This window comes from Nerophis lumbriciformis, linkage group LG32 (genome assembly GCF_033978685.3).
Source record: "Nerophis lumbriciformis linkage group LG32, RoL_Nlum_v2.1, whole genome shotgun sequence".
Classification (NCBI taxonomy): Eukaryota; Metazoa; Chordata; class Actinopteri; order Syngnathiformes; family Syngnathidae; genus Nerophis; species Nerophis lumbriciformis.
Genome location: NC_084579.2, coordinates 13,526,415 through 13,598,503, shown reverse-complemented (window position 1 = coordinate 13,598,503; position 72,089 = coordinate 13,526,415). Strand labels below are relative to the sequence as shown.

The 72,089-nt window shown below is 41.0% G+C and overlaps 3 protein-coding genes across 6 annotated transcripts in view; all 3 read left to right on the top strand.

Annotated features, from left to right (window-relative positions):
• Nucleotides 1-10,173, top strand: part of sapcd2 (suppressor APC domain containing 2) — a 23,537-nt gene extending 13,364 nt beyond the window's left edge. Inside the window, exons 3-6 of the mRNA XM_061926628.2 lie at nt 4,079-4,225; nt 4,312-4,413; nt 8,895-9,008; nt 9,087-10,173. Of these exons, the coding sequence (XP_061782612.1) occupies nt 4,079-4,225; nt 4,312-4,413; nt 8,895-9,008; nt 9,087-9,215 (492 nt within the window). The 3' untranslated portion in view covers nt 9,216-10,173. The remainder of the gene's footprint in view (nt 1-4,078; nt 4,226-4,311; nt 4,414-8,894; nt 9,009-9,086) is intronic.
• Nucleotides 10,174-31,016: 20,843 nt separating this feature from the next.
• Nucleotides 31,017-33,091, top strand: hcar2 (hydroxycarboxylic acid receptor 2-). Its single transcript, XM_061927197.1, has one exon. It carries the CDS (start codon nt 31,372-31,374, stop codon nt 32,257-32,259), a length of 888 nt encoding a protein of 295 aa, XP_061783181.1. The 5' UTR covers nt 31,017-31,371; the 3' UTR covers nt 32,260-33,091.
• A 13,953-nt stretch (nt 33,092-47,044) lies between these two features.
• On the top strand, nt 47,045-71,752 carry LOC133574494 (PH and SEC7 domain-containing protein 4). 4 transcript variants are annotated; one of them, XM_061926651.1, is made up of 18 exons: nt 47,045-47,243; nt 47,607-47,723; nt 47,854-48,043; nt 55,066-55,518; nt 60,145-60,229; nt 60,338-60,557; nt 63,748-64,332; nt 64,548-64,628; nt 64,716-64,828; nt 64,902-64,960; nt 65,033-65,122; nt 65,187-65,230; nt 65,302-65,459; nt 65,535-65,605; nt 68,355-68,500; nt 68,573-68,717; nt 68,788-68,934; nt 70,907-71,752. In XM_061926651.1, the coding sequence occupies exons 4-18, from the start codon at nt 55,117-55,119 to the stop codon at nt 71,198-71,200; spliced, it is 2,640 nt and encodes an 879-aa protein (XP_061782635.1). In that variant the 5' UTR covers nt 47,045-47,243; nt 47,607-47,723; nt 47,854-48,043; nt 55,066-55,116; the 3' UTR covers nt 71,201-71,752. The 4 variants fall into 4 exon arrangements, with proteins under 4 accessions (XP_061782635.1, XP_061782634.1, XP_061782637.1 ...); XM_061926650.1 differs by lacking the exon at nt 47,607-47,723; XM_061926653.1 differs by lacking the exons at nt 47,045-47,243; nt 47,607-47,723; nt 47,854-48,043 and adding an exon at nt 48,056-48,198.
• Nucleotides 71,753-72,089: the final 337 nt, after the last annotated feature.

Here is a 72,089-nt window from a genome sequence, read left to right as displayed (position 1 = left end):
AATATGCATTAAAATTATTATATCATCAATATATCACTTGCTTAATAATTGTACACCCAGTATTTTTGTTTTAACAAACTATAGAGGCACTTTTCTGTTGTGTAAGTGTAAAGCTCCCTATAGATTGTGGCCGAAATGTTTCGTAATACATTCTAACATACATGTAATACAGATATTGTTATAGTTTTGTCATTATTAAATGCTAAATTACTTATGACCAATAAATTACGAAGATGTTTTTCCGGATTTAATCAATGTTGTTCGCGTTTTGCCGACCTGTCCTTGACAGTCCCATAAAGGTGTGTGCCGAATTTTGTTACACCAAAGGCGTCCAAACTTTTTCCAGCGAGGGCCGCATATAGAACAAGTAAAGGATGCGGTGCCACTTTGATACATTTTGTACATTAAAGATACTAAAACCAATACAATGTAGGTCAATAAATAAATGCTACACCAGTTGAACACAGTGTACTTGAACAGGCCACGCTTCCCAGTGTAGAGAGTACAATTGTTAAATACCAACTACGATGGACAGGGCATGTCGTACGGATGAATGATGACAGACTGGCAAAACAGATGTCGTACTGTCAGTTAAATGAAGGGAAAATAAATGTTGGTGGGCAGAGAAAACGCTACAAGGATTGCTTAAAGAAGACATTGAAACAATGTGAAATAGATACTACATACTGGGAAGACTTAGCAAAACAGAATAACATGGAGAGCTGCAGTTAGTGAAGGAGTGACAAAGTATGAGGAGAAAAGAACATCTATGATACTTGAAAAAGGGAGGAGGAGACTGGAAAGAAGAGTCATGCCAAAATGTATATTACCACCTGGTCTGATCTGTCCCATATGCGGCAGAAACCTCAAGGCTCGTATTGGCTTGTACAGTCACTACAGAGCACACCATTCTTAGGGACGATGGACCCCTATCTTCTAACAAGAAGAGGAGCCAGCAAGCAAAGTTGAACAAAACATCCATATTTTAGCTTTGTGGTATTGCTAACAAAGCAAATTAGTTTAATATCTGATAGATATTGAGATATTTATTTTCTTATTATTCCAGCCAAATAAATTATGTTTGAGGGCTTTATCACACACCCAAAAACTTACCATATCTTGCAAGAAATGTGTACATACAGTACAGGCTAAGTTTGGACACACCTTCTCATTCGATGGTTTTCTTTATTTTCATGACTATTTACATTGTAGATTGTCACTTAAGTCATCAACACTATGAATGAACACATGTGGAGTTATGTACTTAACAAAACAAGGTGAAATAACTGAAAACAAGTTTTGTAATCTAGTTTCTTCTGTTTTGCACACTCTTGGCATTCTCTCGATGAGTATCAAGCACACCTGTGAAGTGAAAACCATTTCAGGTGACTACCTCTTGAAGCTCTTTGAGAGAATGCCAAGAGTGTGCAAAGCAGTAATCAGATCAAAGGGTGGCTATTTTGAAGACATTAGAATATAAAACATGTTTTCAGTTATTTCACCTTTTTGTGTTAAGTACATAACTCCACATGTGTTCATTCATAGTTTTGACGCCTTCAGTGACAACCTACAATGTAAATAGTCATGAGAATAAAGAAAACGCATTGAATAAGAAGGTGTGTCCAAACTTTTGGCCTGTACTGTATGTTTATCATGACAGAACACCTATATTTTCGGCCTTTTTGGTAGGATTTGGGCTAGTTTTTTATTTATTTTGTGTATTGCTCTAACCCGGGATGTTTATTTTGTCTTTAGAATGTGTCAAAAATGAGCTACGAGCCGCAAATGACCGCCGGGCCGCCATTTAAACCCGCTTGAGTTCCACAAAGTGACACACATTGTTTTGTAGCACGCTTTGGGGACGGCGTGGCGAAGTTGGTAGAGTGGCCGTGCCAGCAATCGGAGGGTTGCTGGTTACTCTGGTTCAATCCCCACCTTCTACCATCCTAGTCACGTCCGTTGTGTCCTTGGGCGAGACACTTCACCCCTTGCTCCTGATGGCTGCTGGTTAGCGCCTTGAATGGCAGCTCCCGCCATCAGTGTGTGAATGTGTAAAATACTGTCAAAAGCGCTTTGAGTACCTTGAAGGTAGAAAAGTGCTATACAAGTATAACCCATCCATCCATCCATTTTCTATCTCAGCTACAATCGGGCGGAAGGCGGGGTACACCCTGGACAAGTCGCCACCTCATCGCAGGGCCAACACAGATAGACAGACAACATTCACACTCACATTCACACACTAGGGCCAATTTAGTGTTGCCAATCAACTTATCCCCAGGTGCATGCATGTCTTTGGAAGTGGGAGGAAGCCGGAGTACCCGGAGTGAACCCACGCAGTCACGGGGAGAACATGCAAACTCCACACAGAAAGATCCCGAGCCCGGGATTGAACCCTAGACTACTCAGGACCTTCGTATTGTGAGGCAGATGCACTAACCCCTCTGTCACCGTGCTGCCACAAGTATAACCCATTTATCATTTATTTATGTATGCTGTTTAGAAAATTCCAAGTCAATCCGGTTTATGGAGCAGTCAAAGTTTGGGGTTAACAACAGTGCCATCATGTGGTGTGTTTGTCAGTGAAGTGAAAGCACACGCAACACGCTGGGGGGGCGTGTGCATGTTGTGGCACATTTAGACGCGGTTTAGAGGCAGAGGAGTTGGCTTACTTTTTCTTGTGTGTTTGAGTGCAGTTGTTGACGTTATGGTGTTTCGTCTAACGGAAACTAGCGGGATAGAACAGAAAAATAAGTATATTTAGTTTCCTGACATACTTTTCTATTGGCTAGCCCATCCCCCTCCAACCCTCTTCTCCTCCCACCATCCCCTTTCGGAGCTCACGCCCGCCTCTGCTCCGTATCCCCCCCCCTTTTGCTTCTACCATTTTACTCACCTTCACTAAAAGCTGTCCGATCTTCTTCCTCTCTTTTTTTGTCATCGCCTTCATCCCTCTCTTTCGCGCCACGTTCGGCCTCAGCGTTCTAAGAGTCTGACCGACACACCTCCCACTCCTCCTCCTCCTATTCCTCTTCTTCCCTCCCTCCCCGTCCCTCCTCTCCTCCCCCTTCCCCTCCGTCCCTCCCACCGAGGCCGACTAGGCCCGCGGCTGCCCCGATGATAGCGAGCCGGGTCGGGCCCAGGGGCCAGGTGGACGTAGAGGAGTCGGTTGGGCGACCAGCTTGGACGGCGGTGTGGGCCGCGTACACGACGGTCTTCATCCCCCTCAGCAGCAGCCTCTACAGCGGCAAGGCTCTGCAGTTTTTCCTGTGGGTGAGTAGTTGAGGATTGAAGGAGCAACTTCAGGCTGGATCTTGGATGCGTTCATTTGGAAAAAGCAAAACAAAAAGTTGTTTTGTCATTTGGATACTTTTAAAGCATCTGACTAATATGTTCTCTCTAATCCTTTCGCCCCCTTTGTGTTGGAGCTTATTTATGGCCTGCACTTGTAGCTCTTTCATGCTTTTGCAGGCTAGCGTTTAAAAAAAGTTATGTTGTACATTGTTGCAAACAGTTGTGGTGTTATTGTGTGTGTGTGTATTCATGCCCCAGCTGGGGGGGTGCTACAACACCAATGGACATGCGCTGACTTTTCCATCACCTTTCAGCCTTCTGTTTTTGAACACAGCCTGACTCCGCCCACCATGACTGCCTTATTTAGGCACGAGCACAGTTAAACCTTCCACTTGTCTAAAGAACATCACTCAGCAAAGGGGAATGTAGTCAGCTGTGTGTGTGTGTGTATGTAAGGATGACACATCAAGTGGTTGAATGCCAGCGATGAGGCCAGGACTGTGAGCACGCACGGACAGCCTGGTCAGCACAACTCTTTGCAGAGCCACACAGTTGAAGTGAGTTGGCTGTTTACCCCATTCTTTGCTTGCTGCACGGTTACCATGACGCCGGCTCCTGTCTGTGTGTCCCAGCACAATTGGACTCTCGGGCGTTTTTGTCCGTGCCGGCACAAAAAAGAGATGCGAGATGCCCCCTTGCAACTCTGACCTTGTAGTCTGTTTTTCAAATCCGCTTTTAGACTGTTTGCTAAACATTTTGTCCTCTTTCCTTTTATGCCGCGCAGCTGAAGCAAATGAAAGAGCTGGAGCAGGAGAAAGACTCCCTGCTGGCGGGCCTGGAGGTGGTGGAGCGGGCCCGGGACTGGTACCAGGGCCAGATCCACAATGTCACGGAGAGACAGCGGCAGGTTGGACAGAATTCCCAGTGCACGGTGGGAAAAGAGCATAACTCAGTATTAGTGTACGAGTAGTGCAGAATTGAACGTTCCACTATATCCACCTTGTTATCTATTTTTAGGACTTTTTCACTGAAGCCAACCAAAGTCGTATCAACGTTCTCATTCCCAAACTACAAGAAGTCAACCGCTGCCTCAATGACCTCATTTGCTGCACTGGAATGGTGAGATTGAACTTACTACATGCGTTTTAAACTCGTTTTTATTGAGGGCCACATCGCAGTAATGACTGCTTTCAGAGGGACGCTTTTTAAAAAATAATTTAAATTAAGCATGCGGGTAATAACCTGTTATTAATCATGATTAATTGAAATTAAGTTATGATTCATCTGATATAATTTAAAGGGTAACATTATCACCAGACCTATGTAAGCGTCAATATATACCTTGATGTTGCAGAAAAAAGACCATATATTTTTTTAACCGATTTCCGAACTCTAAATGGGTGAATTTTGGCGAATTAAACGCATTTCTAATATTCGCTCTCGGAGCGATGACGTCACAACTTGACGTCACATAGGGAAGCAATCCGCCATTTTCTCAAACACCGAGTCAAATCAGCTCTGTTATTTTCCGTTTTTTCGACTGTTTTCCGTACCTTGGAGACATCATGCCTCGTCGGTGTGTTGTCGGAGGGTGTAACAACACGAACAGGGACGGATTCAAGTTGCACCAGTGGCCCAAAGATGCGAAAGTGGCAAGAAATTGGACGTTTGTTCCGCACACTTTACCGACGAAAGCTATGCTACGACAGAGATGGCAAGAATGTGTGGATATCCTGCGACACTCAAAGCAGATACATTTCCAACGATAAAGTCAAAGAAATCTGCCGCCAGACCCCCATTGAATCTGCCGGAGTGTGTGAGCAATTCAGGGACAAAGGACCTCGGTAGCACGGCAAGCAATGGCGGCAGTTTGTTCCCGCAGACGAGCGAGCTAAACCCCCCTGGATGTCTTGGCTCACACCGTCCCGAAGATCATCAAGAGAAGAATATCGACCCTAGCTTCCCTGGCCTACTGACATGAGGGTATGTCTACAGAATATATTAATTGATGAAAATTGGGCTGTCTGCACTCTTAAAGTGCATGTTGCTGCCAAATGTATTTCATATGCTGTAAACCTAGTTCATAGTTGTTAGTTTCCTTTAATGCCAAACAAACACATACCAATCGTTGGTTAGAAGGCGATCGCCGAATTCGTCCTCGCTTTCTCCCGTGTCGCTGGCTGTCGTGTCGTTTTCGTCGGTTTCGCTTGCATACGGTTCAAACCGATATGGCTCAATAGCTTCAGTTTCTTCTTCCATTTCGTTTTCGCTACCTGCCTCCACACTACAACCATCCGTTTCAATACATTCGTAATCTGTTGAATCGCTTAAGCCGCTGAAATCCGAGTCTGAATCCGAGCTAATGTCGCTATAGCTTGCTGTTCTTTCCGCCATGTTTGTTTGTGTTGGCTTCACTATGTGACGTCACAGGAAAATGGACGGGTGTTTATAACGATGGTTAAAATCAGGCACTTTGAAGCTTTTTTTAGGGATATTGCGTGATGGGTACAATTTTGAAAAAAACTTCGAAAAATATAATAAGCAACTGGGAAATGATTTTTAATGGTTTTAACCCTTCTGAAATTGTGATAATGTTCCCCTTTAATCTAATATAAATGTATGACCACCTCATGATATTACACAATTGCCAATGCATTTGATTATTAGATTTTTTTATGTACAAATTGATAGATTGCTTTAAATTCATAAGTGCAGGTGACAAACAGATATTTAACTATTTATCTTTATCTTCGCAAACATATTTTTGTATTACAGTATTTCGTAATATAATATTTGGCATGATCAGATAATAGTAAAGTTTAAAAGATATGCATTATTTTCCGTCAAAGTTGAAGGAATAAAAGCATTTTTTGCAGGCTTTCACACGGGCCATATCTGGCCCCCAGGCCTTGAGTTTAACATCTATGCACTATACTGTATAATCTGTGTTGGCGCTAGGAATTTTCAAAATGGGGTCCTAGGGACCCAATCAAGTCATAAAATGGGGTACCACAGTACATTTTTGGGGTCCCAATTTTTTTTATAACCGTTTGAAAACAAATGATAAATGTATGCATTATCCTTTTATATCTCAAATAAACGTTACTGGGCAAGTTAGGAGAGGGAGCACTAGCATGTGCAGGAGTGTTAATAGCATGGTGGATGTTCGGTTGGCCTTGTTGAAAACATAAATAAAGAGTTGTAACAAATCGACGGCCTTGTCATTCCGACCAAAGAGCGGAACTGTAGGGACCCCCTGCCGGGTAAAGTGGAGGGTGTTACTCCCGACAATATATTGGCCCTGGAGGGAACATCTCCCCCGCGCTCCTCGACCACGGTCTGGGAGCCGACAAGCAGGAAAGGTGTAACATGATGTTTCTTGGTGCCTGATGAGGCTAGATCTTTGATAATCAGTGCACCCGGTCGTAAAGGTGTTCTTTTTATTAGCCCTTCTTTCCAGCTTCATAAGTGAGCCATTTGCTGAAAAGTGGTTCCTGGAGCCACTTTTCATTGATGCTTCGCTTCTAGAGTTTATTGCTCGCCATGACGAAAACAATAACACGCGGCAGTCCTAATACCGGAAATTCGGTATTTGTAATTGATAAAACTTACGGTGAATCAAAATTTAAGAAATTGTACCGGAAAGTTCATTACTTTGAAGTCGACCAATAAAAACGCAATAAACGAGGAAGGAAATTTGACTCGGCAAATATAAACAAAACAAAACACCGGCGGAAAGTGATAATCGATAAAAAAACAAGTAAACCGGAGTTTTGACCCGGAGAAAGCAGGGTCGGTAAAAAAAAAAAAATGTGCGTCCTGGGCACGCGGGGACTTCCAAAAGCGTCCTTTCTGATTTCAATGCGTAAAAAGACACAAAAAGTGTGTTAAAGGCCTACTGAAACCCACTACTACCGACCACGCAGTCTGATAGTTTATAAATCAATGATGAAATCTTAACATTGCAACACATGCCAATATGGCCGGGTTAGCTTACTAAAGTGCAATTTTAAATTTCGCGCGAAATATCCTGCTGAAAACGTCTCGGTATGATGACGCCGGCACGTGACGTCACGGATTGTAGAGGACATTTTGGGACAGCATGGTGGCCAGCTATTAAGTCGTCTGTTTTCATCGCAAAATTCCACAGTATTCTGGACATCTGTGTTGGTGAATCTTTTGCAATTTGTTCAATGAACAATGGAGACAGCAAAGAAGAAAGCTGTAGGTGGGAAGCGGTGTATTGCGGCCGACTGCAGCAACACAAACACAGCCGGTGTTTCATTGTTTACATTCCCGGAAGATGACAGTCAAGCTTTACCATTGGCCTGTGAAGAACTGGGACAACAGAGACTCTTACCAGGAGGACTTTGAGTTGGATGCGCAGACGCGGTACCGTGAGTACGCATGCAGCTGCGGCCTCCAAACATTTGATCGCTTGCCCGTACGTGCGTGCCGCTATGTGCATGTCACGTACGTAACTTTGGGGACTTTGGGGAAATATATGTGCTGTATGAACTTTGGGGAGGTGAACGGTACTTTGGGCTGTGGGATTGAGTGTGTTGTGCAGGTGTTTGAGTTGTATTGGCGGGTTATATGGACGGGAGGGGGGAGGTGTTTGTTATGCGGGATTAATTTGTGGCATATTAAATATAAGCCTGCTTGTGTTGTGGCTAATAGAGTATATATATGTCTTGTTTATTTACTGTTTTAGTCATTCCCAGCTGAATATCAGGTCCCACCCGCCTCTCACAGCATCTTCCCTATCTGAATCGCTCCCACTGCCCTCTAGTCCTTCACTCTCACTTTCCTCATCCACAAATCTTTCATCCTCGCTCAAATTAATGGGGAAATCGTCGCTTTCTCGGTCCGAATCGCTCTCGCTGCTGGTGGCCATGATTGTAAACAATGTGCGGATGTGAGGAGCTCCACAACCTGTGACGTCACGCTACTCGTCTGCTACTTCCGGTAGAGGCAAGGCTTTTTTATCAGCGACCAAAAGTTGCAAACTTTATCGTTGATGTTCTCTACTAAATCCTTTCAGCAAAAATATGGCAATATCGCGAAATGATCAAGTATGACGCATAGAATGGACCTGCTATCCCCGTTTAAATAAGAAAATCGCATTTCAGTAGGCCTTTAACGCCAACAGTGATAATAAATAACCTCCTCATGCTCTCTCAGGGAGAGCATGTCCCAAATTCCAAGCTGCTGCTTTGAAGCATGTTCAAAAAAATAATGCACTTTGTGACTTCAATAATAAATATGGCAGTGCCATGTTGGCATTTTTTTCCATAACTTGAATTGATTTATTTTGAAAACCTTGTTACATTGTTTAATGCATCCAGCGGGTCATCACAACAAAATTAGGCATAATAATAATTCCACGACTGTATATATCGGTATCGGTTGATATCGGAATTGGTAATTAAGAGTTGGACAATATCGGATATCGGCAAAAAAGCCATTATCGGACATCTCTATCATGGAACATAATGTGCTCATAAGTTGAGGTATTACTCGATGTGATAATGATGACATAAAATGGAAAGAACATCGGGATCTAATTTTCTTTGAATGCTTTTTCTTTGTTTGGTCAGTCATCGTTCCCCTCCAGCGGTGCTCAGACGCACTCCACAAGCTCGCAGCCTCCGGTTCCAGCTCCCCCACAAGCCATCCTGCGACTGAAGGACCAGAACCGACTCCTTACGCAGGTCTCGCAAAATCTAAGCCATCGGCACTGTTGCGTTTGCATTTCGTTGCGTGTTTAACCCCCAACCCGCTCTGCGTAGGAGGTGACGGACAAGAGCGAGCGCATCGCCCAGCTGGAGCAGGAGAAGTCGGCCCTGATAAAGCAGCTTTTCGAGGCCCGCGCCCGCAGCGTTCAGGACACCAGCACCATGGACTCCACCTTCATCTGACTCCCGCGGGAGATGCAGAGCCAAACATTCGTAAGACTGAAGCCGTTTGTCGCCGCCCCTCGTTTACCCGACTGAGCCTTTGGCGCCGATGCACCTTTGTGACACGTAAACACACCTTTTGACTGCAACTTATAACCTCTCCAGTGCACACAAGCACGTCGCCACAGAGACACTCCAACTCTTCAATTTTCTTGATTTCCTGCTGCTCAAACTACCACTTTTGCAAAAAAAAAAAAAAAAAAAAGCTAAAGGACAATTTGGGGAAGAGGTTCTCATGGAATAAAACGCCATATTTTTACAGTTAAATTACCTAAAAAAAAAAAGGGCCACACCTTTTTGTTTGATCCCTGCATCTAACTCACAGAATATACAGAGAACTTTTTACAGTATTTCCTTTCCTATCATGTGAATCCTCTCCCCTTTGTGTTGTATTTTAAATACTAAGATTTTTAAAAATAATATAGCAGCATGTTACTTTGTGTTAAAAAGACCTTACATGAGTTTTGCAATGTTATCGTACGATGGTAAGGGAGAGGAGGTCAGTTAGCCTATCAAGCCAACGCGAACCTGAAGGCTGGACAAGACAGGTTTCGAAAGTTTGCATGTGGGGAAAAGTCGACATGGTGTCGGAAACTAAAGCTCTTCTTGGATTTTTCGTTCTAAATGTGACTATTGATCGTCTGAAGAGCTCGTCAAACATGTAGCCATCCACACATTACTAGTTCGTGGCTGACAGTATAAAGAAATAATAATCGATTGTAGGTGTTTACAGGAAGTGTATGGTACTGCTCGAGGGTGGGGGGAGTCTGCATATAACATAGTTATATAGCGTTGAATGTTGTGTTTTATTGCTGCTTTAAGTATTTCATGTGAGTGAAACTCTTCCCCCGTCTCCTTTCTATTACAGGTACTTTGAATGAAATGTCAAACAATAAATATGAGCAAACAGGGTGAACAAGCTTCTGTGCTTCTTTATTCCACATTGGAACCACAGCAGCTTGAGTTGTAGCACTGGATGAGCTGCAGCAGCTTGAGAACAATGAACAATGATGCCTGCTGAGCTAACTTCAGGTACTTTTTAAGTAGGGCTGTCAAGTTAACTCGCATTACCGTATTTTTCGGACTATAAGTCGCAGTTTTTTTCATAGTTTGGCCGGGGGTGCGATTTATTCTCAGGAGCGACTTATGTGTGAAATTATTAACACATTTCCGTAAAATATCAAATAATATTATTTAGCTCATTCACGTAAGAGACTAGACGTATAAGATTTCATGGGATTTAGCGATTAGGAGTGACAGATTGTTTGGTAAACGTATAGGATGTTCTATATGTTATAGTTATTTGAATGACTCTTACCATAATATGTTACGTTAACATACCAGGCACGTTCTCAGTTGGTTATTTATGCCTCATATAACGTACACTTAATCAGCCTGTTGTTCACTATTCTTTATTTATTTTAAATTGCCTTTCAAATGTCTATTCTCTGCATACTTGCCAACCTTGAGACCTCCGATTTCGGTTCGGGGGCGTGGTTAAGAGGGGAGGAGTATATTTACAGCTAGAATTCACCAAGTCAAGTATTTCATTTTATATATATATATATATATATATATATATATATATATATATATATATATATATATATATATATATATATATATATATATAAGAAATACTTGACTTTCAGTGAATTCTAGCTATAAATATATATTTCTTTTATTATATATATATATATATATATATATATATATATAATAAAAGATATATATATATATAAAATAAAAGAAATATATATTTATAGCTAGAATTCACTGAAAGTCAAGTATTTCATATATATATATATATATATATATATATATATATATATATATACAAGAAATACTTGACTTTCAGTGAATTCTAGCTATAAATATATATTTATTTTATTATATATATATATATATATATATATATATATATAATAAAAGATATATATATATATATATATATATATATATATATATATAATAAAATAAATATATATTTATAGCTAGAATTCACTGAAAGTCAAGTATTTCTTATATATATATATATATATATATACATATATATATATATATATATATATATATATAAAGAAATACTTGACTTTTAAGTATTTCATATATATATATATATATACATATATATATATATATATATAAGAAATACTTGACAAAATACTAAGTCAAGTATTTTATTTATATATATATATATATATATATATATATATAAGAAATACTTGACTTTCAGTGAATTCTAGCTATAAATGTATATTTATTTTATTATATATATTTATATATATATATATATATATATATATATAAATACTTGAATTTCAGTGTTCATTTATTTACACATATACACACACACATAACACTCATCTACTCATTGTTGAGTTAAGGGTTGAATTGTCCATCCTTGTTCTATTCTCTGTCACTATTTTTCTAACCATGCTGAACACCCTCTATGATGATGCATTGCTGTGGCACGCACAAAAGTGCTTTCATCAAATGCACTAGATGGCAGTATTGCCCTGTTTAAGAGTGTCACAACATTGCTGTTTACGGCAGACAAACTGCTTTACGGTAGACAAAAACGTGACTGCTGTTGTTGTGTGTTGTTGCCGCGCTGGGAGGACGTTAATGAAACTGCCTAACAATAAACCCACATAAGAAACCAAGAACTGGTCCTCCATCATTCTACAGTTATAACGTGATTGGGCAGGTACGCTGTTTATATTGTGGGTTAGCGGACTCAGGTCCGCATGGACCTCAGTCCGCGTGAATTTCGGGAGATTTTCGGAAGAAAATTTGTCCCGGGAGGTTTTCGGGAGAGGCTCTGTATTTCGGGAGTCTCCCGGAAAATCCGGGAGGGTTGGCAAGTATGATTCTCGGTGTTGGGTTTTATCAAATAAATTTACCCCAAAAATGCTACCTATTCTCCAGTGCGACTTATAGTTTTATTTCCCCCTTCTTTATTATGCATTTTCGGCCGGAGCGATTTATACTCCGAAAAATACGGTAATCATCTATAAACGCAGATTAATCATGCAATTTTTTTGGGAGCGCACATGCTCCTTTACCTTAACTGTGGTTGGTTACCTGAAAGGCGGCGTGGGATGCTATGAATTAGGAGACAAATAGTTGCAAATTTGGCTTCAAAATACACCCCAATAGGACTTTGGATGAAAACCAAGGTCATTTCCATATATTGCATCAATTAATTCTCCAATCGCAGCACATGTTTAACCTCTTAAGGCCCAAGCTGTTTGTTATTTTATATTTTATATATTATTTTTTTTATTTCTCTTTGCTATTTGGGCTTATTGGACCCTAATTAGAATAAAAACTAAAAATCTTCTTTTTATATGATGTACTTAGTCCATAAGTACACAAACGTGTACTTCATGTGTAGTGACATGCACATTTTTATTTTTACACTTTGTTTTTCCAAATTCCATTGTATTTTATGCTCTCCTGACACCACCAGATAGCAGTATAAGTGTCCATATGTCGGCATAAGACCCCAATTCAGTAGTGTGGAAATTTTTTTTTAAATTGAGTCTAATCAAGCAAAAATGTCATGACCCCTCCTGCAATACCTCTGTGGAGCCCCTGTTACAGTTTCCCACAGGACTGCAATCTGGCGATTTCAAGGGTATGTGTGACCTCACTGTCTAATTTGCATAATTGGCCATATTGCTTGATAACAAAAATCATGAAAGTATTAAGTATGTTTTTATTTATGTTTTTAGATGGCTTGGAGTGGTACGTCCTTTCATATTAGCGTCCAATAAGACCAGACTTGTTGCTTTTTTTTGTTAATAGACAAACAAGAGGGGTCTGAATACTCGCTAAATATAGCAACCAAGTTGCTAAGTTGGCAACACTGATCTCACGTCTTTATTCTCTGGCAGTCCAGGTGCGTATGAGCGTTAAGAGGTGAGTGAGTTACGATCCCATCTGCTGGGATACAGCAGATGGGATCGTAACAATGTGTAATCGTAAAGATTTGTAACGACCAGCTTTATTCAGACAGTCCCATTATAATGTGTTGATGAGCAAGGGCGTAACAGCCAGCGCAGAATCTAAAGGTGGCGGTTCAAAAATATGCATGGCAGGCCGCCACACAAAAATGAATTTATGAGAATTTATGCTCTACCTTTCCACAGGGAGGACCTGACAACAATCCGAACAAGTAGAGAAGACAGACGCGCGCAAAAAGGTACCGTAATTTCCGGGCCATAGGGCGCACCGGATTAAAAGGCACACTGCTGATGAGCGGGTGTAGTCAGGTCTATTTTCATACAAAAGGCATGAGGAGGTTGAGGTGGGCAGGGTTGGGGTGGGGTGTATATTGTAGCGTCCCGGAAGAGTTAGTGCTGCAAGGGGTTCTGGGTATTTGTTCTGTTGTGTTTATGTTGTGTTACGGTGCGGATGTTCTCCCGAAATGTGTTTGTCATTTTGTTTGGTGTGGGTTCACAGTGTGGCGTATATTTGTAACAGTGTTAAAGTTGTTTATACGGCCACCCTCAGTGTGACCTGTATGGCTGTTGACCAAGTATGCCTTGCAGTCACTTGTGTGTGTGAAAAGCCGTAGATATTATGTGACTGGGCCGGCACGCAAAGGCAGTGCCTTTAAGGTTTATTAGCACTCTGTACTTCTCCTTAGGTCCGTGTACACAGCGGCGTTTTAAAAAGTCATACATTTTACTTTTTGAAACCGATACCGATAATTTCCGATATTACATTTTAAAGCATTTATCGGCCGATATTATCGGACACCTCTAATTAATATGCATTGTTTCTTGTGTAAATACATCTCGGAATGGTATGAGCCAATAGCACACCTGCAGCATGTCAATAATGAGCAGGCCTTTGTTGCGCATGAGGGACTAATGACTGGACTGACACTGCACAAAGTCTAATTGGGGTAAAAGGTCACCAGAGATGTCATTCCATAACCTTTGTCACCTGGATTGTGTCAAAAACATGTCAGCCTGGCGTAACACCCTCCAAAGTGTTACGGCAAATTGAATCATGAGTGACTTTTCTGGACGGTTGCATCAGTTGTTTACTGCCAATTTTCCGTCAGGCCCCATTGCTTGGTTGCATCATTGCCAATCGGTGTTGAATGGATGACGGCTTGCCACGACACGTCCCACCACGCGGCGCCTGCTGCGTGCAAACCCCCGACCCCACCCCCCGCCTTCCCTTTTTATTCTTTCCACCTGCATCGTTTTCCACACTTTCATCCAAGTGTCATTGTTTGAAAGTGTATATTTGTGTTTATCTGCCAGGGTGTGCACAGGCCCAAAAAGACAAGATAGTGGTGATTGCCAGCGTCCCGACGATCTGATTGGATGATGGATGGATGGAGCAGCAGATCCCTGAAGTGCTGAAGTGTTGGTACATCTTCCGCAAGGAGGCAGTAAATCAGGATGTCTGCGCACTGAGATGAACATACGGAGGAATTGCAAAGTTTAGTTCCATTTTTGGTTCATTCATTCAGAAGGTAAGTCTCTTTTTTTCAAATTGTTTACACATTTTTTTGCACGATTAGATGTTTAAAAAACAACCCTAATATTTAAATATTTAACTTTTGGTGTACATTGCAAGACTTTTAAAAACTTTGCTTTTTTTTTTTTCATTTAAAATTGTATTTAAATTGTATTTTATTATTATTATCATTTTGACATTGTGTGCCTTTTTTAAATTCTAGTTCCTAATTGATTATCATTATTCTGATACTGCTTTTTGAATGGTTTCGGTATTATTATATATTTTTTTATATTTCTTTACTCATTGGCAGGGTATAAAAATAATATATTTTGCAGAATATATATTTATACGTTTATAAATATATGTATTTTTTTTTTTTTTTTGCTGCAGCTGTTACATATACTGTAATATTGTACATGGTAATTGGGATTTGTTACATATTGTATATACTATATAAAAATATAATATGATATAACAATATAATATATCAGTATACTGTATATATAATATGTAAATATTACATATATGTTATATTTTATATCGCTACTATGCTACTTTATACCTGCATTATCCTTTCCATCCTTACCCTTTCCATCCTTTGTAAGTGAGCTACTGTGTGGCACAATTTCCCTTGTGGATCAATAACGTTTGTCTAAGTCTATATAAGTTACCTAATCAAACATTTTATGCAAATACATGAAATGTATATTTTTAGTCTTTTAAATGTTTTTGTTTTTGTTTTCTCAATTTGTGGTCATTTGTAGGTAATTTGGAAAAAAATATCATTTTAGACCCTCAGTCAAGCTTGCTAAAAAAACATAGCCTGAATAAATTAAATATATATTTGTGATATCATCTTTTGTTGTACATTTTTATGTAATTATTTTATGGCTTTTTAAACCATTTTTAAATGTGCTTTTTTTTTTTTAAAGTAATAATGTCATGTTTATAAAAGGAATGCTTTAAAAAGCAATTAAATTGGAAATAACATGAATACATATAGAAAATAATGATATAATTATATGTAAAATGGTTTTATATTTGTATTTTTTTAAATAAAAAAAAATGTAAAGACTTTTTCATCTAAAGAAAAATGTTTATGGAATTTTTATCACTTTTAAAAATTTTGGAAAAAGGTTATTTTTACAGTTTGACACATTTGTCAAATGGGATAAATGCTAAAAAAAATCACAATATTTATAAAAGCAATTTATTTTATTTAATATTTTATTTGATCTATTAAAAAAAAAAAGTATTTTAACTCCACATTCAAATTACATGATGGAAAATAAGCCCAACACAAAAAAATTCTCATTGATTTTTTTCCCCAAACTTTTCCTGACTACTTCTTCCTCCTTCAGCCACTAAGTGGCTGTCATCCCACCCTGTATTCCAGACTATAGTGACACACAGTGACTTTATCCGTCCGCTTTTCCTCCATAAAAACAGCGTGACAGTCCAGACACATACTATATGCGGCTTTACACTCACACAAGTGAATGCAATCCATACTTGGTCAGCAGCCATACAGGTCACACTGAGGGTGGCCGTACAAACAACATTAACAACTGTCACAAATATGCGCCACACTGTGAACCCACACCAAACAAGAATGACACATAAACGTAACACAACATAAACACAACACAACAAATACCCAGAACCCCTTGCAGCACTAACACTTCCGGGACGCTACAATATACACCCCCGCTACCACCAAACCCCGCCCCCGCCTACCAAGTTAATGTTGATATTTACCTCAGAAGGCTGCAAATAGAAAAGAGGCATTCAATTTTTTTATTTAAATTTTATTTAATATACCATTGATGTTCTTTCGTTTGTTTTTTGAAAGCTGATTTTGCACTATTAAGTTATATAAACGTTGCTTGTTTCATATTCAGTGTTAAAGCAAATCAGTGTAGCAAACTGAGCAATATTTAAGGTTTATTCATGCACTTTCTCTTGCTACTTCAAGGCTTGAATGTTTGATTCATTCATTATTGTTGTTTTATTTTCAAATGTATTATTAGCCTGTGGAAAAAGTTTATTTTGATATTTACCTCAGAAGGCTGCAAATAGAAAAGAGGCATTCAAAACTCCTCTCTGAGCTGCCACCTTACCGTGGTAGAGGAGTTTGCGTGTCCCAATGATCCTAGGAGCTATGTTGTCCGGGGGTTTTTATGCCCCCTGGTAGGGTCTCCCAAGGCAAACTGGTCCTAGGTGAGGGATCAGACAAAGAGCAGCTCGAAGACCTCGATGAAGAACACAAATCAAGGACCCAGATTTCCCTCGCCCGGACGCGGGTCACCGGGGCCCCCCTCTGGAGCCAGGCCCGGAGGTGGGGCACGATGGCGAGCGCCTGGTGGCCGGGCCTGTCCCCATGGGGCCCGGCCGGGCACAGCCCGAAGAGGCAACGTGGGTCCCCCCTCCAATGGGCTCACCACCCATAGCAGGGGCCATAGAGGTCGGGTGCAGTGTGAGCTGGGCGGCAGCCGAGGGCAGGGCACTTGGCGGTCCGATCCTCGGCTACATAAGCTGGCTCTTGGGACGTGGAACGTCACTTCGCTGGGGGGGAAGGAGCCTGAGCTAGTGCGTGAGGTGGAGAAGTTCCGGCTAGATATAGTCGGACTCACTTCGACGCACAGCAAGGGCTCTGGAACCACTTCTCTTGAGAGGGGCTGGACTCTCTTCCACTCTGGCGTTGCCGGCAGTGAGAGGCGACGGGCTGGGGTGGCAATTCTTGTTGCCCCTCGGCTCAAAGCCTGCACGTTGGAGTTCAACCCGGTGGACGAGAGGGTAGCTTCCCTCCGCCTTCGGGTGGGGGGACGGGTCCTGACTGTTGTTTGCGTTTACGCGCCAAACAGCAGCTCAGAGTACCCACCCTTTTTGGATTCACTCGAGGGAGTACTGGAGAGTGCTCCCCCGGGTGATTCCCTCGTTCTACTGGGGGACTTCAACGCTCATGTTGGCAGCGACAGTGAAACCTGGAGAGGTGTGATTGGGAAGAATGGCCGCCCGGATCTGAACCCGAGTGGTGTTCTGTTATTGGACTTTTGTGCTCGTCACAGATTGTCGATAACAAACACCATGTTCAAACATAAGGGTGTCCATATGTGCACTTGGCACCAGGACACCCTAGGCCGCAGTTCCATGATCGACTTTGTAGTTGTGTCATCGGATTTGCGGCCTCATGTTTTGGACACTCGGGTGAAGAGAGGGGCGGAGCTTTCTACCGATCACCACCTGGTGGTGAGTTGGCTGCGATGGTGGGGGAGGATGCCGGACAGACCTGGCAGGCCCAAACGCATTGTGAGGGTTTGCTGGGAACGCCTGGCAGAGTCTCCTGTCAGAGAGAGTTTCAATTCCCACCTCCGGAAGAACTTTGAACATGTCACGAGGGAGGTGCTGGACATTGAGTCCGAGTGGACAATGTTCCGTACCTCTATTGTCGAGGCGGCCGATTGGAGCTGTGGCCGCAAGGTGGTTGGTGCCTGTCGTGGCGGTAATCCTAGAACCCGTTGGTGGACGCCGGCGGTGAGGGATGCCGTCAGGCTGAAGAAGGAGTCCTATCGGGTTCTTTTGGCTCATGGGACTCCTGAGGCAGCAGACAGGTACCGACAGGCCAAGCGGTGTGCGGCTTCAGCGGTCGCGGAGGCAAAAACTCGGACATGGGAGGAGTTCGGGGAGGCCATGGAAAAAGACTTCCGGACGGCTTCGAAGCAATTCTGGACCACCATCCGCCGCCTCAGGAAGGGGAAGCAGTGCAGTGTCAACACCGTGTATGGTGGGGATGGTGCTCTGCTGACCTCGACTGCGGATGTTGTGGATCGGTGGAGGGAATACTTCGAAGACCTCCTCAATCCTACCAGCACGTCTTCCTATAAGGAAGCAGGGCCTGGGGAATCTGTGGTGGGCTCTCCTATTTCTGGGGCTGAGGTTGCCGAGGTAGTTAAAAAGCTCCTCGGTGGCAAGGCCCCGGGGGTGGATGAGATCCGCCCGGAGTTCCTTAAGGCTCTGGATGTTGTGGGGCTGTCTTGGTTGACAAGACTCTGCAACATCGCGTGGACATCGGGGGCGGTACCTCTGGATTGGCAGACCGGGGTGGTGGTTCCTCTCTTTAAGAAGGGGAACCGGAGGGTGTGTTCCAACTATCGTGGGATCACACTCCTCAGCCTTCCCGGTAAGGTCTATTCAGGTGTACTGGAGAGGAGGCTACGCCGGATAGTCGAACCTCGGATTCAGGAGGAACAGTGTGGTTTTCGTCCTGGTCGTGGAACTGTGGACCAGCTCTATACTCTCGGCAGGGTCCTTGAGGGTGCATGGGAGTTTGCCCAACCAGTCTACATGTGCTTTGTGGACTTGGAGAAGGCATTCGACCGTGTACCCCGGGAAGTCCTGTGGGGAGTGCTCAGAGAGTATGGGGTAACGGACTGTCTTATTGTGGCAGTTCGCTCCCTGTATAATCAGTGTCAGAACTTGGTCCGCATTGCCGGCAGTAAGTCGGACACGTTTCCAGTGAGGGTTGGACTCCGCCAAGGCTGCCCTTTGTCACCGATTCTGTTCATAACCTTTATGGACAGAATTTCTAGGCGCAGTCAGGGCGTTGAGGGGATCTGGTTTGGTGGCTGCAGGATTAGGTCACTGCTATTTGCAGATGATGTGGTCCTGATGGCTTCCTCCGGCCAAGATCTTCAGCTCTCACTGGATCGGTTCGCAGCCGAGTGTGAAGCGACTGGGATGGGAATCAGCACCTCCAAGTCCGAGTCCATGGTTCTCTCCCGGAAAAGGGTGGAGTGCCATCTCCGGGTTGGGGAGGAGATCTTGCCCCAAGTGGAGGAGTTCAAGTACCTCGGAGTCTTGTTCACGAGTGGGGGAGGAGTTGATCGTGAGATCGACAGGCGGATCGGTGCGGCGTCTTCAGTAATGCGGACGCTGTATCGATCCGTTGTGGTGAAGAAGGAGCTGAGCCGGAAGGCAAAGCTCTCGATTTACCGGTCGATCTACATTCCCATCCTCACCTATGGTCAAGAGCTTTGGGTCATGACCGAAAGGACAAGATCACGGGTACAAGCGGCCGAAATGAGTTTCCTCCGCCGAGTGGCGGGGCTCTCCCTTAGAGATAGGGTGAGAAGCTCTGTCATTCGGAGGGAGCTCAAAGTAAAGCCGCTGCTCCTCCACATCGAGAGGAGCCAGATGAGGTGGCTCGGGCATCTGGTCAGGATGCCACCCGAACGCCTCCCTAGGAAGGTGTTTCGGGCACGTCCGACCGGTAGGAGGCCACGGGGAAGACCCAGGACACGCTGGGAAGACTATCTCTCCCGGCTGGCCTGGGAACGCCTCGGGATCCCCCGGGAGGAGCTGGACGAAGTGGCTGGGGAGAGGGAAGTCTGGGCTTCCCTGCTTAAGCTGCTGCCCCCGCGACCCGACCTCGGATAAGCGGAAGAAGATGGATGGATGGATGGCATTCAATTTTTATTAAAATTGTATTTGATATGCCATTGATATTTTTTTTATTATTATTAATATTATTTGAAACTCGATTTTGCATGTCACTATAAAGTTATATAAGCCTTGCTTGTTCGATATTCAATGCAAAACTTGTTTGGGTCCCTATTAAAATGTTAATTTGTGTGGTTGGGGGCGTGGTTAAGAGGGGAGGAGTATATTAACAGCTAGAATTCACCAAGTCAAGTATTTCATACACACACACATACATATATATATATATATATATATATATATATATATATATATATATATACATATATATATATACACACACATATATATATATATATATATATATATATATATATATATACATATATATATACACACATATATATATATATATATATATATATATATACATCCTGAAAATATGCAAACAAAACTGTGTTTAGATAATTGATACTTCAAACTTGCATAAATAAATATTAAGGAATATAACATAACTTGGCTTCTGAGAGCTTCAAAATGTAATGAATAAAATGCTAAAGTTGTTGATAAACAAGCAATTATTTTAATAATTAAATATGGTCATTTTAAATGAATTATTATGATAATTTAAAATTAATTATTTCAAATATGTTTATTTTAACAATGTATAATTCTATGGCTGGATGTAATAAGGAGTCAGAAAAAATACAAATAAAAATACAATTAATTTTGATGTTTTTATCAAAATATAGTAAAAATGTATTTAGTTATTTAAAAAAAATAAATATATATATATATATATATTTATTTTTAGGTAAGATAAACATAATAATACAATTTGTCTCTAGTCTGGATGATTTAGTTTTTGTCACCCTGTTGTTCTCCCGTCGTGAAAAAAGGCTGTCCTCACTCAGGTCCTCATGGAGCTGGAGGGGGCGTGGCCTCCAGCTCCGGCTGAAAATCGGGAGATTTTCGGGAGAATATTTGTCCCGGGACGTTTTCGGGAGAGGCGCTGAATTTCGGGAGTCTCCCAGAAAATTCAGGAGGGTTGGCAAGTATGTGTAAATGGTAAATAAAAACAGAATACAATGATTTGCAAATCCTTTTCAACTTATATTCAATAGAATAAACTGCAAAGACAATATATTTAATGTTCAAACTGAGAAACTTAATTTTTTTCCCCAAATAATCATTAACTTAGAATTTAATGGCGGCAACACATTGGAAAAAAAGTTGGCACAGAACACTTTTCCACTTTGCATCAGTCCATCTTAGATGAGCTCGGGCCCAGCGAAGCCGGCGGCGTTTCTGGGTGTTGTTGATAAATGGCTTCCACTTTGCATAGTAGAGTTTTAACTTGCACTTACAGATGTAGCGACCAACTGTAGTTACTGACAGTGGTTTTCTGAAGTGTTCATGAGGACATGTGGTGATATCCTTTACACACCGATGTCGCTTTTTGATGCAGTACCGCCTGAGGGTTCAAAGGTCCGTAATATCATCGCTTACGTGCAGTGATTTCTCCAGATTTTCTGAACCTTTTGATGATATTACAGACCGTAGATGGTGAAATCCCTAAATTCCTTGCAATAGCTCGTTGAGAAATGTTGTTCTTAAACTGTTCAACAATTTGCTCACGCATTTGTTAACAAAGTGGTGACCCTCGCCCCATCCTTGTTTGTGAATGACTGAGCATTTCATGGAAGCTGCTTTTTTATACCCAATCATGGCACCCACCTGTTCCCAATTAGCCTGTTCACCTGTGGGATGTTCCAAAGAAGTGTTTGATGAGCATTCCTCAACTTTCTCAATCTTTTTTGCCACTTGTGCCAGCTTTTTTGAAACACGTTGCAGGCATCAAATTCCAAATGAGCTAATATTTGCAAACAATAACAAAGTTTTCCAGTTCGAACGTTAACTATCTTGTCTTTGCAGTCTATTCAATTGAATATAAGTTGAAAAGGATTTGCAAATCATTGTATTCTGTTTTTATTGACCATTTACACAACGTGCCGACTTCACTGGTTTTGGGGTTTGTACCCCTGCATTCAAAGTGTTGGTGTGGAACTCACAACTCTACTGTTGTTTACAATGAACTCATCATCGGTATTAATGCTGACTGAGCAGTTTTAACTTCATCGCTATGGCAACAGTGGTTCTGATGCTGTGTTGTTCATTCGCTTCCACATTCCCATGCACTCCTAACCATTATTAAGGTATGATAATGAAGTTTAGAATGTCCAATGCAGACCTGGGCAAATTAAGGTCCTTGGGCCACATGCGGCCCATTAAGTGTTTCAATCTGGCCCGCCGGACATTCCAAAATAAAACTGTAGCTGCTATTATGATGTCCAGTGATGTTTTCAAATGACCGTAAGTCTTGAACTATACAAAGTATTTCAATGGTTGGAATCTGCGCTTTTGCATGATATACTAGTTTCTATGGTAATCAGAATCAGAATCAGAATCATACTTTATTAATCCCTGAGGGGAAATTAAAATTTTCAGCACAATCCCATTCAAGGTCGGACAAACATTACAGGGAGACAGAACAGGATCGCTGTCGGGTCTGCCAACTTTCGGCGCCCCTTACAAAAGGGGGGTGAGAAGAAAAAAGAAATCGGTCTAAGCCTGGGCCCCTGGAGAGGGGGTCCAGACTGAGGGCAAGGGAAAAAACAACTCATAGCCATAGCACACATCCCTCTTACATGTGTGTAAGAGGGATACATCAAAGAACACAAAGGACATTAAAGACATTAAAAGAGCAGAGCTGATGCAACCAGCCACTTCTACACACAGCTATGAATAAAAAGTAAAAGAAACATATACACTGTGGTGGCCTCTGCGGTGTTCCACGGCATCGTCTGCTGGGGTGAGGGGAGCACGGCCAGAGACAGGAGCGGACCCAACAAAGCAACCAAGAGAGTTGACTCCACTCTCGGCCGCCCACTAACTCGTCCAGTGGATGAGCGAGGATACATCTGAGGAGACTAATCTAAGTCACAGCAGCTCAGACGAGGTACCAAGTAGTGTAGGTGGGGAGCGTTTCCACAGAGTGTTTCCAGAGCGGGTCAGCCTGAAATGCCGGTGTCAGGGACAGACGCGGAAGGAGATTTTTACAACAAAGTTCTAAAGCTTAGTGATATATAAGATACATTAGATTGTAGGTGGGGTTTTTTTTTTACCCTTCGCGTTCATATTTCGCTGAGTTTGTTGATTGAAAGGGGCTTCATATCCCTGTTAGACCCCTCGTTGTAAAATTACAACGTTACCTTTAACCATCCTAAAAAACAATCTGTTATATATATATATATTTTTTTTTCCACCACATTTACATAGTGTTGTGTTTGGACCAGATGTTCCTCCAAGGGAATTTAAGTTACTGGTCAATCCCAAGTTCTTTTGCTGACATATAAGCTGAGTTTGAATTATCACCAGAACAGAATAGGTATTTTGTCATTTATTTTCAAAGCTTTGAAGAGACCAGCCTAGGACAACATATTCAATTGCGCAGCCAAGTTGATCTGTAAACCTCACGGAAGTGCTGTGTTCTTCAATATGTCCCTCGCCCCCACCCTCCAGAAGTAGTACACGAGTCAATTGTTCTACTCTGAGAAGAGACAGGATAAGTTAAGAAAAAGGAGTATTGCTACTCCCTGCATTCCGAGCTCAAGGTAGTCCACAGTGTACCCTCGGTCATGAGATGGAGAAAAAATAGAAAGAGCACAAAGAGAAAACACTAGTTATAACTCTTAAATATGGATGTATGTAGATATCTATCTTCGTCAATAGTCATTGGGTCCTATTGTTCAGTCTCACAATGCTATTGGATCGTACATTTGTTTCTAAGTCCCGCCTTCTGGCCATGAACTCACACACCCTCTTAAGGTTTCCTTCGAACAACATCTATTTGTTTCATTGGACCGGATTCATCAGATTTAAGTAAGTAAAATGTCTTTTATATTTTTTTTGGTTGTTATTACAATGTCTAGAGCAGTGGTTCTCAAATGGGGGTACGCGTAACCCCAGGGGGTACTTGAAGGTATGCCCAGGGGTACGTGAATTTTTTTTTAAATATTCTAAAAAATAGCAACAATTCAAAAATCCTTTATAAATATATTTATTGAATAATACTTCAACAAAATATGAATGTAAGTTCATAAACTCAGTGAAGCACAAGCTCAGGTTTCTCACTAAAATGTTGTCGCAATTGTTGGATATTAATTTAAACCATAATCAAGCATGCATCACTATAGCTCTTGTCTCAAAGTAGGTGTACTGTCACCACCTGTCACATCACGCCCTGACCTTTTTGGAGTTTGTTGGTGTTTTCCTGTGTGTAGTGTTTTAGTTCTTGTCTTGCGCTCCTATTTTGGTGTCTTTTCCTCTTTATTTGGTATTTTCTTGTAGCAGTTTCATGTCTTCCTTTGAGCGATATTTCCCGCATCTACTTTGTTTTAGCAATCAAGAATATTTCAGTTGTTTTTTATCCTTCTTTGTGGGGACATTGTTGATTGTCATGTCATGTTCGGATGTACATTGTGGACGCCGTCTTTGCTCCGCTTTTTGACTGATTGAATTGATTGAAGCTTTTATTAGTAGATTGCACAGTACAGTACATATTCCGTACAATTGACCACTAAATGGTAACACCCGAATAGGTTTTTCAGCTTGTTTAAGTCGGGGTCCACGTAAATCAATTCATGGTACGCAGTAAGTCTTTGCTGTCGTCCAGCATTCTGTTTTTGTTTACTTTGTAGCCAGTTCGGTTTTAGTTTCGTTCTGCATAGCCATCCCTAAGCTTCAATGCCTTTTCTTAGGGGCACTCACCTTTTGTTTATTTTTGGTTTAAGCTTTAAACACCTTTTTACCTCCACGCTGCCTCCCGCTGTTTCCCACATTTACAAAGCAATTAGCTACCGGCTGCCACCTACTGATATGGAAGAGTATTACACGGTTACTCTGCCAAGCTCTTGACAGCACTGACACTCAACAACAACACATCATTTGCAGACTATAATTACTAGTTTGCGAAAATATTTTTAGCCCAAATAGGTGAATTTAGATCATCTCCCACGGCACACCAGACTGTATCTCACGGCACAGTGGCTGAAAAACACTGGTCTAGAGCATGTACATATGTTTTTGTGGAACAGATGCATCAAATTTCATTTAGAGCTTGTTATATAATTGTTGCAATTATACAACATTGGGTGAATGTGGTAGTCGAATAGCTGGCTTGTTGCAGTGGGCTCAAACAGGTTGTATTTCCTCCACTACACCACTGCCTGAAGTATTTTCTCTATACATGGATAGTATACATTCTACCCTTGTGTTGTGTTCTGGTCAAATTTGACCGATTTAAAAGTTTTATCTCTAAAAAATGTAGTTAATTGATCAGCCTGATCTAAAATTCCATAACTTCAGTTCTGGGGAAACGAATTTTCCGGACTGTATGGATGTAATAGGGGTATGCATGTTTTCCTTTTGGTATGATAATTAGAGCCATTAAGCCATTTACATTTACATTGATGGAATTTGGACACTTTTGTCCAAAGCGACTTACCAGGCAGACACTATTGTCTACCCTGAGAATTTGGTCCACCACCTGTTGCTGATGTGATGCCACGCAACAGATTCCAATCCCTGTTGATGTCATTACATTTTGTAGACAACATGACAGTATCTGAGACGGAAAAGAAAGACAAACTATGGAAACTCAGACTCTTGAGAGATATGCTTGCAGGTGGTACCAGAAGAGCACAACTCTGTGGATGAGATGATGCTGCTGCAGACACTGCAATACACCAACACACAATGCAGAAAATGTGATGCTCGCCTTTGTTTTACAGACGACAGGGACTGTTTTTAGGACTTTCACCACCAATGAAAGTCTTCATGACCATTGTCATGAAAAGAAAATAAGAGGGGGGGAAAAAGCGTTTAAGAATTTTATCTTGTTTCATATTTTTTATATTTTTATATTATATCATAAAAATATAATTAATGTGTGATTATTATTAATAGTATATACCGTTGGGGGGGATAAGTAAGCAATCAACCCTGCAAATGAACCCTTAGTTGTTCAGACAACGTGAGTACAAATACAGAAATTCTGCTCCCGTCAAAGCTCAATGTTGCAATATTACAACATTTCTCTAAAAACATACATAAACATTTTTTTTGTTTTTAACTCTTCAATTTCTGCATCAAATTCCTCCTACAACAACATCTGAAAGGTCACATTTTTTTTTTTAGGTTTTTCTATATTTGGGTCTTACAGGGTTAATTTGTCAATATTCAGTGTTTTATCGTTCATAGTTAATATTGTAAATCCCACATTCTTTATTTTCATGTACAAACCCCGTTTCCATATGAGTTGGGAAATTGTGTTGGATGTAAATATAAACGGAATACAATGATTTGCAAATGCTTTTCAACCCATATTCAATTGAATGCACTACAAAGACAAGATATTTGATGTTCAAACTCATAAACTTTATTTTTGTTGTTGCAAATAATCATTAACTAAGAATTTCATGGCTGCAACAACTGCCAAAGTAGTTGGGAAAGGGCATGTTCACCACTGTGTTACATGGCCTTTCCTTTTAACAAGACTCCGTAAACGTTTGGGAACTGAGGAGACACATTTTTTAAGCTTCTTAGGTGGAATTCTTTCCCATTCTTGCTTGATGTACAGCTTAAGTTGTTCAACAGTCCGGGGGTCTCCGTTGTGGTATTTTAGGCTTCATAATGCGCCACACATTTTCAATGGGAGACAGGTCTGGACTACAGGCAGGCCAGTCTAGTACCCGCACTCTTTTACTATGAAGCCACGTTGATGTAACACGTGGCTTGGCATTGTCTTGCTGAAATAAGCAGGGGCGTCCATGGTAACGTTGCTTGGATGGCATCATATGTTGCTCCAAAACCTGTATGTACCTTTCAGCATTAATGGCACCTTCACAGATGTGTAAGTTACCCATGTCTTGGGCACTAATACACCCCCATACCATCACAGATGCTGGCTTTTCAACTTTGCGCCTATAACAGTCCGGATGGTTCTTTTCCTCTTTGGTCCGGAGGACACGACGTCCACAGTTTCCAAAAACAATTTGAAATGTGGACTCGTCAGACCACAGAACACTTTTCCACTCTCTATCAGTCCATCTTAGATGAGCTCAGGCCCAGTGAAGCCGACGGCGTTTCTGGGTGTTGTTGATAAACAGTTTTCACCTTGCATAGGAGAGTTTTAACTTGCACTTACAGGTAGCAACCAACTGTAGTTACTGAAAGTGGTTTTCTGAAGTGTTCCTGAGCCCATGTGGTGATATCCTTTACACACTGATGTCGCTTGTTGATGCCGTACAACCCGAGGGATCGAAGGTCACGGGCTTAGCTGCTTACGTGCAGTGATTTCTCCAGATTCTCTGAACCCTTTGATGATATTACGGACCGTAGATGGTGAAATCCGTAAATTCCTTGCAATAGCTGGTTGAGAAAGGTTTTTCTTAAACTGTTCAACAATTTGCTCACGCATTTGTTGACAAAGTGGTGACCCTCGCCCCATCCTTGTTTGTGAATGACTGAGCATTTCATGGAATCTACTTTTATACCCAATCATGGCACCCACCTGTTCCCAATTTGCCTGTTCGCCTGTGGGATGTTCCAAATTTTTTTTAGATGAGCATTCCTCAACTTTATCAGTATTTATTGCCACCTTTCCGAACTTCTTTGTCATGTGTTGCTGGCATCAAATTCTAACGTTAATGACTATTTGCAAAAAAAAAAAAAGTTTATCAGTTTGAACATCAAATATGTTGTCTTTGTAGCATATTCAACTGAATATAGGTTGAAAATGATTCGCAAATCATTGTATTCCGTTTATATTTACATCTAACACAATTTCCCAACTCATATGGAAACGGGGTTTGTACATTCTGGTTGTCTCATTCGGTAAACAATTTCAAATTCCATTCCGTTTTTTCAGGCGGTCTGTCATAACGTTTTTAGCTTTCAATCAGACATTATTGTGAGGTTTTGTATTAGTGCTCCTAAAAATAGAAATACCGGCCCCCAGACACAATTTTTTCTCTACATTTGCCCAAGCCTGTATTAGATTGTAGGTTGGGTTTGTTTACCCTTCGCATTCATATTTCGCTGTGTTTGTTGCATTTTTGTTGTGTTTTGCTTGATTGTAAAATATGTCGATTGAAAGGGGGTGTGACGTTCATATGTTGTCAATATTCAGTGTTTTATCTGTGATAGTTAATATTGTAAATCCCACATTCTTTATTTTCATGTACATTCTGGTTGTCTCATACAGTAAAAAAATTTCAAATTACATTCCGTTTTTTAAGGCGGTCTGTCATAACGTTTTTAGCTTTCAATCAGACATTATTGTGAGGTTTTGTATTAGTGCTCCTAAAAATAGAAATAACGGCCCCCAGTCATACTTGCCAACTCTCCCGATTTCCCCGGGAGACTCCCGAATATCAGTGCCCCTCCCGAAAATCTCCCGGGGCAACCATTCTCCTGAATTTCTCCCGATTTCCACCCAGACAACAATATTGAGGGCGTGTCTTAAAGGCACTGCCTTTAGCGTCCACTACAACCTGTCGTCACGTCCGCTTTTCCTCCATATAAACAGCGTGCCGGCCCAGTCACATTATATATGCGGCTTTTACACACACACGTAAGTGAATGCAAGGCATACTTGGTCAACAGCAACGTTCCCTTTAAGGTGCGCACTGCTCACGCGTCCTCTGCGCACAGCAAATCTATGCCGCGCAAAAAATCTAATCCCACTCTGAACAAAATAAAATATTGTTTTGTATGATTTTTGCAATGCAACTGTGAGTAACAGGTGACGAAAGGCGGCCACAACGGATAGAACAATGTTTGTCAACACTTAAATTATTGTAACGTCTGTGGAGACACTTAAAGGAGGACAGGAATTCCATCGGTCCCTTTATTTAGCGAAATTGTTTGTCGGCCATAACCACACCAAAACAATGTGTAAAATACTTTTATCTAGCAAAACTGGTCGTTGTCTAGCGTACAAACCAAGCCAAAAGCAACTCTTTGTCATCTGTTATATCAACAGCAGCCGCTTGCTCTCTCTCACTTGCACCAACACATACATTATGGCAATTAGCCACTGGTGCGTTTAAGGCCACACAAAAAGTTGGACAACTCCAACACTACACGTAAAGTGTAAATTTCAGGTCGTTTTACTATGACTCCGCAATCAGTGTGCTTATTCTACTGTCATTTGTTAAGACTGCTATTTTTTGGATATTAATCATGAAATGATGTTACAGGACTACATAATTGCTAATAAAAATATTTATTTTACGGACAGAAAGTTAATAAGCACTTCATCACATGTGAATGTTTAAGGGGAACTAAATGTGATCTCTGAAAGGGGTACACAATCTTTCCAAAGCAGGACCCCCACCCAGGCATAAAATACTATAGTGCATAGCTGATTAAAAAAACAAAACAATATCTAAGTGGGCCAAATCACATATATTAGAAAATAATCTCTTGAAATTGACTAGTCACTTGATTATAATAATAAGACATTTAAATTGTTATGTCAGGTTTGAGACGATTGTGCTGCTGATATGGCCACAGTCAGTGTGCACGTCTGTATTCCCCTGAATGCTCAGGGTGTTTGTGCGTTTGCTCACACACATGAAAAATTAGAGGGAACATTGGTCAACAGCCATACAGGTCACACTGAGGGTGGCCGTATAAACAGCTTTAACACTGTTACAAATATGCGCCACACTGTGAACCCACACCAAACAAGAATGACAAACACATTTCGGGAGAACATCCGCACCGTAACACAACAGAACAAATACCCAGAAGCACTAACTCTTCCGGGACGCTACAATATATACCCCCCTCTCCCCCCAACCCTGCCCACCTCAACCTCCTCAAGCTCTCTCAGGGAGAATATGTCCCAAATTCCAAGCTGCTGTTTTGAGGCATGTTAAAAAAAAAAAAAAGCACTTTGTGACTTCAATAATAAATATGGCAGTGCCATGTTGGCACTTTTTTCCATAACTTGAGTTGATTTATTTTGGAAAACCTTATTACATTGTTTAATGCATCACAACAAAATTAGGCATAATAATGTGTTAATTCCACGACTGTATATATCGGTATCGGTTGATATCGGAATCGGTAATTAAGAGTTGGACAATATCGGAATATTGGCAAAAAAGCCATTATCGAACATCTCTAGCAGTGACGTGCGGTGAGGTTGATGGCTGGTGAGGCACTGACTTCATCACAGTCAGATTTACAAACATATGAACCCTAAAGAGTATCTTATTCACCATTTGATTGGCAGCAGTTAACGGGTTATGTTTAAAAGCTCATATCAGCATTCTTCCCTGCTTGGCACTCAGCATCAAGGGTTGGAATTGGGGGTTAAATCACCAAAAATGATTCCCAGGCGCGGCGCCGCTGCTGCCCACTGCTCCCCTCACCTCCCAGGGGGTGATCAAGGGGATGGGTCAAATGCAGACGACAAATTTCATTACACCTAGTGTGTGTGTGACCATCATTGGTACTTTAACTTAACTTTAACTTTACACATACAAACTGTAGCACACAAAAAAGCACATTTAATAAAAAAATGTTATTATGGTCTTACCTTTACTTAGAAATGAAGTCCATGCGCCGCAACTAAAGCCCTCACTTAAACTTTCCACGTGCAAGATTGAATCTATTTAGAAAAGTGTAACCGAGGGTTTATAAATGAAATTAAGGACCAGATAGAGAGACGTTGAAATATAAAGTGCATGCCAACGATGCTGTTGTCGCTTTGAAATAGTTTGGTTTCTCGTATTTTCTGGACTATAAGGCGCACTTAAAATCCTTTCATTTTCTCAAAACTTGACAGTGCGCCTTATAAACCCGGTGCACCTAATGTACGGAATAAATTTGGTTGTGCTTACCGACCTCGAAGCTAAGAGTCCCTGTCGTCTGTAAAACAAAGGCGAACATCACCCCCCGTTTCCCGAATTCAAAGGTCTCAAGGTTTCAAGTATGGCCCCCAGACACATTTTTTTCTCTAAATTTGCCCCGCTGAGGCAAAATAATTACCCAGGCCTGGTCTAATGTGTGTTTTTTTTGTGTGTGTGATTTCAGTTCCTCCAGCCACGTCGCCGCCATGGTGGCGGTCTTCCTCAACCTGTCGGTGCTTTTCATCGCGCAGCGCCCTGTCAACGACACGCCGTCGGAGAAGACGGTGTACGAGGGCTGCAGGGACATGCCGGCCGTCCTCATCTGGTACCTGGGCCTGCAGTTCATCAACATGTTCCTGGGCATACCGGCCAACATCATGGTGCTGTGGCTCATCCACAAGAACAAGGGCGACTCGTCCACGTCGGACATCTTCATCATGCACCTGGCCGTGCTGGACGTCCTCTTCTGCCTCATCCCTCCCTTGGAGCTGGCCAACATCATCTTCCTCACCACCAGCAGCACCTGGTACGTGCTGCGCTTCTTCTACGGCATGAAGGACTCCTCGCCGCTCTTCCTCTCCTGCATCTGCCTGGACCGCTACGTGGCCGTGGCGCACCCCATCACCTTCACCCGGCTGAAGGACCGCCAGCACCGGGCGGCCCTCGCCGTGCTGGTGTGGCTGGTCACGCTGGCGTACGCCGCCGCCAAGTGCGTGGGCAACATCGTCAACTTCGAGAAGGTCTTCACGGCCATGATCCTCGCCGCCTTCGCCCTCATGGTGTTCTGTAACATCGCCATCCTGTGGCTGCTGCAGCAGTCCGGGCCCGGCCGGGACGAGATGCACCCGGTGAAGAAGAGGGCCTTCAAGATGGTGCTCATCATCTTAGCCATCATCGTGTTCAACTACTTCCCGCCCGTGGCGCTGTTCCCCTTCCAGCACTACTTCTCGCCCGACGTTTTCCGCTGCTACGTCCACTACGTCGCTTTCGGCCTGATGGACTTCAGCAGCAGCATCCAGCCCATGCTCTACCTGTCCAAGGAGAAGGTGTCCTGTCCCAGATGTTGCCAGGCCAACTCCACACGCCTTCAATAGCTTCTCCAATGTCTTCATTTCTGTTGTAACGAAGCGTTTTATTTTTAATATTTGAAGACACAACCTAATGAAATCCATTACAAGACATGTACAAAACCAGTGAAGTTGGCACGTTGTGTAAATCGTAAATAAAAACAGAATACAATGATTTGCAAATCCTTTTTCATTTATATTCAATTAAATATACTGCAAGATATTTAATGTTCAGACTGAGAAACTTAATTCTTTTTTGCAAATAATCATTAATTTAGAATTTAATGGCAGCAACACATTGCAAAAAATTGGCACTGGGGCATTTTTACCACTGTGTTACATGGCCTTTCCTTTTAACAACCCTCAGTAAATGTTTGGTACTGAGGAGACCAATTTTTGAAGCTTTTAAGGTGGAATTAAGTGCCCAAGACGAGACTTAAAACCAGGGGAGACAGGGCCTTCTCTGTGGTCACACTCTGCCCCTCCATGTTCGAACTGCTCCCACAGTGGAGTGTTTTAAGTCTCGTCTTGAGACCCACTTTTATTCTTTGGCTTTTAACACTACGTGAGTTGTGTGGTCCTCTGTTGTCCTCTGTGTTTTAAAATTTTGATTTCTATTTACTGTTTTAATTGGTTGTACCCTTTAAAATTGTTTTGAATCATATTTATTTTATATTGTTTTTAATTGTGTTTAATATTGTTGTGCAGCACTTTGGAAACATTTTGTTGTTTAAATGTGCTATATAAATAAAGTGGATTGGATTGGAATTCTTTCCCATTCTTGCTTGATGTACAGCTTAAGTTGTTCAACAGTCTCCGATATTTTAGGCTTCATAATGCGCCACACATTTTCAATGTCTAGTACCCGCACTCTTTTACTATGAAGCCACGCTGTTGTAACACGTGGCTTGGCATTGTCTTGCTGAAATAAGCAGGGGCGTCCGTGGTAACGTTGCTTGGATGGCAACATATGTTGCTCCAAAACCTGTATGTACCTTTCAGCATTAATGGCGCCTTCACAGATGTGTAAGTTACCCATGCCTTGGGCAATAATCATACTTGCCAACCTTGAGACCTCCGATTTCGGGAGGTGGGGGGCAGGGCGTGGTTGGGGGCGTGGTTAAGAGGGGAGGAGTATATTGACAGCTAGAATTCACCAAGTCAAGTATTTCATATATATATATATATATATATATATATATATATATATATATATATATATATATATATATATATATATATATATATATATATATATCTACATCCTGAAAATATGCAAACAAAACTGTGTTTAGATAATTGATACTTCAAACTTGCATAAATAAATCTTAAGGAATATAACATAACTTGGCTTCTGAGAGCTTCAAAATGTAATGAATAAAATGCTAAAGTTGTTGATAAACAAGCAATTATTTTAATAATTAAATATGGTCATTTTAAATGAATTATGATCATTTAAAATCAATTATTTCAAATATGTTTATTTTAATGTATAATTCTATGGCTGGATGTAATAAGGAGTCAGAAAAAATACAAATAAAAATACAATTAATTTTGATGTTTTTAGCAAAATATAGTAAAAATGTGTTTCGTTTTTTTTTTTTTTAAATTAATAAATATATTTATTTTTAGGTAAGATAAACATAATAATACAATTTATCTCTAGTCTGGATGATTCTTGTCACCCTGTTGTCCTCCCGTCTGAAAAAAGGCTGTCCTCACTCAGGTCCGCATGGAGCTGGAGGGGGCGTGGCCTCCAGCTCCAGCTCAAAATCGGGAGATTTTCGGGAGAATATTTGTCCCGGGAGGTTTTTGGGAGAGGCGCTGAATTTCGGGAGTCTCCCGGAAAATTCGGGAGGGTTGGCAAGTATGACAATAATACACCCCCATACCATCATAGATGCTGGCTTTTGAACTTTGCACCTATAACAGTCCGGATGGTTCTTTTCCTCTTTGGTCCGGAGGACACGACGTCCACAGTTTCCAAAAACAATTTGAAATGTGGACTCTTCAGACCACAGAACACTTTTCCACTTTGCATCAGTCCATCTTAGATGAGCTGGCGGCGTTTCTGGGTGTTGTTGATGAATGGCTTTCGCTTCGCATAGTAGAGTTTTAACTTGCACTTACAGATGTAGCGACCAACTGTAGTTACTGACAGTGGTTTTCCGAAGTGTTCCTGAGCCCATGTGGTGATATCCTTTACACACCGATGTCGCTTTTTGATGCAGTACCGCCTGAGGGATCCAAGGTCATGGGAATTCAATGTTACGTGCAGTGATTTCTCCACATTCTCTGAACCTTTTGATGATATTACAGACTGTTGATGGTGAAATAGACTTAGAGACTTAGACTTACTTTTTATTGTCATTCAAATTCGAACTTTACAGCACAGATAAAAACGAAATTTCGTTACATAAGCTCATGGTAGTGCAGGATAAAAAAGCAATACGGTGCATGTATAAATAAATAAATATATATAAATAATATATAAATATATATATCCATCCATCCATTTTCTACCGCTTATTCCCTTTGGGGTCGCGGGGGGCGCTGGAGCCTATCTCAGCTACAATCGGGCGGAAGGCGGGGTACACCCTGGACAAGTCGCCACCTCATCGCAGGGCCAACACAGATAGACAGACAACATTCACACTCACATTCACACACTAGGGCCAATTTAGTGTTGCCAATCAACCTATCCCCAGGTGCATGTCTTTGGAGGTGGGAGGAAGCCGGAGTACCCGGAGGGAACCCACGCAGTCACGGGGAGAACATGCAAACTCCACACAGAAAGATCCCGAGCCCGGGATTGAACCCAAGACTACTCAGGACCTTCGTATTGTGAGGCAGATGCACTAACCCCTCTGCCACCGTGCAACAAATAAATATATATAAATATATATAAATAGATTACTGTACAGATAAATACATTGCACTTTTTCACATGCGTCCACGTTTATGGATGTATGTAATATTGTCTTTTTTATTCCAGCGAGTTAATCCATTTTGGGGGGAGTTGAACACCTAAATTACTTCCAATAGCTGGTTGAGAAATGTTGTTCTTAAAGTGTTGGACAATTTGCTCACGCATTTGTTGACAAAGTGGTGACCCTCGCCCCATCCTTGTTTGTGAATGACCGAGCATTTCACGGAAGCTGCTTTTATACCCAATCATGGCACCCACCTGTTCCCAATCAGCCTGTTCACCTGTGGGATGATCCAAATAAGTGTTTGATGAGCATTCCTCAACTTTCTCAGTCTTTTTTGCCACTTGTGCCACCTTTTTTGAAACATGTTGCAGGCATCAAATTCCAAATTAGCTAATATTTGCCAAAAATAAAGTTTTCCAGTTTGAACGTTAACTAGCTTGTCTTTGCAGTCTATTCAATTGAATATAGGCTGAAAAGGTTTTGCAAATCATTGTATTCTGTTTTTATTTACCATTTACACAACATGCCAACTTCACTGGCTTTGGGGTTTGTAGATGACCACTATGTCTAATTTTTTTCCAAAACGGAAGGACACGGTGGCCTTTTTTATGTTTTTCCACATTTTATTAGTAAGCATGGAACAAACAAATTAATTTATGTCGAGAAAAAGCAAAAAGTAATTGGTATATTTGTAATATATTTAAAATTAAATTTTACTTGTAGCCTTTTTCTTTTCGATGTGATCCTCCTTCATAAAGTTCTGATGTAAGAAATATTTCATTTGGAACCTGTGTCCATGTGCATAGATGTGTCGTGGGTGTATTGACTGTTTGTTTTTTTTAATTTTTTTAAAGGAATATTTGTCAGTGTGCTTGTGATTTGACATCAAATTTTTTTTTTTTTTTTTAAACAATTCAAATGACCTTAAAGTTCCAAATATGATTCCATGCATCATCATCATCATCATTTCTTTCAGTGACGTGCAGTCACTAGAGGCAGGTGAGGCCGGGCCTCACCTGCCATCATGGAAAGAAAAAAAATGTAAAAAGAAAAAAATATATATTAAATTGTTAAATGTATCCAGTGATTATACTATAAAGTTATTTTCCATTTAACTTCACCAGTTTTAGATTATTTTTATTCAAAATCGCTGAATTTTCACATTTGCCGTTCAAATACTGAGAAGAGACGGTGCGGTGAACAGCAGCCAGTCGAGGCACGTCATTCAGTGCCTCAACATGGATTGCGGACTCGGCTAACTGCTGGCCTGCTGTGCAGTGAGACCGTATTGCTATATGAACTATATTATACATTTCCATAGTTTAGTTAGCTGAGGTATATAATGTACATATTTTGTCAACAACTGTATGTGTGTAACGTATTTCTTGTGCTGAGCGATCATAAAACGGCTGCAAAAGACGCACTGGCTGAGGCTCGCCTCCTGCACCCCCGCCGTAGAATTTGCACCCCCTGACGGGAGTGTTATATCAACTAAAGCCCACACTTAAACTTTTCACGTGCAAGATTGAATCTATTTAAAAAAGTTATTTCATAAGAAGCCAAAAAGTGCAAAAACAATAATGTTCGTGTTGGAGGAGTTGTGAATGACTGCAGGGCCACAACATTAGGTACACCTGCAGACTGCAGGTGTACCTAATTCACAACTCCTCCAACACGAACATTATTGTTTTTGCACTTTTTGGCTTCTTATTAAATAACTTTTGTAACCTATTTTTATGGGCTTTCCTCTTTGTGATGTTAAGTTCCTGTTATGCGCTGTTATACAGTATATGCCTTGAGCTCTTATTTTGAAGGCGCTAAGAGCGGAATTTTGACACGTTGGAGTGGAGCGGAAGTTTTTGAAAGAAGGTAAATAAAGTGGTCCTCGTGTAAACTGGAGCCTCCGTGTTTGTTATTTTGTAGTTTCATACAGTATAGGCGACATTTATAAACCCTCGGTTACACTTTTTTAAATAGATTCAATCTTGCACGTGGAAAGTTGAAGTGAGGGCTTTAGTTGATATAACACTCCCATCAGGGGGTTCATTAATCCAGCACAACAGCGGCGCATTTCTAAGTAAAGGTAAAGTTAAAGTTAAAGTTAAAGTACCAATGATTGTCACACACACACTAGGTGTGGCGAAATTATTCTCTGCATTTGACCCATCTCCTTGTTCACCCCCTGGGAGGTGAGGGGAGCAGTGGGCAGCAGCGGCGCCGCGCCCGGGAATCATTGTTGGTGATTTAACCCCCAATTCCAACCCTTGATGCTGAGTGCCAAGCAGGGAAGAATGCTGGTATGAGCTTTTAAACATAACCCGTTAACTGCTGCCAATCAAATGGTGAATAAGATACTCTTTAGGGTTCATATGTTTGTAAATCTGACTGTGATGAAGTCAGTGCCTCACCAGCCATGAACCTCACCGCACGTCACTGATTTCTTTGTATTCCTTTCATGAAAATGCATATATACAAGCCACGCGCAGTTGACACTTTCATTGTTTTTTTGTTTCTTATACATTTCCATGATTAGAAAGGAGCAGATGGAAGAATAATATTCTTATATTTATCGGCCCCTTTTTTAACACAAATTATTTTAGATGACTTTATCACTGTCCCTTCCACCAACACCCGAACTCCAACATACTTTTTAAATTTTCGTTTTAAGCATTTTCACAATGACACGTCCAATCAAAATCAAAAATCAGTTTAATATAACTCAAGTTGTCTCTTTTTGTAACTCTTTTTAAATTCAAAGATATTCTTGCAACTTTCTAAGTCTTTCTTTAGAGAATTCCATGCTTTCACACCACAACCAGCTTCAAATTTTGTCGCACTCTTGGATGTTTAAAAATCACACGGCCTTCTGTGGTTCTCATCTTCAGACGTGAACACAAATAACTTTTGTAAGTCCTTTGGAAGAACTTTTATTTCTAGCTTTGAACATCACTAATAGAGTATGCAATTCTACAATGTCTTTTACAAACTCCGTTTCCATATGAGTTGGGAAATTGTGTAATATGTAAATAAAAACAAAATTTGCAAATCATTTTCAACCCATATTCAGTTGAATATGCTACAAAGACAACATATTTGATGTTCAAACTGATAAACATTTTTTTTTTTCGCAAATAATCATTAACTTTAGAATTTGATGCCAGCAACACGTGACAAAGAAGTTGGGAAAGGTGGCAATAAATACTGATAAAGTTGAGGAATGCTCATCAAACACTTATTTGGAACATCCCACGGGTGAACAGGCAAATTGGGAACAGGTGGGTGCCATGATTGGGTATAAAAGTCGATTCCATGAAATGCTCAGTCATTCACAAACAAGGATGGGGCGAGGGTCACCACTTTGTCAACAAATGCGTGAGCAAATTGTTGAACAGTTTAAGAATAACCTTTCTCAACCAGCTATTGCAAGGAATTTAGGGATTTCACCATCTACGGTCCGTAATATCATCAAAGGGTTCAGGGAATCTGGAGAAATCACTGCACGTAAGCAGCTAAGCCCGTGACCTTCGATCCCTTAGGCTGTGCTGCATCAACAAGCGACATTGTTGTGTAAAGGATATCACCACATGGAATCAGGAACACTTCAGAAACCCACTGTCAGTAACTACAGTTGGTCGCTACTTCTGTAAGTGCAAGTTAAAACTTTCCTATGGAAGGCGAAAACCGTTTATCAACAACACCCAGAAACGACGTCGGCTTCACTGGGCCTGAGCTCATCTAAGATGGACTGATACAAAGTGGAAAAGTGTTCTGTGGTCTGACGAGTCCACATTTCAAATTGTTTTTGGAAACTCTGGATGTCGTGTCCTCCGGACCAAAGAAGAAAAGAACCATCCGGATTGTTATAGGCGCAAAGTTGAAAAGCCAGCATCTGTGATGGTATGGGGGTGTATTAGTGCCCAAGACATGGGTAACTTACACATCTGTGAAGGCGCCATTAATGCTGAAAAGTACATACAGGTTTTGGAGCAACATATGATGCCATCCAAGCAACGTTACCATGGACGCCCCTGCTTATTTCAGCAAGACAATGCCAAGCCACGTGTTACATCAACGTGGCTTCATAGTAAAAGAGTGCGGGTACTAGACTGGCCTGCCTGTAGTCCAGACCTGTCTCCCATTGAAAATGTGTGGCGCATTATGAAGCCTAAAATACCACAACGGAGACCCCCGGACTGTTGAACAACTTAAGCTGTACATCAAGCAAGAAAAAAACGTGTCTCCTCAGTTCCCAAACGTTTACTGAGTGTTGTTAAAAGGAAAGTCCATGTAACACAGTGGTGAACATGCCCTTTCCCAACTACTTTGGCACGTGTTGCAGCCATGAAATTCTAAGTAAATTATTATTTGCAAAAAAAAAAAAAAGTTTATGAGTTTGAACATCAAATATGTTGTCTTTGTAGTGCATTCAACTGAATATGGGTTGAAAAGTATTTGCAAATCATTGTATTCCGTTTATATTTACATCTAACACAATTTCCCAACTCATATGGAAACGGGGTTTGTAGTTTTAACAATCCTGCCCTAATCCCACATGCATACACAAAATAAACATGTCTAGTTGACAAACTGATATCAAACCACAAACATTCTATTCTAACACTTTTAGGTATAAATGTGAAATAGAGCAATGAAATAAAGCACTATCAAAGCTAGACTGACCATATGTCCTCTTTTCCATGGACATGTCCTCTTTTGCGGGGCTGTCCGGGCGGAGTTTCTTAAATGCCTCAAATGTCCGGCATTTTGAGTTAGGGTTGCGTGTATTTTCAATGTACGTTCAGGGTTAAGAATGGGTTAAAAACAAAACAAATTGTGAAGGTGTGCGCACGCAGCAGCATTTGTGAGGGAGGGGCAGAGACAGAGAGAGCGAGAGAGTTATGATAAACGTGCTCTGCGTTTTATCGATAGATATATCATATTTAATTTTTTATTATCGATAGCAGGGGTATCAAAAGTGTGCCCCGGAGGCCATTTGCGGCCCACAGCTAATGTTTTCAAGGCCCACGGCACATTCTAAAAATACTATTTAAATAAACAAAAACATAACAAAAGTGAAATAAAAAAAAGCTTGAAGGTGAAATGTAATTTAGAAAAAGTTGCAATGTTGACTATTAAAACAAAGCTGTTTTTTCTTTTCTTTCAAACTGTCATTGCTCAAAACATAACATTGAATCAAAATCAATGTTATTATGAATTATTGACCTATCCAAGGTTCCGATTACTTCACATCAAATATTCCACTTTGAAAAATATTTTTGGTGGAAGATTTTGCATATTTTGTGTGTTTGCCATTAAAAACATAGTTTTGTTTGACAAAAAAAGGGCAGAAAACAAAACAAACAAAAAAACAACATAAAAAAAACTAAAACATTTTGAAATGAGGGATAGATCTGAAGTTGATGTAGACTCCAGAGATTTAAGCGTTAAAGGGGAACATTATCACCAGACCTATGTAAGCGTCAATATATACCTTGATGTTGCAGAAAAAAGACCATATATTTCTTTAACCGATTTCCGAACTCTAAATGGGTGAATTTTGGCGAATTAAACGCTTTTCTATTATTCGCTCTTGGAGCGATACATCGGGAAGCAATCCGCCATTTTCTCAAACACCGAGTCAAATCAGCTCTGTTATTTTCCGTTTTTTCGACTGTTTTCCGTACCTTGGAGACATCATGCCTCGTCGGTGTGTTGTCAGAGGGTGTAACAACACGAACAGGGACGGATTCAAGTTGCACCAGTGGCCCAAAGATGCGAAAGTGGCAAGAAATTGGACGTTTGTTCCGCACACTTTACCGACGAAAGCTATGCTACGACAGAGATGGCAAGAATGTGTGGATATCCTGCGACACTCAAAGCAGATGCATTTCCAACAATAAAGTCAAAGAAATCTGCCGCCAGACCCCCATTGAATCTGCCGGAGTGTGTGAGCAATTCAGGGACAAAGGACCTCGGTAGCACGGCAAGCAATGACGGCAGTTTGTTCCCGCAGACGAGCGAGCTAAACCCCCTGGATGTCTTGGCTCACACCGTCCCGAAGATGATCAAGAGAAGAATATCAACCCTAGCTTCCCTGGCCTGCTGACATCAACTCCAAAACTGGACAGATCAGCTTTCAGGAAAAGAGTGCGGATGAGGGTATGTCTACAGAATATATTAATTGATGAAAATTGGGCTGTCTGCACTCTTAAAGTGCATGTTGTTGCCAAATGTATTTCATATGCTGTAAACCTAGTTCATAGTTGTTAGTTTCCTTTAATGCCAAACAAACACATACCAATCGTTGGTTAGAAGGCGATCGCCGAATTCGTCCTCGCTTTCTCCCGTGTCGCTGGCTGTCGTGTCGTTTTCGTCGTTTTCGCTTGCATACGGTTCAAACCGATATGGCTCAATAGCTTCAGTTTCTTCTTCAATTTCGTTTTCGCTACCTGCCTCCACACTACAACCATCCGTTTCAATACATGCGTAATCTGTTGAATCGCTTAAGACGCTGAAATCAGAGTCTGAATCCGAGCTAATGTCGCTATAGCTTGCTGCTCTATGCGCCATGTTTGTTTGTGTTGGCTTCACTATGTGACGTCACAGGAAAATGGACGGGTGTTTATAACGATGGTTAAAATCAGGCACTTTGAAGCTTTTTTTAGAGATATTGTGTGATGGGTAAAATTTTGAAAAAAACTTCGAAAAAATAAAATAAGCCACTGGGAACTGATTTTTAATGGTTTTAACCCTTCTGAAATTGTGATAATGTTCCCCTTTAAACATAAAATGTATGTATGCCCTGGCACACCATTATCATCATTTCATGACCCAAGCAAAACACTTTTTACACTTTTATACTGAAATAAATACACCTACAACTTCCATCCATCCATCCATCTTCTTCCGCTTATCCGAGGTCGGGTCGCGGGGGCAGCAGCCTAAGCAGGGAAGCCCAGACTTTCCTCTCCCCAGCCAACTTCGTCCAGCTCTTCCCGGGGGATCCCGAGGCGTTCCCAGGCCAGCCGGGAGACATAGTCTTCCCAACGTGTCCTGGGTCTTCCCCGCGGCCTCCTACCGGTCGGACGTGCCCTAAACACCTCCCTAAGGAGGCATTCGGGTGGCATCCTGACCAGATGCCCGAACCACCTCATCTGGCTCCTCTCGATGTGGAGGAGCAGCGGCTTTACTTTGAGCTCCCCCCGGATGGCAGAGCTTCTCACCCTATCTCTAAGGGAGAGACCCGCCACCCGGCGGAGGAAACTCATTTCGGCCGCTTGTACCCGTGATCTTGTCCTTTCGGTCATAACCCAAAGCTCATGACCATAGGTGAGGATGGGAACGTAGATCAACCGGTAAATTGAGAGCTTTGCCTTCCGGCTCAGCTCCTTCTTCACCACAACGGATCGATACAGCGTCCGCATTACTGAAGACGCCGCACCGATCCGCCTGTCGATCTCACCATCCACTCTTCCCTCACTCGTGAACAAGACTCCGAGGTACTTGAACTCCTCCACTTGGGGCAAGATCTCCTCCTCAACCCGGAGATGGCACTCCACCCTTTCCCGGGCGAGAACCATGGACTCGGACTTGGAGGTGCTGATTCTCATCCCAGTCGCTTCACACTCAGCTGCGAACCCATCCAGTGAGAGCTGAAGATAAATAAAAACATAGAAAAAGCTACCCGCAGTGGTAAAGTTTAGATCCATGAAGGAAAGAAGAAAGTGAATGAATGTTTATAACTGAATACATTTACAAATCCTGTTCATAACTTTTATGGACAGAATTTCTAGGCGCAGTCAAGGCGTTGAGGGGATCCGGTTTGGTGGCTGCAGGATTAGGTCTCTGCTTTTTCCAGATGATGTGGTCCTGATGGCTTCATCCGGCCAAGATCTTCAGCTCTCACTGGATCGGTTCGCAGCCGAGTGTGAAGCGACTGGGATGAGAATCAGCACCTCCAAGTCCGAGTCCATGATTCTCGCCCGGGAAAGGGTGGAGTGCCATCTCCGGGTTGGGGAGGAGATCTTGCCCCAAGTGGAGGAGTTCAAGTACCTCGGAGTCTTGTTCACGAGTGAGGGAAGTGTGGATGGTGAGATCGGTGCGGCGTCTTCAGTAATGTTGACGCTGTATCGATCCGTTGTGGTGAAGAAGGAGCTGAGCCGGAAGGCAAAGCTCTCAATTTACCGGTCGATCTACGTTCCCATCCTCACCTATGGTCATGAGATTTGGGTTATGACCGAAAGGACAAGATCAGGGGTACAAGCGGCCGAAATGAGTTTACTCCGCCGGGTGGCGGGTCTCTCCCTTAGAGATAGGGTGAGAAGCTCTGCTATCCGGGGGGAGCTCAAAGTAAAGCCACTGCTCCTCCACATCGAAAGGAGCCAGATGAGGTGGTTCGGGCATCTGGTCAGGATGCCACCCGTACGCCTCCCTAAGGAGGTGTTTCGGGCACGTCCGACCGGTAGGAGGCCACGGGGAAGACCCAGGAGACGTTGGGAAGACTATGTCTCCCGGCTGGCCTGGGAACGCCTCGGGATCCCCCGGGAAGAGCTGGACGAAGTGAAGTGAATTATATTTATATAGTGCTTTTTCTCTAGTGACTCAAAGCGCTTTACATAGTGAAACCCAATATCTAAGTTATATTTAAACCAGTGTGGGTGGCACTGGGAGCAGGTGGGTAAAGTGTCTTGCCCAAAGACACAACGGCAGTGACTTGGATGGCGGAAGCGGGGATCGAACCTGGAACCCTCAAGTTGCTGGCACGGCCACTCTACCAACCGAGCTATACCGCCCTCGGACCTTTACATTGCGCCAAATATGCCTCTGTGTGCGGAGCATGTCTCGGCGTACGAACGCTCCATTCATTCATTCATTCATTCATTTTGATGAGATCACTTCCTGTACCGTATTTTACGAACTATAAGGCGCACTTAAAATCCTTTCATTTCGACAGTGCGCCTTATAACCTTGTGCGCCTAATGTACGGAATAATTTTGGTTGTGCTCACCAACCTTGAAGATATTTTATTAGGTACGTGGTGAAATGATAAGTGTGACCAGTAGATGGCAGTCACACATAAGAGATACATGTAGACTGCAATAAAAGTTTTAGTACTTTCATTTAGAATTTTAGCCTAACGTTAGCTAGCGTGGCTAGCTGGCTAACATTTCAAACTAACGTTTCAAACTAACATGTAATATATTACCATATTTTCCAGACTATAAGGCACACTTAAAATCCTTTCATTTCGACAGTGCGCCTTATAACCTGGTGCGCCTAATGTACGGAATATTTTTGATTGTGCTTACCAACCTTGAAGCTATTTTATTAGGTACGTGGTGAAATGATAAGTGTGACCAGCAGATGGCAGTCACACATAAGAGATACATGAAGACTGCAATAAAAGTTTTAGTATTTTCATTTAGAATTTTAGCCTAATGTTAGCTAGCATAGCTAACTGGCTAACATTTCAAACTAACGTTTCAAACTAACATGTAATATATTACCATATTTTCCAGACTATAAGGCACACTTAAAATCCTTTCATTTCGACAGTGCGCCTTATAACCTGGTGCGCCTAATGTACGGAATAATTTTGGTTGTGCTTACCAACCTTGAAGCTATTTTATTAGGTACGTGGTGAAATGATAAGTGTGATCAGTAGATGGCAGTCACACATAAGAGATACATGTAGACTGCAATAAAAGTTTTAGTATTTTCATTTAGAATTTTAGCCTAATGTTAGCTAGCATGGCTAGCTGGCTAACATTTCAAACTAACGTATCAAACTAACATGTAATATTTTACCGTATTTTCCAGACTAAAAGGCGCACTTAAAATCCTTTCATTTCGACAGTGCGCCTTATAACCTGGTGCGCCTAATGTACGGAATAATTTTGGTTGTGCTTACCAACCTTGAAGCTATTTTATTAGGTACATGGTGAAATGATAAGTGTGACCAGTAGATGGCAGTCACACATAAGAGATACACAGCCCTTTGAGAATTTTTTGATTTAGGGCTATATAAATAAACATTGATTGATTGATTGATTGATGTAGACTGCAATAAAAGTTTTAGTATTTTCATTTAGAATTTTAGCCTAACGTTAGCTAGCATGGCTAGCTGGCTAACATTTCAAACTAACATGTAATATATTACCGTATTTACCAGACTAAAAGGCGCACTTAAAATCCTTTCATTTCGACAGTAGCTGGGGAGAGGGAAGTCTGGGCTTCCCTGCTTAGGCTGCTGCCCCCGCGACCCGACCTCGGATAAGCGGAAGAAGATAGATGGATGGATGGATACAATTAAATATGTATACAAAATTGTTTTCTTTTTTTTATTATTTTTTTTAAATGAATCAAGTAACGTTTATGACAACCTTTTTCCAAAACACAATATAGAATGTGAGATATAACAGGACAATGCATTTATTTATTTATCTTTTTTTTTTTCAAATACGCTTACAAAAAAGCGGGACCCCAAAAATTTACTGTGGGACCCCATTTTGAAAATTCCTAGAAAAAAATGCTTTATATAAATAAATATATTATTTATAAAGCAAGTTCGAGTATCATTGGCAAATTTTCACCTATCCCCGGCCTTGGCACGCATACACAGGACCATCCATCCATTTTCTACCGCTTATTCCCTTCGGGTCGCGGGGGGCGCTGGAGCCTATCTTAGCTACAATCGGGCGGAAGGCGGGGTACACCCTGGACAAGTCGCCACCTCATCGCAGGGCCAACACAGATAGACAGACAACATTCACACTCACATCCACACACTAGGGCCAATTTAGTGTTGCCAATCAACTTATCCCCAGGTGCATGTCTTTGGAGGTGGGAGGAAGCCGGAAAATGTGAATATTGGGATAAAGTCCTTTATTTTCTGTAATGCAACTAAAAACATGAAAGTGTCATACATTCTGGATTCATTACACATCAACTGAAATATTGCAAGAATTTTATTATTTTAATATTGCTGATTATGGCATACAGCTTAAGAAAACTCCAAAATCCTATCTCAAAATATTAGAATATTTCCTCAGACCAAGTAAAAAAAATAAGATTTATAACAGCAAAACAACATTACTGCATCAATGCGGCGTGGCATGGAGGCAATCAGCCTGTGGCATTTCTGAGGTGTTATGGATGCCCAGGATGCTTCAATAGCGGCCTTTAGCTCATTTGCATTATTGGGTCTGGTGTCTTTCAGCTTCTTCTTCACAATACCCCACAAATTCCACATGGGGTTCAGGTCAGGGGAGTTGGCAGGCCAATCGAGGACAGTAATGCCATGGTTAGTACACCAGTTACTGGTGGTTTTGGCTGTTGAAAAGCTCTATGGAGATGATGATTTCATTTCCCAGCATAATCTGGCACCATAATAAAATAAATAAATGATAAATGGGTTATACTTGTATAGCGCTTTTCTACCTTCAAGGTACTCAAAGCGCTTTGACAGTATTTCCACATTCACCCATTCACACACACACATTCACACACTGATGGCGGCCTTTAGTTCATTTGCATTATTGGGTCTGGTCTTTCAGCTTCTTCTTCACAATACCCCAATATTTCAGTTGATGTGTAATGAATCCAGAATGCATAAGATTTTTGTTTTTTTAATTGCATTACAGAAAATAAAGAATTTTATCACAATATTCTCATTTTCTGATACAGTCCTGTATGTGTCGTCTTTTTGGGGATTTCAGAATATGGTCAGCCTAATCAAAGCTGCAAATGCTTTTGTCTTTTTTTGTCTTTGAAAAAAAAAAAAAGCATGACGCGTAAAAGTGACGTCATAAAAGCGACGCCGGTCTGCTTTCATCACTGTGAAGTAGCTCCACAGCGCCCCCTGCTGGCCGCCCCTCAGAGTGAAGCCACGTCGGATAGCTAACCTTTATTGTGCTGCACACTATTAAAACCACGCTGATAAAATGTTGTTCCAATAGCAACACAAACTCTATGCGACCACAGTTTTCTACCCTCAGTTGCTAGGTCCTTTATGAACGCGGCCACAGAAGCCAACTGATAGCTAGATATCAGCTGCAAGGACGCCCTCATAAATGCTAGGTAATGCTAATATTTTAATCGCGATGCTAAATCATGCTAATGATGCTAAGATTATTATGTCTGTTTTGAATTTGCCTGTGCTTGTTAACCATGTCGCTATCGACGGATAACGCTCACGTTGTGTTCATTCGTGGCATAATGTTGCGAAATGTAATTTTTTATTTAAAAAAAATATATATATATATATTGTGCTCACTGGACGATAGCGTTAGCAGAAATGTCGAAAGTGCTTATCGCGAACATACTGTAAACAATGCGTTTGCTAACAATTCGGAAATGAATAACAGTTTTTTTTATTATGTCGAGCAGGCTCATATTTGATTTGTTGTACTTCCTTAAATATGTGCATTGCAATTTTAAAAGCCCCTGTCAAAACAAAGATGAATGACAACATTGAGTGAGTAGACACCTTCTGGTTGTACCACATCATGACTACGAGTGCTGGAGGAATGAAGCTGAGCCACTCCCCTCACCAGACCTGTGTGTATTTATATATATGAATGTGTGTGTGTTCTTGCACGCCTTCAGGCCTGTGGGTGTACACTGAGCTCAGGTGTCTTTGCTCCTGAGTCATTTACCAATCACAACGTTTCCTTTCTTCTTTGAACAGCTTTCACCCGCCTCCTTCTTCCCCCCCCCCTGGTAGGCAGCGAGACGAGCGCACAGATCTACTCCGCTCTTCCCTATTTGTAAAGGACGACCCCGGGTCCAGAAAGCTTGTGAGGACCCGATCACCACCCGCTGAAATGCAGCATGGTGCAAAGGAAGCGGATGTGCAGCTAGTTTGCGGTGCCCAGCAGGTAAAAGAAAAGACTTGGGGCGATTGGTATCCTTCGTTCTCTTTTTGACAGCGTGTCTGTGAAGCCATGTCTGTTTTGAACTCCCTCCTCCCATAAGACGAAACGCTCACGAGCCGGCTGATCATATGTTGTTACTTTTAGGACCCTGCAGGGCGGTAAGTCACACTTCTGAAATATACTTGAGCTGCAACATTTGATATTAATAGAAATGAGACTTTCCTTTTGATCACTTTTGCATGTTCCTCTTTTGTTCTGGCTACATTGAATATTTCCCTTAATATTGGGTTCTTTTGAGCTGTGTTAAATTAACTCTTATAGTCTTTTCCTTGGAGCGGAAAATGTAAGCGTTTTAACATTGTGGTTACAGTGGACAGCAACTGCGGTCTCTCATACTCATTTTAATGTTTTAACCTAGTGGTTCCCAACCACCGGGCCGAGGACCGGTACCGGTCCGTGGCGCATTTGCTACCGGGCCGCAGGGAAACATAAAAGTTAAAGTACCTATGATTGTCACACACACACTAGGTGGGGCGAAATTATTCTCTGCATTTGACCCATCACCCTTGATCACCCCCTGGGAGGTGAGGGGAGCAGTGAGCAGCATTTTTTGGTGATGTAACCCCCAATTCCAACCCTAGATGCTGAGTGTCAAGCAGGGAGGTAATGGCTACCATTTTTATAGTCTTTGAAATAATTTACAAACCCCGTTTCCATATGAGTTGGGAAGTTGTGTTGGATGTAAATATAAACGGAATACAATGATTTGCAAATCCTTTTCAACCCATATTCAATTGAATGCACTACAAAGACAAAATATTTGATGTTCAAACTCATAAACTTTATTTTTTTTTCAAATAATAATTAACTTAGAATTTCATGGCTGCAACACGAGCCAAAGTAGTTGGGAAAGGGCATGTTCACCACTGTGTTACATCACCTTTTCTTTTAACAACACTCAATAAACGATCGAGAACTGAGGAAACTAATTGTTGAAGCTTTGAAAGTGGAATTCTTTCCCATCCTTGTTTTATGTAGAGCTTCAGTCGTTCAACAGTCCGGGGTCTCCGCTGTCGTATTTTACGCTTCATAATGCGCCACACATTTTCGATGGGAGACAAGTCTGGACTGCAGGCGGGCCAGGAAAGTACCCGCACTCTTTTTTTACGAAGCCACGCTGTTGTAACACGTGCTGAATGTGGCTTGGCATTGTCTTACTGAAATAAGCAGGGGCGTCCATGAAAAAGATGGCTCTTAGATGGCAGCATATGTTGCTCCAAAACCTGTATGTACCTTTCAGCATTAATGGTGCCTTCACAGATGTGTAAGTTACCCATGCCTTGGGCACTAATACACCCCCATACTATAACAGATGCTGGCTTTTGAACTTTGCGTTGATAACAGTCTGGATGGTTCACTTCCCCTTTGGTCCGGATGACACGATGTCGAATATTTCCAAAAACAATTTGAAATGTGGACTTGTCAGACCACAGAACACTTTTCCACTTTGCATCAGTCAATCTTAGATGATCTCAGGCCCAGAGAAGCCGGCGGCGTTTCTGGATGTTGTTGATAAATGGCTTTCGTTTTGCATAGTAGAGCTTTAACTTGCACTTACAGATGTAGCGACGAACTGTATTTAGTGACAGTGGTTTTCTGAAGTGTTCCTGAGCCCATGTGGTGATATCCTTTAGAGATTGATGTCAGTTTTTGATACAGTGCCGTCTGAGGGATCGAAGGTCACGGTCATTCAATGTTGGTTTTCGGCCATGCCGCTTACGTGGAGTGATTTCTCCAGATTCTCTGAACCTTTTGATGATATTATGGACCGTAGATGTTGAAATCCCTAAATTTCTTGCAATTGCACTTTGAGAAACGTTGTTCTTAAACTGTTTGACTATTTGCTCACGCAGTTGTGGACAAAGGGGTGTACCTCGCCCCATCCTTTTTTGTGAAAAAGTGACCATTTTTTGGGAAGCTGTTTTTACACTCAATCATGGCACCCACCTGTTCCCAATTAGCCTGCACACCTGTGGGATGTTCCAAATAAGTGTTTGATGAGCATTCCTCAACTTTATCAGTATTTATTGCCACCTTTCCCAACTTCTTTGTCACGTGTTGCTGGCATCAAATTCTAAAGTTAATGATTATTTGCAAAAATTTTTTTTTTTATCAGTTTGAACATCAAATATGTTGTCTTTGTAGCATATTCAACTGAATATGGGTTGAAAATTATTTGCAAATCATTGTATTCCTTTTATATTTACATCTAACACAATTTCCCAACTCATATGGAAACGGGGTTTGTATAAACGACTGCATTTTCTCCAACTTAACTTTTGCCTGTCCCACTAGACACACCAATAAGCTTGTTTATAGATGTACAATACAACTCCTAATAGGAAGTTGCTATTTGCTATATTTGTTATAACTTTGCGACATGATACAATGCACATCAAAGAACATATAAAATACAAATGTGACAGATTGTAGCCAAAGGCTGATTTCCATCTGCGTTTCATTGCAAAGAAACAAGCCCAGGGCTCCCACTAATTCAGCGTTAGAGTGAGTTGTATTTTTCATGCACTTATTTTTGCTGTATTTATCTGACACAAGTGGAGAGCCGGTCCCTGAAAATAATGCCTACATTAAACCGGTCCGTGGTGCAAAAAAGGTTGGGGACCACTGTTTTAACCTGTGCTGAATAACCAAAACATTACCTTAATATCACAGTACACCATATTATTTATAAAGACAATATATTTGATACTATTTCCATGTTTGTGTAGGTATACCTAATGTTTCTATCCTTAAGATAAAAAATATGTTTTTCTCTATAGAGATTTTGACCCCTTTTTTCATCATAAAGATAGGGAAAGACTAAAATTGGACAAAAACATATACTAAGAAAATAATAAAAAAAAAAATCAAAATATATAAAAAAAAAGTGCAGTATAATTTTGCTGTTTTTATTCCTCTCTAGGCAACATCTAGACTTCTCTTTTTTCCCCACCCATTGTTACAATATATTTTAGCCGAGCAACCAAAGCACCCAGGCAGGAAGTGAGACGCAAGCGCGCACAGGAAATGCGGTCAATGTTGGCCCCGGATGGCAGTTGCGTGAGCAGAACGGTGACGCTAGACAAGTGTAAATAAGAGGAAGAAACGAAATGTTGCTATGGAGCCAGCCTCGTGTTGTTTTTTTGTTGTTGTTCTGTCACAGACCTTGACGAGAGATACCCTTAGTCTTGTGGTGACAACACGCGCGCGCAAGGGTTGGTCGAAGCGTACGCCGTAGTGATAAGATGATAGAAGAAAACAGACAAACTGCTCACCATGATGCCCACTGCCTCTATTTGTATCTACAACATGCACCTCCATATCCACTTTATCTCCCTTGCGCAGTGCTTAGACATTCTTGGGGTTTTCTATTTAGACAATAATGGCTGTTTATTGATAACAAATCTATACTGCTGTATGCACTGCACATTGACTTCTCTAAAGTCTATATGACTTTCATTTCTCTAGTAGTGTCCGGTGAGAATATATACCGCATACAAGTCAGTCCCCTCTCCCAAGATTTTGCTACGTCGCGATCGCGCCAATTCACACAAATTCAACAACATTGCCAGGAATTAGGCACACGCAAATTTCTCGCACATTTTGGCCAATCTGTATCATTTTCGCCTTTCAAATTCGGCTCTGAGAGGTGCTAAAATGCGCACTTTAACTGTCTAATCAAAATATTTGCTTGTTTCTTGTGTATACTGCAAAAAGTCAGTGTTCAAAAACAAGAAAAAAATATATAAAATGAGGGGTATTTTATTTGAACTAAGCAAAATTATCTGCCAATAGAACAAGAAAATTTGGCTTGTCAAGACTTTCCAAAACAAGTAAAATTAAAGCTGCAAGCAGCGTTGGTCGGGCCCGCGTATTTGGCAGGTGCTAGTCCTAAGTGTCCCAATACTTTTGTCAAGTTGTAGTCCTAAGTGTCCCAATACTTTTGTCCAGTGTAGGTGTCCCAATACTTTTGTCAAGTTTTAGTCCTAAGTGTCCCAATACTTTTATCAAGTTGTAGTCCTAAGTGTCCCAATACTTCTGTCCAGAGTAGGTGTCCCAATACTTTTGTCCAGTTTTATTCCTAAGTGTCCCAATACTTATGTCCAATTTTCGTCCTAAGTGTCCCAATACTTTTGTCAAGTTATAGTCCTAAGTGTCCCAATACTTTTGTCCAGTGTAGGTGTCCCAATACTTTTGTCAAGTTTTAGTCCTAAGTGTCCCAATACTTTTATCAAGTTGTAGTCCTAAGTGTCCCAATACTTCTGTCCAGAGTAGGTGTCCCAATACTTTTGTCCAGTTTTATTCCTAAGTGTCCCAATACTTATGTCCAATTTTCGTCCTAAGTGTCCCAATACTTTTGTCAAGTGTTAGTCCCAAGTGTCCCAATACCTTTGTCCAGTTTTAGTCCGAAGTGTCCCAATACCTTTGTCCAGTTTAAGTCCGAAGTGTCCCAATACTTTTGTCAAGTTGTAGTCCTAAGTGTCCCAATACTGTTGTCCAGTGTAGGTGTCCCAATACGTTTGTCCAGTGGTACTATATGAGTAATCTACTTAGTGAGAAGAATTATCCTATCAGACAGAAAATAAGCAAATATCACCCTTATTTGAGATATTTAATCTTACTTAGATTTCAGTTTTTGCAGTGTAGACAAAGCAGGAACAAGGTGTAGCTAATCGAACGACACAATTGTCATGCTCCTGCGTAACTCAGACCCACTTTTTGTTTCTGTCTACTGCGCTAAGCTTTCTGGGTAATGGAATATATAAACATTTACTTCCTAGTCTACATCTACGTATTGTTCAGCATTCATTTCTCCAGGGAAGGACATTTAAGAACAAATTTTTATTTGCAATGTTAACCTAGCAAAGAGGCAGCATTTTCATGTTAGAGATGTTGAAGTGTGATGATAATCTCTCATTGTTTCTCTTACCAACAAAAATCAGTGCTGAAAAACGTGCGGGAGTAAATGTGCTAGCACATTAAATAATGTTTAAGATGGACAAACACTTTTTAAGTTTAAAATAAACATGGAAAATGTCTGCAACAGACCAGAGAGTCTGTGTTTTTTCTATGATTGTAATTAAACATGACTATTTTTTGTTATAATTAAAACAGTACAGTAATTTGGCAATGGGCTCTGAGTATGTGCTTTTACTGCCATCAAGTGTCTATTTTTAAGTCTGCGGTATACAACAAGTAAAACAGCAATACAGTATTTTTCCCCAATTTTTAGGTTAATGTTACAAGGGACACTTAAAACATTGGTTAAAAATTTAAAAAAACACACATTCATTCAATGTTACTATAAAAAAGCCTAAAAACTAGAGACGACCGATAAATGCTTTAAAAAGTAATATTGAAAATTATCAGTATCGGTTTAAAAAGTATCGGTATCGGTTTCAAAAAGTAAAATGTATTACTTTTTAAAACGCCGCTGTGTACACGGAGGGACAATAAACCTTAAAGGCACTGCCTTTGCCTGCCGGCCCAGTCACATAATATCTACGGCTTTTCACAAACACAAGTGAATGCAAGCATACTTGGTCAACAGCCATACAGGTCACACTGAGGGTGGCCGTATAAACAACTTTAACACTGTTACAAATATGCGCCACACTGTGAACCCACACCAAACAAGAATGACAAACACACATCCGCACCGTTACACAACATAAACACAACAGAACAAATATCCAGAACCCCTTGCAGCACTAACTCTTCCGGGACGCTACAATATACCCCCCCCAACCCCGCCCACCTCAACCTCCTCATGCTCTCTCAGGGAGAGCGTGTCCCAAATTCCAAGCTGCTGTTTTGAGGCATGTTAAAAAAATAATGCACTTTGTGACTTCAATAATAAATATGGCAGTGCCATGTTGGCATTTTTTTCCATAACTTGAGTTGATTTATTTTGGAAAACCTTGTTACATTGTTTAATGCATCCAGCGGGGCATCACAACAAAATTAGGCATAATAATGTGTTAATCCCACGACTGTATATTGATATCGGAATCGGTAATTAAGAGTTGGACAATATCGGGATATCGGATATCGGAAAAAAAGCCATTATCGGACATCTCTAATTGTAATTAAACATGACTATTTTTTGTTATAATTAAAACAGTACAGTAATTTGACAATGAGCTCTGAGTATGTGCTTTTACTGCCATCAAGTGTCTATTTTTAAGTCTGCAGTATACAACAAGTAAAACATCAATACAGTGTTTTCTTTCCCAATTTTTAGGTTGTTACAAGGGACACTTGAAACATTGGTTCAAAAAAAATAAAAAAACACACGTTCATTCAAAGTTATTATAAAAAAGCCTTAAAAACCTCAACTTTTGTAGCAACTTTCTGAAAAATCTGTTTAGGCATTTTAGGCTGCAAAAATCACAACAACAAAAAACCCTGCGAAAAGCCTGAAAGGACTGACAAACGGTTACTGAAGCGTGAGGGGTGCACTCCCCTTCTGTCAGTTTTGTTTCGCAAGAGGATGTGGCATCGACCATACCGCCACTTTTAGCTAGAGAAGTGGCATTTGGCAGGTGCTCCTGAAAGAGATGCACTTTGCATCAAATGGCTATCTTAACTTGTGGATGCCATGTTTGTGTGAAACCTCATCTAGTTTGTTTTATTTCAAATCTGGGTTGTGTTTATAATAGATGCAGCGTCATCAAAACTGTGCTGGTGTCCAAACATTTTGGTGTCAGTTTTGCTTACGTCCGCTTTCCTCGGTTGCGTAATAAGAATGGAAACAGTACATGGCCACTGTTTTATTTCCTCGCCAACATCATCCAAATACTATGAATAGACTTATTGTCTGTCTGGTCCCTTCAGGGAGATTCTCTCAACTTTTTCTATAATGAGACGTTTGAGGAGCTCATGATTAACCTCTTTAATCAAATCAGGGGTTTTCTTAATGTGACGCCTTGTTTGAAGTCACATGTTGTTTTCCCTTGTTGCAGATCTGTGAGTGGCACATCTTTGCAACCTAACAAAGCTTTGGGAGTCTATTAATGGAGGAGGAATATCTGGGCTCTCCTTGCGTGGATTTGACGGCGCCTTTGCGTGACTCGTGGAACTCTATAGATCGCCAGCATTTGAACGGGGAGGCTAATTCCAAGGAGGAGCATGTCGACGAGTGGGAGGAGACGATATGGCTGCCGCGAACCCTGAACTGCACAACCGCCGCCGCCGCGCTCTCCTTCGCCACGGTGCAGTGGGAGATCCCTGACGCCGCCACAGAGAGGCGGCCTTTGGCAGCAGACGGCAGCGCGACCTGCGTGTCCGACTCCGGTACTTCTTGTTTGCCGTTGCACAAACATCACGATGATGAGGAGGAGGAAGTGGATCGGAGAGAGGAACAAAATGGCTCTGACTCATCAGTGAACTCCAAGTGTGTGGGAAATGACTTCAAGGTAGGTTTTGCAGCCCTCGTCGGCCATAACATTAGGTACAAACAGTACCATTTAAAACTTTGGACACACATGATCCTGTTGTTGAATGATAATGTGTTTTGAAACTTTTGAGTGGTACTGTTCAATTGACTGAAATTGAATACAAAGGTAATGATGCTCAGTTGTGGGGGAGCTATTTCGTTGATACATTTGCTTTATGGCTCTGACACAATGTTGACATTTTGTGTTGTTTGCACCAATAGCTGACATCTAAACATGGGACAAAGATTGAAGGGTTGCTCCAAAAAAATCGGTTCACATCCAAATTGCGATGTTTATTATATTCTGATTCTAAATTGATTCATATTTTTTAGGAATTAAAAATTTTTTTTTATTTTTTATTTTTTTAAGAATCACATTTTTTGATTCAACATTAAACAACTATTATTGTTTCCAACTTTCCACTTTGCTTCGCGTTTGTCGACTATGAAAAGGCATTCGACCGTATTTTTCGGACTTTAAGTCGCTCCGGAGTATAAGTCGCACCGGCCGAAAATGCATAATAAAGAAGGAAAAAACATATATAAGTTGCACTAGAGTATAAGTCGCATTTTTTGGGGAAATTTATTTGATAAAATCCAACACCAAGAATAGACATTTGAAAGGCAATTTAAAATAAATAAAGAATAGTGAACAACAGGCTGAATAAGTGTACGTTATATGACGCATGAATAACCAACTGAGAATGTGCTTGGTATGTAGGGATGATATTTGATAAGAAATTATCGAGTTCGAGCCCATTATCGAATCCTCTTATCGAACCGATTCCTTATCGATTCTCTTATCGAATCCAGATAGGTTGTTGTCTATGGAAAAAAACACAATATTTGGTTTAACAAAAGCTCACTTTTATTTTATAAGAAAAAAATAAATAAAATAAAATAAATAAATATTGACTGTTATCCTTCTAAAAAAAAAAAAAAAAAAAAATATTGACTGTTGTTACCCATAGTATATTAAGTGGGATTTTTCAGAAAAACAAATATATACAGTAACACAAAAACAACCTGTCTCTGTGATCACTATAGGTGAATAGCCATGCCTTGAGGCGTTTTGTCCGGTCCATTATTTTTGATGCTTGTGTGACATCACAGGAAATGACATTTCCTGTGATGTCCCACAGGGCATTTCTTGTGGGACGGGATTTGTTCCCAAGTATTCGAATAAAGAACCAACTCTTTTTCTTTACTATAGTGGCCTTGATAACGGGAACCGGTTCTCAAAAAGGGATTCGAGTCCATGGAATCGGATCTTTTCTTATCGAACGGTTCTTTTCTTATCGAACAACCGGGAGAACCGGTTTCGAACATCATCCCTATTGGTATGTTAACGTAACATATTATGGTAAGAGTCATTCAAATAACTATAACATATAGAACATGCTACGGTATACGTTTACCAAACAATCTGTCACTCCTAATTGCTAAATCCGATGAAATGTTCTTCCTCGGTGTCGCTTCTATACAACTCTGCCAACTTCAAAGGTAGACAATGCGCCGTAATGTGTTAATAATTTCACACATAAATAGCTCCAGAGTATAAATCGCACACGGCTAAACTAAGAAAAAAACTGTGATTTATAATCCGAAAAATACGGTAATAGAGTTTGACCCACTTTTTGCTGTACTCAAAAACCAAGCATACATCCCGATCCTCCAAGACCTGTTTATTTGTTTATTTATTTATTCGCACAATATAAACAGTACAAAAGGTAACATTGTTAAAATACATAGACAAGAAGTGAGAAGTACTTAATAAGAAATAGGTGCAGGTGAGAAAAGAAACCCAAAAAGGGCTTATGCAAGGTTCTCACCTAAAGCAGTAAATTAAGAAACAAAATTAAACAGAGTATATGAAAAATAAGACAACAATAAGGAGTCTACCTTGTGTGGATTGAGCCTAGGGGTGTGTGTGCGTGTGAGGAAGTATAGGGCTACATTATAAAGTAGGAACAAATGGAGAATGTTGATTCATCAGGCTGGCCCTTAATCTATGTCTTTAAAGTTAGTGAGTGAAGATGAGGAGTTTGCAATACATAGGTGAGTATTCCAGAGTAAAGAACCTTTGTGTTTGATGGAAAACTGGCTAAGAGTGATACGGCCAAAGATAGGATAGAGATTGTCAGTTTGTCTGGTATTATAATCATGAACTTGCGAATTGGTCTTAAAATCATCTTTGAAAGGTGTGGGAAGCGTATTAGGGTGGTACGTACATTTATAGATAGAAGAAGAGGACTGAACTGTGTTGATATCATAAATAGATAGTACATTTAGTTTCCTAAACAAAGGAACAGATGGAGCCCAATAGAGGAGGTAGCTATTCTTACAAACTTATTTTGCATAATGAAACATTTGATTACATTTGATGGCTATGTACTAGCCCAGACAATATTACAATATATAAGATCTGGATAAATTAAACTGTAATAAAGAGTGCCACTTCAACATTGAGATTGCACCAAGATAGCAATAAGATCCACCTTGAAAGAAGTCCAAACTCTTCACAGCCTGTCTCCAATATGCTGTTATCAACAGTATCAACTGGGAAGGAAAGGGAGTCAACATCAATGGCGAACACCTTTCTCATCTGATATTTACTGATGACATAATATTGGTGACACACCCTTCATAAGAACTGAATGTTATGCTGAATGAAATCCACCTCAAAAGCAAGCGGGTGGGCCTAAACATGCAAAGACCAAAGTAATGTTGAATAAGTACTCTACAAGGGAACCAATCGTTGTAGATGGGAACATTTTGGAAGAAGTTGACAGCTATAGCTATCTCGGTAAGATGGGAACAAACAATGGAGATCTGCTGCCAGAGATAAAAAGGATGGGACTCGGATGGGCTGCTTTTGGGAAAGTGGACAAGATCATGAAGAACCCACAAATAAGTATGACAATTAAAAGAGAGGTATCTAACGAGTACATACGCCCTGTGGTGATATATGGCAGTGAGATATTGGCCTCCACGTCAAGCCAAACTGAACTCATGGCTGTGGCACAGAGAAAGATGGAGAGAATCAAGTTTGGCATCACTCTAATGCTAACATCTGGGTTCGACGACAAACAGGAGTCTCTGATATAAATGTTGCCATCAAGACATCCAAACACAGATGGGGAGGACTTGTGGCCAGGCAACAAGGTGGACACTCAGAATGACCGAATGGACTCCTCGTGATCAGAGAAGACCAAGAGGACGAGCAAAAACAAGATGGAGAGATGACCTTACACAATACAAAGGCCTCACTTGGCAGAGACTGGCTCAGGATAAACGTCAATGGTTGGAGTCGAGGGAAGGGTTCCTCAAAGAGGGAAATGAACCCTTATGAAGATGATGACCCCCCACCAAGGACTGTTTTCACTGCTGGACTCTAGAAAGAGGTTCCGCAGCCTCCGTAGCTGAACCTCCAGGTTCCAGCTTCTTCCCTCAGGCCGTAAGACTCTTGAACGCATCATAATTATCCCCTCAATCCCCCCCCCAAAAATTGATTAACTCGCTGGAATATAAAGACAATATAATATACATCCATAAACCTGGATGCATATGCTAAAGTGCAATATATTTATCTGTACAGTAATCTATTTATTTATATCTGCACCTTATTGCTCTTTTATTCTGCACTACCAGGAGCTAATGCAACAAAATTTCGTTCTTATCTGTACTGTAAAGTTCACATTTGAATGACAATAAAAAGGAAGTCTAAGTCTAGTGATGATGAACTATTAATGAAAATATTACTATCATCATTGATATTTTTGCTTATATACATTTTTGTTTTTTCTTTTTTGTATGATATTTAAATGTGTAAAGATAGTGTATAGTATTTGTATGTATTCTCAATTGCTTTGTAAATATTGAATTGAATTGAATTTTGTGAAATATTCTAAAGCCGGGATTGTTTGGAGTTGCTCTATTTTTTTAATTAGATTAACATTCTGTGACTTCTATAAATAAAATATTAAAAATACATTTTCAAAATACTTTTTTTTTAGGCCAACACTGGGCATAAAGGTCGAATGTCAGCAGCCAAGAGAAGCTTTTGTAACCGGTAACCTGTTTTAAAAAGGTTTTATTATAATTGATATGCCAAATAATATATTATGAGAATCGGTTGAATCAAAAATCACTTCGGACCCAGAATCGAAATCGAAGCTGCCCAAAGATTCCCACCTTAAAAAATTAGAATTTTTTTCCCAATTTTCCAGTTATGGCTCAAGAATGTGTCTGTTGTGGATACATCGTGGTTGTGTACACTTTCCTGCATCCGGCTAAAGTTGTTTCTAACTAATGTTTTGTTTCCTGTAGCTTGTAGCTGCAAACCACAGCGATAAACATGTGGTTAAATTCATACATCTCGAAGCTGAGCATCATTATCTTTGTAAAGACTCTATTGCTACATCTCTTGCATGAGGTAATGAAAGGTCTGCTGTTTGTAAATGTGCACAGCCATCTCATTTTTTTATATCCGTGCAGAATTGTGGGTGGGATGAATGTAGGGTAAATGGCGTAGATGATGTGAGTCTCATATTGCACCCGCAGTCACATGTTGTGCATGATCGATGACCCGCGTTGCAATTTTTAGCCATGTGATGCTGCAGTCGGACGAGAGCCGATGACACAACAAAGGCAACATTCAACACATCAGCCCCGCCTGAGCAGCCACGACGGTACGCATCGTGCACAGGATTATTTCATAATTGCATATATGTATCATGCATTTCTGTTACCTGGCTGGTTAGACATGCAAGGGTGATTTGCATCCGTTTCTGGTCCAGCCGCCGCGCTGAAGTCTGATTCAGAGGAAGAGGGGGAAGACTGCATCACATCCCATGCGGTTGCAGTAGTGGATTTACGCCCAGAAGAACCACGGGATGATGCGCCGATGACTGGACGCGCCGATTCAGCAGGAGACAACCAAACTTCATTTCAAGGCGGAAAGATGGCGGAAGGGAGCAAAAAGTGTCCTGATGAATGCGTCACCAACCCTGTTAACGTGTGAGTATTTCATCATTGTTTGTTCATCTTTTCGCCTGTTTTTTTCACCAACTTATTGGCTGATGTCACAGAACTTTGCAGCGTTTGTTGTAGTACCAGATAGACTTAGTGTAAAATTATTAGTGCAACCTAGGCAAAGCAAGTTTATTTAGAGGACACCATTTATTCAAAGTGCTTTACAGAGGCATACAATTACAAGAAGGAACATAAATTCATCAAAAAAATACGAAATTAATTGAAATAAAAGCAAAGAGTACAGATAAGATACTTTCAGTTGTCGTATGCACAGCTAATTAGAAGTGTTTTTAGCCTGGATTTGAACGTTGCCAAAGTTGAGACCTGTCACATCTCTTCTGGAAGACTCCCATGCTGAGTTTATCAGAGCCCAAGATGGTTCATATCGGTTAGGTTATAGTTTTATTCATCCCACAATGGGGAAATTACGTTGTTGCAGTGCAGGTTTTTACATACAGTAACAGAAGTAAAAATGATAAGAATAAATACAAGATTAAATAAAACAAAAACTCTAACATAGCTCTAACATGTCAAAGATGTACTATAACACTGGATTATTTAATTTTTCATTATTTTCTGAGCGACAGGAAGACAGTGCAGTGACATAATATGGTCGTATTATTTTGTTCTTGTCAGGACTTGAGCAGCAGCATTTTGGATGTGCTGCAGCTTTTTTACAGCTTGTTTACAGAGCCCAGTGAGGAGGCCATTACAGCTCAGCAGTCAAGCCTGCTGTTGACAAATGCATCAGTTAGTATATATATCTAAGTCTAGTTTAGACACTACTCCTTTGATTTTGGCAACGTTTTTTAAAGGGGTAAAAAGCTGCTGATGTTGACTGTTAAAGTTAACTGTTAAAGTCTGAGTCCATTATTACTACTGTACTAGATTTGTAACCTGATTATTAATAGTCAGAGAGCGTCTCAAAGTGACCGATAACACGTTTTGCTTCTGTGAGCCACAGACAATGATTTCAGTTTTGCTGATGAAAATTGTTTTGCATCCACACACTGGTCTGTTTGATGCAATGACAAAGTAAATTTACAGGCCAACAACGTTCACCTGTGGTCAGTGACATTTAGATCCGGGTGACATCTGCATACTTGTGGTAGGGCACACTGTAGCCACATATTAGCTAGCCTGATGGCAGGATGTAGAAAATTGAACAATAGGGGTTCCACAATTGACCCCTGAGAAACCCTATAGGTCATAGCTATTTGGACACAGTTACCAAATTCAATAAAGTACGTCGTTTCTCTAATATGGAGTTTTACTCTAGCCACCAAACATACAGCAAGGAATCTCCCACTGTGTTGATCTCTTGTCTTAGGTGTCCCAACCTTACCAATAATGCTCTAGTTACAGCCGAGTTGTTTATTTACGTAAACTGCAAATGATTACGGTGTGTTAACTGGAAGCTGACAATAGTTGTAGAAGAGTTTTTATTTTTTAAACGCTAACAATGCAGAGTGAATGATGAAGTAGAAAGGAAAACATAATTCTCTTTATTAAAATGTTTACAAGTGCATTGTACAACACAGCATCAACACAAACAATGTTGTGATAAAGGTAAGGAGCAAATTATATTAATACAGCTGAACATTCTATTGTCAGTATGGCAAGTGGAACATGCATGACTTTAAAATTAACAGCGAAGTAGCAAAAAGCAACATTTTAGAGGGGTCTTATTTTTTCCCTACATTTAAAACACTTCCTTGAGGTCTACAGTACATAACATGTACTGGTGGTTCTTTGGTCAAAATGTTGCATAGATTATTAATGTTTTACTGACCGCGTTCAAGTCACTTTCTGACCGTCTTTTAAGGATGCACCGGTTTCTGCGCGGTCTTATTTACGTGGCTCCACTTCGACAGCGTCTTCTCCCCGCCCTCTTTGTTGTAGTTTTTAGCGTTTCCATATGGAGCCTACTGACAGATATAAGTTGGAACTATACGCTACTTTGTTTTAGAAATAACACTAGCGGCGGATGCATGTATGTCTGCCCCACAATAGAATAGAATAGAATAGAATGGACTTTATTGTCATTATATTTGCATATAACGAGATTAAGGACTCCAATTTAAGATGCGGTAGTGGGAGCAAATATGGGGTAAAAATAAATTACACAAGAGGTAATAAAGAAAAAAACCTAAGAATTGAAATAAACAGACTACTATCCAATAAAAATAATAAGCAATCCTGTACAACTACTCAGTGGCCTAGTGGTTAGAGTGTCCGCCCTGAGATCGGTAGGTTGTGAGTTCAAACCCCGGCCGAGTCATACCAAAGACTATAAAAAAATGGGACCCATTACCTCCCTGCTTGGCACTCAGCATCAAGGGTTGGAATTGGGGGTTAAATCACCAAAAATGATTCCCGGGCGCGGCACTGCTGCTGCCCACTGCTCCCCTCACCTCCCAGGGGGTGAACAAGGGGATGGGTCAAATGCAGAGGACGGGTCAAATGCAGAGGACAAATTTCGCCACACCTAGTGTGTTTGTGACAATCATTGGTACTTTAACTTTAACAATATACAAAACACTATACAAATACAAAATACTGTACAATATAAGAATACAAGAATAAGATAGAGAAAAAGAAGTAGCTTATTGACTGCAATTTCGGACTACAATGGCGTACTCACGCATTTCTACCATATATGGAGATATCCGCAGACGTCACATTTGGGGGAAAACGTCACAATTGGGGTACATTCCAAACTTTTCGTTTGGAGGAAGTGTGAATGAAGGCAAGATTGTTTTATAAATATCTACGCCATGCCGCCATTGTTTGATTTTACATTTTCGGGACTTATGCTCATCCCAAATACACAAAAACAAGTACAAATAGGTAAGAAAAGTTGTTTTTGCATATTAGGCCCCCTTTGAAGCGCATGCTGAACTGGATGCTAAGATGTTATACTTTTTTTTTCTTTTTTAATTAAAAAAAATGTTTTGATTAAAAACAATTATGTCATTATGTGGGAAAAACTGCATTAAGTTGCCTATAATCACAGATGTGAATGTTTTTTTTGTATTCAGAGACCCCGTCGGTTAATTGCTTTTGTAGACCACGTACCCAGCATGTGTAGTCGACTCTGTGGTTAATTGAATAGAGGCGTTAATTGGAATATTTGCCTTTATGATGATTATAACATGCAATGTATGTGTTTTAGGGAGGTCCCTACACCGCCACAAAAAACTGACAATAAGGGACCAACTTGTGAGCTTACTAAGGATGTACGTCCTGCGGTAGCCACAAGTCAAGGAGCTTCAGTTCCTGGAGGTGATTATGCCGAGATATTAGAAACATCTGTAGAGATACAGACAGAACCAAGTAAGTCCTCACAGAACTTCGGACTGCCAGAGCAGACCCAAACAAACAATACAGCTCACTGTGAAGGCTCAGTCCACGTGGGACAGCTGCATGGATTATTTGAGGAAAAGGTTTCAATCCTGCCTGTGGACTCTGAAGCGCAGCAGGAGGAGAACCGAACAGCTCAGCAAGCCTCATCCTTGCCCCAGCACAAAGGTCCTACAGAGACTAAAACGTCACACGAGGCACAGGAGGTCAAAGGCGTTCTTAATGGATCCGTAACGGTACTTATGGCAAGTGAGGAGACAAGCCGAAGGTCAGAGGAAGCGACGCCTTACATGAATGGCGGCGACGTGGACAGAGAGAGGGTGTGCTGCCTCGCCCAACGCCTATTTAAGCTGGATGGGATCCAGCGAGTGGATGTGGTGAAGCACCTTGACAAAGAGTAAGAGCATAATTATGTAATTTTTGTTATTGTACAGGCAGTGTTTAGGAAAACGTTCCTTTTTTTAAATGCAATACAAGTGTAAACATCAGTTCCAGTATACAGCTGTAGGGAGAGCCTGAATGCACAACTAAGAAAAACTAATAATAGACTGTCATGGTTTTATTCTAGCTGTTTTCTTATGTTTACTATTACCTCCTCTTGCATTTCTGTAGTAATGCCTTCAGTCATGCGGTTGGAGAGGAATACCTCAAGTTCTTTGATTTCACCGGGCAAACTCTGGATCAAGCCCTGAGGTCAGCATTATGGGGGCTGAGCTTCACTGGACACACTCATGGACGCCTCCTAAATACACTTGTTTTACTTTTATGTGCATCTCTCAGGTCTTTTTTAAAAGTGGTCATCCTGCTAGGAGAGACCCAGGAGAGGGAGCGGGTGCTGCAGCACTTCGCCGGGCGCTTCCATCAGTGCAACCCGGACTCCTTCTTCTCGAGAGGTGGACTTCGCTCTCGCTTCTGAGCTTTACATTGTAGGCACACACTCATTCTTTCACTCTTTCCCCTCCTTAGAGTCTGTGTTGGCTCTCACGTGCGCTCTCATGCTCCTCAACACAGACTTGCATGGACAGGTGAGGGAGCGTGCGCCAGCTGAATAACCTCTGACCTCTGGTACTAAGAGTAACTGTGATTGTTTTTGACAGAATGTTGGAAAAGCCATGTCCTCTTCCAAGTTTGTGTCCAACCTAGATGGGATGAACAATGGAGAAAACTTCAGCAAAGATCAGCTGAAAGTAAGAAAGTATTGATTTATTTTATAAAGATTGTTCAATTAAATGTTACGTATTTGCATTTTAGTGTCTGTACAACTCCATCAAGAGCGAGCCATTGCAGTGGGCGGTGTGAGTATTTATTATTGTCATTATCAAATTTGCACAAGCCACACTCTCACACACGCGTCATTGTCGAATAGTGACGAAGTGGAGCTGACGTTGGCGTTGACGGGGGAGGACGCACCCTTGCGGTCTAAGAGCAACCCCTTCCAGGACGTTCCCCATGACAAGGCGGCGCCGGTAGTCAAGCAGGGCTTCCTTCAGAGGAAGATCCATGCCGACATCGACGGGAAGCGCAGTAAGAAACACATACATGGTGTGCTGCTAACCAAATTTGAGACAGCATTTATTGTATAAGTGTGTGTTGTTACAGCCCCTTGGGGTAAAAGGCGCTGGAAGACATTCTACGGCGTGTTGAAAGGAATGGTCCTTTACTTACAGAAGGTGGGTCTGTCTGAGTTTTGAGATATATATATAAAAACTGTATGCGATTATTCACAAAACATTATTGGACTAATCACGGATACACGCAGATTAATCACGCAATTTATTTTGAGGGAACAAGCACCTTTACTCTTTTTTTGTCTTCTTTTATGTTACTCGTAAACTATGAAAGCAAGTAGTTTTTCTGTGATTAGTCAGGGTTAATCCATGTTCAGAAGTGTGATTAATCTGATTAATGAAAAAAAAAAATATATATATATACCGTATTTTTCGGAGTATAAGTCGCACCGGAGTATAAGTCGCACCTGCCGAAAATGCATAATAAAGAAGGAAAAAACATATATAAATCGCACTAGAGCCCGGCCAAACTATGAAAAAAACTGCGACTTATAGTCCAAAAAATACGGTATATAGGTTATATATTCGCACTGCGGGATGTGGCTTGTGTGTGCTGTGTTTGTGTGGTGGGCAGAGGTGGGTAGAGTAGCCAGAAATTGTACTCAAGTAAGAGTACTGTTACTTTAGAGATTTATTACTCAAGTAAAAGTAAGGAGTAGTCACCCAAATATTTACTTGAGTAAAAGTAAAAAGTATGTTGTGAAAAAACTACTCAAGTACTGAGTAACTGATGAGTAACCTGTTCGTTTAATGATGACGGCAACAAATAATGCACAAAAACATAAAAATAGCAATGAGCAAATTCAGAGCCAGGAATATCTCTTAAGCAACTAAAACAATAATATATATTAAATAATAATACATTAACATAAAAAAAATAAATAAGGCAATTTGAGCCACAATAACTTAACAGCACCATAGGCTCAGTAAGCAGAGATTATAAAAGAAAATAACAAGTTAGCCTTTACGCAAACCATAAACTGATAGGTGTGGGCTGCATCTGGGAACACACTGTGCACTTCTGATCGGTGTTTCTATGCATGCGTGTGTGTGTGTGTGTCTTTGTCTGTCTCTCTATGAGGCTGCAGTGCGTTAATAAATGTCCCCACACGATGTACATTTGGCAGTGATTCATAGCAGGAAAGCTAACATCAGCCAACGATGACAGCCAAACTATCTACTAACGTTACTTACCGCGATGTGTTTCCTCAAATTTGACGTTGAGTTCATGTAAGCTTAAGCTTGTTGCCGCTGAAACTTTAGGTGCAGTTAATCACGTGACCGCCTGGTGAAATGGAGTCAAACGTCACCAGTGACTGCATCTGATTGGTGAAACGGAGTCAAACGTCACCAGTGACTATTTGATTGGTGAAACGCAGGCATGCGATAGATCCTACTTTGAAGGTCTGTTTGACAAACCAAAATAAACAAAGCGTGCATTAACAGATGGATAAAAATCAGTAGCTAGTAGCGAGCTGAATGTAGATAAATGGAGCAGAGTAAATGTAGCGTTTCTTCTCTATAAATATACTCAAGTAAAAGTATGTTGCATTAAAACTACTCTTAAAAGCACAATTTATTCCAAAAGTTACTCAAGTAGATGTAACGGAGTAAATGTAGCGCGTTACTACCCACCTCTGGTGGTGGGAACAGCGGAGTGCTTGGAGAGATCGCTCAAAGTAAAACGATGATGAGGTGGAATTGATTGATTGATTGATTGAGACTTTTATTACCAGTAGTAGGTTGCACAGTGAAGTACATATTCTGTACAATTGACCACTAAATGGTAACACCCGAATAAGTTTTTCAACTTGTTTAAGTCGGGGTCCACTTAAATTGATTCATGATGCAGATAAATACTATCATATATACTATCATCATAATACAGTCATCACACAAGATAATCATCAGGATGTATAAATTGAATTATTTGCATTATTTACAATTCTTTACATTATTTACAAAGAGAGTAAAGTGCCCAAAGAAGATGAAAGAAGCTGTCCAAGGTTTTGCCATCATTTAAACCTGAAAAAGACAAAGACATTGTGGCAAAATGTTTGTCGCTGTCAAGTGGAGCTAGCATTTCACAATTGCATTACAACAATAATGCAACACATTACCAGAAAGCATCCTGCATATTTAAAAAACGCAAACAACCAGAAACAAGGTAGACATCTATTTTGGCAGCTTCTTATTTAATTTGCATATTGAATGGTTTATTCATACACATGGAAGCATGTGAGGACTTGTTAGCATTTACACGTACTAGAAATACCAATGTTGCATGCATTTATAACAGGAAAGATAAAGGTCATTAGAACAATGTTTAAACTGTGTCCATAAAAGACGCATTTAAGTTATATTGTGTGTTTTACTCGATTACTCGACGACTAATATAATCAATAGCTGCAGCCTTGATGTAAACAGAATAGACTTGCATGCCGTACACCTACTCAGTGGCCTAGTGGTTAGAGTGTCCGCCCTGAAATCGGTAGGTTGTGAGTTCAAAACCCGGCCGAGTCATACCAGACTATAAAAATGGGACCCATTACCTCCCTGCTTGGCACTCAGCATCAAGGGTTGGAATTGGGGGTTAAATCACCAAAAATGATTCCCGGGCGCAGCCACCGCTGCTGCTCACTGCTGCTGCTCACTGCTCCCCTCACCTCCCAGGGGGTGATCAAGGGTGATGGGTCAAATGCGGAGAATAATTTCGCCACACCTAGTGTGTGTGTGACAATCATTGGTACTTTAACTTTTTAACTTTAGTAAGCCATTAGATGTACCTAATGTTATGGCTGGTGGGTGAACATGAAGGTGATCAACATGCGCGTGTGTGTGTTGGTATCAGGATCACAGTAGGAAGGAGCAGCAGGCTAACGAGGAGGTGGTGAGTGTACATCACTCGCTGGCCGAGCCAGCGGTCGACTACACAAAGAAGCCGTATGTGTTCCGTCTGCAGACGGCCGACTGGAGGGTTTTCCTTTTTCAAGCTTCGTAAGTTGCGAGATTCTCTGTGGGAGAAATTTGTGTACGTGATGCTTTTAGCGTTGTCTCTTTTCGTCTTAGATCCAAAATGGAGATGATGTCGTGGATCAACCGCATTAACCTGGTGTCTGCTCTCCACTCCTCTCCTCCGTTCCCTGCTGCCGTCGGCTCCCAGAGGAGGTTTTGCAGGCCGATCCTGCCCGCCTCGCAATCCGCTCACACTCTGGTACATTTACTCTTTTTATCTTTCTCAAGTTTAAAACGCATGCCCTGCCATGACATCGTTGCCTGTGCAGGAGCGCCAGCTGCAGTCTCACACCAGAATGCTGGAGTCCTTCAAAGCTGACCTATCGCATCTCCAGGAGAACCTGCCGGAGGGCAGAAAGGGCAGAGGAAAGGAGATGGAGGAGCATCGTACCAGAGCGGAGTACCTGCAGCACGAGGTAGCGCCATTCCATGATGGCGCACTTGTGAAGCTGTCGTCTAGTGGTGTGCGATATAGACAATATAAATTAGGCTAACAATAGTTTTAATGTTGATGACACATGTTCTGCAAATTTCACAGCGACAAGCGAACAAAAGCGTCCTCAACGCAATGCTGCGTCCTCATTAGCGAGCTAGAGGCCAATGTCTCGCCATTTTGCAGCTTCTAAATCTCACAAGTAGCATTATCACTGGTGGACTAGAGTACAGGTAATAGCTAAACATGTTACTCCACACACTGTAGGAGGATACAAAAAAGCATAGATAGGTAACCACTAAGTTAGATTTTGTAAATGTAAACAGACGTAGGTGGATCCATACAAATATCAAATGCAACGATACCAAGTATAGTATCACTATATGGCTGGTACTTTGATATTTTTTATCATCAGAAAATTATTTTTTGTTGTTTTTCTTAGTTTTTACAAACTCAGGAAATAGAGCCAATGGTATTTTTTGTTTTTGTTTAGTTATTTTGTACTTTTGACTTTGAGATAGGCTCCAGCACCCACCGCGACCCCAAAAGGGACAAGCGGTAGAAAAATGGATGGATGGATGGACTTTATCATATGTTTTCTATGAATTGATATTGTGACATTGCCATCTTGTGTTTTTTGTCGGATTACAATTGTGATCAAAACATTTTTAATTTAATAATCCTGAATATTTTAAATGTGTACATTGTTATGGCCAATTCTGCACTGTACTACTTGGTATCGCATGGATAGAGACCCAAATTTGTAGTATTGTCTAAAACTAAAGTAAATGGTCTTCATTTATATAGCACTTTACCTGCACGATACCCAAAGTGCTTTACATTATATGTCAAATTCACCTATTCACACTAATGGGGGAAGCCAGGCGTAACCACGACCCATCAGGAGCAAGGTGGGCGAAGTGTCTAGCCCAGTGGTTCTTAACCTGGGTTCGATCGAACCCTAGGGGTTCGGTGAGTCGGGCTCAGGGGTTCGGCGGAGGTCAAAACACACCTGACTCATCGTGTAAATAAAAACTGCCTATCGGCGTATTACGGATACGACAACAGCAGAAGTCAGACTGATTTGCAGGTGTGTAATTTGTTGTGAGTTCATGCACTGTGTTGGTTTTGTTGTTTGAACAAGGTGATGTTCATGCACGGTTAATTTTGTGCACCAGTAAAAAAACATGGTAACACTTTAGTATGGGGAACATATTCACCATTAATTAGTTGCTTATTAACATGCAAATTAGTAACATATTGGCTCTTAACTAGTCATTATTAAGTACTTATTAATGCCTTATTCGGCATGGCCTTATTATAACCCTAACCCTCTAACCCTAACCAAATAACTCTAAATTAAGTCTTTGTTACTTAGAATATGTTCCCCATACTAAAGTGTTCCCAAAAACATATAACTTTGTCTTGAATTTGAAAAAAAAAGAACATTTTATTTTTCACTAAAGAAGGGTTTGGTGAATGCGCATATGAAACTGGTGGGGTTCGGTACCTCCAACAAGGTTAAGAACTACTGGTCTAGCCCAAGGACAGAAGACCGCGACTAGGATAGCGGAAGCTCGACTCGTACTAAGAACCCTCAAGTTGCTGGCACGACCGCTCTACCATCTAAGCCACGCTGCCCTATGCAAATGTGAAGTATTAAATCAACAGATGAATGAGAGCGTAGTGTATTTTAACAGAAAGTAATTCGCTATGAACAGTAAATTAATACATTTTTGAGAAAATAAAACTGGAAATGATGTAATATGTTACGGCAGCAGCTAAATTAGGAGACCTTTAACCCAGTTTGAAATAGTTCCATTATCATATTTAAATGCCAAATAATATATTGTGTTATGTATTGTTATTGCAAGAGGCTGCGATATATATCACAATATAGATTATATCACCCATCCCTACTGCATCAGTGACCTAGTTTTTTTGTTGCTTCGCAGATCTGTCGGTACGAGAGCTACTCATGTGTGCTGCTGGCCTGGAAGAGCGTCCAGAAGACCAGCGACGGCGGCGCTTTGATCACCGCCGCCCTCGGCGTGTTTGACAAAGCCATGTGCGCGTCCCCTCTGGTTGAGAAGGACGATGATGAAAAAGGCCGTCTGACCAAATCACACTCCAGCCCCTCCCTGGAGCTGGAGATGACGCCGCCCAGCACCATCAAAGTCAAGCGCAACATTTCAGAAAGGTGGACTTACCGTAGGACCATCACGCCTCGACTGAATAAGGACGCATGACAGCAAGTAATTCCGGAAATGCTTTGATAGCTAATCCCGACCACACCTTTTTGTTTTTACCTCGTGCACTTTGACAAACACAATTAATCTCAGGAATTCCCGAATTCTCTCAGGATGTGGAAGAACCTGATATTTCATTTGTTGAGTGACCAAAAATATGTGGACCTGATAGACACCTTTTTTTATTGTAACTTTGTGCTGTGTAGAAATAGTCAAACATGCCTACCTGGTTTGTGACCACTAGGGGATGCTGGAGTACCGGACACCTTGAAGCCAATAAGGTCGTTATTGCACTTTGTCATTTTTTTAAATAAGTGTGTTATTCATATGAAGGGTTTATTTTGTACATGTTTTAAATGTGTCCAGTACTAAAGGTGTGTTTCATTTTTTAAATATTAATTTTAAACACCAAACAAGTCAGAATATCTGCTGTGGAAAGGCTCCAGCCTCAAAATGTGTCAAAAGAAATACCATACAATGAAGGACTGATCTTTATTTCACGTAAGATTTTTTTCACCAATGAATTAAAAGGCTCTTGTAATATCTTGTAAATATTGCATGATTTCTTCTGTGTATTTTAGTTTTTGTCATTTAAATTGTTAAATGTTGGATATTTTTTGTATGTTTGATCAATCTCTCGGTGCTCCTACTGGTTTGATCGGTGAGTATATTTCTAGCATTGACAACAAACAAATGACCTGAACTTTGACCCTTTGTTTTTTTTTTTGTAGGGTGAAACATTGCTGAGCTCCACCCTTCACTTACCTCACATCCCATTGCTGCTCCACTTTTCGCCGGCCATCACTCGTCTTGAGTGGAGGTACGTAACATTCCCCCCACCACCATTTTCCTGTCACAATCCAAATTATATAGTCCCAATTAGGTGACT

Excerpts from the sequence above, each read along its gene's own strand:
- LOC133574494 (XM_061926650.1), top strand. The coding sequence starts at position 55,117 with ATGGAGGAGGAATATCTGGGCTCTCCTTGCGTGGATTTGACGGCGCCT. Across the intron at positions 68,501-68,572 it reads GTTTTCCTTTTTCAAGCTTC|ATCCAAAATGGAGATGATGT; the intron begins GTAAGTTGCGAG and ends TTTTCGTCTTAG. Across the intron at positions 68,718-68,787 it reads CGCAATCCGCTCACACTCTG|GAGCGCCAGCTGCAGTCTCA; the intron begins GTACATTTACTC and ends TTGCCTGTGCAG.
- hcar2 (XM_061927197.1), top strand. The coding sequence starts at position 31,372 with ATGGTGGCGGTCTTCCTCAACCTGTCGGTGCTTTTCATCGCGCAGCGC.